This window comes from Rutidosis leptorrhynchoides, chromosome 8 (genome assembly GCF_046630445.1).
Source record: "Rutidosis leptorrhynchoides isolate AG116_Rl617_1_P2 chromosome 8, CSIRO_AGI_Rlap_v1, whole genome shotgun sequence".
Taxonomy (NCBI): Eukaryota; Viridiplantae; Streptophyta; class Magnoliopsida; order Asterales; family Asteraceae; genus Rutidosis; species Rutidosis leptorrhynchoides.
In genome coordinates this window covers 140,539,545-140,611,633 of record NC_092340.1, presented here as the reverse complement: position 1 = coordinate 140,611,633, position 72,089 = coordinate 140,539,545, and the positions used below count along the sequence as shown (strand labels likewise).

General features: G+C 33.8%; 1 protein-coding gene across 1 annotated transcript; it reads left to right on the top strand.

Moving 5' to 3' along the window:
* Positions 1 to 37,032: 37,032 nt before the first annotated feature.
* On the top strand, positions 37,033 to 39,841 carry LOC139861725 (CSC1-like protein At4g35870). Its single transcript, XM_071850223.1, has one exon. The coding sequence runs from the start codon at positions 37,250 to 37,252 to the stop codon at positions 39,680 to 39,682; it is 2,433 nt and encodes an 810-aa protein (XP_071706324.1). The 5' UTR covers positions 37,033 to 37,249; the 3' UTR covers positions 39,683 to 39,841.
* The last annotated feature ends 32,248 nt before the right edge of the window (positions 39,842 to 72,089 follow it).

Below are 72,089 nucleotides of genomic sequence, written 5' to 3'. Positions count from 1 at the left end.
TTAGTTTTAATAAATTTGTGATATTTAGTTTAAAATAGTTTTATTAGTTTTAAAAATCAATACTTTTATAAAATAAATAATATAAAAATAATATTTTTTTTAAAAAATTTGTACTTTTTACAACTTTAAGTTTATTTTTATATTTTGTATCTTTTTATTTGTTTTAGCGTAATATTTGTATTTTTCGTTCGTATTTAGTTTTAAGTCATAGTTTTTGCCATAGTTATTTTTATTTCTAGTTTTTAGGCTTTACCGTAAAATCCCTTAAGTACTTTTTCTTTAGACTAAGATTTAGGTGCTTTAGAATTTTGCGACGCCGTTTTATAAATTTTAGTACTTTTTAAGTTATTACCGTTTTGGATATAGAATTTCTTTTAAGCTTTAATATTTTTAGACGCAACTTTTAATTCTTAGTTTTTAGACTTTTAAGTTTCGACGCGCTACGTTTTTTTTATTATTTTTCGACCTTTTATTTTTCGACGTTTTTCGACGCGCTCTTTTTCTTTCTTATTTTTCGCCGCTCTAGTTTTTAGGATATAGAATTTTCTATTTCTTCTCTAAAATTTCTTTAAATATCAACGAAAAATTATTTTAAGTGGTTAAATTGATAGACATCCAAAATTTCTGGTTCGTAGTAATAGTTGAATTTGTTAGTGGCGAGTTGTGGGCTTCCGATTTAAAGGGTCCTGGCTACCTGCTACATCTTTTGGCTATTCGAAACGTGGGCAAAAGCAGAAAATTCTATTAATTTGATAACTTATATAATTTTTATCTTTTATAACTAATAGGATATTCAGTGAATGCACCGAGCAAAACGTTCACCACCTTTTATACGTTCACCACCTGTAACTCGATCAAGACATCTAGCCCATATTGTCGCCGTTGATTTTTCTTTAGAATCATCATCAAGTCGACCAAGTACTCCAATTCAAATTTCCGATAATCCATTTTTTGAACCCGACCTCATAATTGAGAATCCGGAGAATATTCAGGGACAATTCAGAGATCCTGAACCATTAATCTTTCCTCCGGAACCACCAATCATTCAAACATAGATTGTAGAGGAACAACCCATTAAATCAGAATCCTCTAGTGATTCAGATTCAACAAATTCAATCATGGAAAATCTGGAACCTCTAAGTATGGAAGACCGAATGAGAGCTAAATGCACTGGCCAAGGTCACGCAATTACTCAACCTGACATTAATGCATCAGATTATGAAATCAAAGGACAAATCTTACACATGGTAACTAATCATTGCCAATTTAGTGGTGCGCCGAAGGAAGATCCAAACGAACATCTTCGTACCTTTAATAGTATCTGTACTCAATTTAAAATTAGAGAAGTGGAGGATGAACATATATATCTCATGTTATTTCCCTGGACTTTAAAGGGAGAAGCCAAAGATTGGTTAGAATCGTTACCTGAAGGGGCGATTGATACATGGGATGTCTTAGTTGAAAATTTTCTTAAAAAATTCTTTCCGGCATCTAAAGTAGTAAGACTTCAAGGAGAAATTGTTACGTTCATGCAAAAGCCAAATGAAACTCTGTATGAGGCATGGACAAGATTTGGAAAGTTATTGAGAGGATGTCCGCAACATGGTTTAGACACTTATCAAATAGTACAAATATTCTACCAAGGATGTGACATCACTACACGAAAAGACATAGATATAGCAGCTGGTGGTTCCATTATGAAGAAAACCGCAAATGACGCTTACAAAATTATTGATAATACTGCTTCCCACTCACATGAGTGGCATCAAGAAAAAGATATCGTTAGATCATCTAAAGCAGCTAGAGCCGATTCTAGCCATGACTTTGATTCTATTTCTACAAAGATAGATGCTGTCGAGAGACGAATGGAAAAGATGACTAAAGATATTCACTCAATACGAATTAGTTGTGAGCAGTGTGGAGGACCACATTTAGCAAAAGATTGTCTCAGTATTGAACAAACAATCGAACAAAGAGAGAATGTTTCATATATAAACCAAAGGCCTGGAAATAATTATCAGAATAATTATCAACCGCCAAGACCAATCTACAATCAAAATTAGAATTATAACCGAAATGTTCCATACAACAACCAACAAGGTCCTAGCAATCAACAAGTATCCAATAATACTTACAATCAACAAAGACCTATTTTTCAAAACAAACCACCACAAACCAATGATAAAAAGCCAAATTTAGAAGATATGATGTCGAAGCTAGTTGAATCTCAAACGCAATTTTTCACATCTCAGAAACAAACCAATGAACAAAATGCTCAAGCATTTAAAAATCAACAAGCTTCTATTCAAAATTTGGAACAAGAAGTAAGTAACCTAGCAAGGTTGATAGGTGAAAGAAAACCGGGAAGTTTACCTAGTGATACAAATGCTAACCCCCAGAATGAAATAGCTAAAGCCATTACCACAAGAAGTGGTATTACACTTAAACCACCTGAAATACCTATAATTTCTGATGATTCTATTCCTACTCCACAAGAACCACAACCCGAGCAAGATAAGGAAACAGAACCGATAGTTGAAAAGGTTAATGAAGATAACACAGTTAAGGCTAAACCTTATGTTAAACCATACCAACCACCACTTCCATACCCGAGTAAAATGAGAAAAGAAAGACTTAAAGCCGAGCAATCCAAATTCTTGGATATGTTTAAACAAATAAATGTAAATCTTCCTTTCATTGATGCGATTTCTGGAATGCCTAGATATGCTAAATTCTTGAAAGATCTAATCACGAATAGAAAGAAAATGGAAGAACTCTCGGCTGTTACTATGAATGCTAATTGTTCTGCAGTGCTGTTGAATAAGATACCAGAAAAACTTTTAGATCCAGGAAGTTTCACAATTCCATGTTTTCTGGGTAGTCTTAGTTCAATAGAAGCATTGGCAGACTTAGCTGCTAGTATAAATCTAATGCCGTATTCACTATACGCTAAACTAGACCTTGGAGAATTGAAACCAATACGAATAAGAATACAACTAGCCGATCGATCAGTAAAATATCCTAGAGGGATTGATGTACGTAGAGGTGTATACAAAATAGTTATATTTTTACTACAAAATACTATTAAATACGATACAATTTTACACAAGTTATTTATTTATTTATAGAGTGGAAATACCTAAACCTTGCTACAACACTTATAGGCAGTGTACCTAATCGTACAGTAGTGTAGTTTTTAGTAAGTTCGGTTCGTCCACAGGGAACTCTAGCCAAGTTTAACGCTATATTTTTAACTTATAATTGTAAAAATACAAAAATATATATAAGTAGTATTATTATTATAAAAGGGGTTTTTACCGTTTAATGACCGGTTTATCGATTTTAAAACTTAAGTCGCAGTTAAAACCTAATGTAAAATATTAAATATATAAAAGACTTAATTTAAAGTGTAAAGTAAATAACGATAATGAAATTGCGATAAATAAAAATGCGATAAATAAAATAACGGTAAATAAAATTGCGATATTTAAAAAGTACGATAATTAAAATGACAATAAATAAAAGTGCGATAATTAAAAGTGCAATTAAATATGAATTAAAGGAAATTAAATATGAAATAAAGGAATTATGCTTATTTAAACTCCCGTAATCATGATGTTCGACATGTTGATTTTAGTTTATTACCATGGGTTAATTGTTCTTTGTCCTGGATTATTCGATATGCCCATACGAATTTGTCCATAATAGTCCATCAGTCATAATCATAAAGTGCAGAAGTCTTCGTCAAATTATTCTTATTCCCGAAGTCAAATATTCCAACTAATTGGGGATTCGAATTGTAACAAGGTCTTAATACTTTGTTTACTGAATACACCAGGTTATCGACTGTGTGTAAACCAAGGTTTTACTACTTTGTTAACAATTACACCAATTACCCTTGAATGTAATCCACCCCTGTTTCAACAAGTCTATTAACTATTAATCCAGTTCCGTGTCCAGTCAAATGAATAATTATTAGTATTTATAGATATCCCGTCCACTGTACCTAGTCAAGAGTATGTGGTTATATATAAATACGTCAAATTATAAGTCCATATATTAAATTAACAAGGTATCGTTTAGTTAATATAAAGCCCATTAATAGCCCATAGTCTAATTTTCACAAGTGTCGTTCTTTTATCCAAACCCCAATTATGGTCCAAAGCCCAATTACCCAATTTTAATATTTAGCCCAACATCACGATTACTTCGGCATTAAATAAGCATAATAATAACTTAGCTACGAGACATTAATTTAAAAAGGTTGAACATAACTTACAATGATTAAAAATAGCGTAGCGTTACACGGACAGAATTTTGACTTACACCCTTACAACATTCGCTAACATACCCTTATTATTATTAAAATTAAAATTAAAATTAAAATTAAAATTAAAATTAAAATTATAATATATATATATATATATATATATATATATATATATATATATATATATATATATATATATATATTCGTTGAGATTGAGGAGAAGAAAAAGATATATGTTTAATCGATCACCAAACTGCGAATTTATAGGGGTGTGGCCTGACTTTTTGGGTCATGCGACCGCATGGAAATCCTTCTTCAAAGCCATGCAATCGCATGGCCAGCTGGGACAGCTCAACTTTGGTTGTTTTCTTCTTGCCGACAGTTTTATATAATAATATAATATATATATAATTTTAAGAATTAATTATATATTATATTATATTCATGTGCATAGTTGACTTGTAATTTTTAGTCCGTTGCGTCGAGCGTTGAGAGTTGACTCAGGTCCCGGTTCCGGATTTTCGAACGTCTATGCGTACAATTTAATATCTTGTATTTTACGTTTTGCGACTTGTACTCTTGTAATTTTGAGACGTTTCTTATCAATAATTGGAACCACTTTGATTGTACTTTGTACTTTTGAGCTTTTTGGTCGTTTGCGTCTTCAATTCATCGAATCTGTCTTTTGTCTTCACCTTTTATTATTTAAACGAATATCACTTGTAAATAGAACAATTGCAACTAAAAGCTTGTCTTTCTTGAGGGATAATGCTATGAAATATATGTTCGTTTTTAGCATTATCAGGGATAATGGAGAACATGCTAGTTAAAGTTGATACTTTAGTATTTCCAGTAGATTTTGTTATTCTGGACATGGAAGAAGATTCTCGAGTTCCTCTCATATTAGGAAGACCATTCTTAAACACGGCCAAAGCAATAATAGACGTGTTCGGTAAAAAACTGACCCTAAGTATAGAAGACGAGAGTGTTACCTTTTCAGTTGATAGAGCCATGCAACAACCGCAATCTGCAGATGATACATGCTATTATATTCAAACTATAGATTCACATGCAGAATTGTTAGAAGAATTTCTAGAATTACAAGGAACAGGAGAATATTCTTTAGGAGAAGGAACTGAACCAATTGATGAAACTGAAATGTTAGCTACACTTATGGCTAATGGATATGAACCAACAACAGAAGAAATTCAAATGCTAAAAGAAGAAGACAGATATCGATACAAATCATCGATAGAAGAACCACCAAAATTAGAGTTAAAGCCACTTCCAAACCATTTGGAATATGCTTATTTACAAGGTGAATCTGAATTACCTGTAATAATATCGTCTTCTCTTACTGAAAATGAAAAATCTCAACTCATTTCTGTGCTAAAAGCTAATAAACCAACTATTGCATGGAAAATTCATGACATTAAAGGCATAAGTCCTTCGTATTGCACACATAAAATCCTTATGGAAGAAGGTCATAAAACGTATGTGCAACGCCAACGAAGACTAAATCCTAATATGCAAGATGTTGTTAAGAAAGAAATTATTAAACTACTAGATGCAGGTTTAATTTATCCAATCTCTGATAGTCCATGGGTAAGCCCAGTTCAATGCGTACCTAAGAAGGGTGGCATGACTGTCATCACAAATGAGAAAAATGAGCTTATTCCTACTAGGACTGTAACAGTATGGTGTGTTTGTATTGATTATAGAAAATTAAATGACGCCACCAGAAAAGATCACTTTCCCTTACCTTTCATTGATCAAATGTTGGAAAGATTAGCCGGAAATAGTTACTATTGTTTTCATGACGGTTTTTCCGGATATTTTCAAATTCCAATAGCACCCGAAGATCAAGAGAAAACCACATTCACGTACCCTTATGGTACTTTTGCCTACAAACGCATGCCATTTGGACTTTGCAACGCCCCTGCAACCTTTCAAAGGTGCATGATGGTGATTTTTCACGACATGATAGAAGAATGCATGGAAGTTTTCATGGATGACTTTTCAGTCTTCGGTGATACATTTGAATCATGTCTAGTTAATCTTGAACGAATGCTTATTAGATGCGAACAATCAAATCTAGTACTTAATTGGGAGAAATGTCATTTCATGGTTAAAGAAGGCATTGTTCTTGGTCATAAAATTTCAAAGGAAGGAATTGAAGTGGATAGAGCTAAAGTAGATGTAATTGATAAACTTCCATATCCCACCAATGTTAGAGGAGTTAGGAGTTTTCTAGGGCATGCCAGTTTTTACCGACGTTTCATAAAAGATTTTTCTAAAATTGCCATTCCTATGAATAAACTCATAGAAAAGGATGCTCCATTCATCTTTTCAGATGAATGTATCAAATCTTTTAATATTCTTAAAGAGAAACTCACTAATGCGTCGATCATGATAACTCCAAATTGGAATCTACCGTTTGAATTAATGTGCGATGCAAGTGAATTTGCAATGGGAGCCGTTTTAGGACAAAGGATTGAAAAACGATTTCAACCTATTTATTATGCTAGTAAGACGTTACAAGGAGCACAAACAAATTACACAACTACTGAAAAAGAAATCCTTGCTATTGTCTTTGCTTTTGACAAATTTTGTTCATATCTCGTTCTAGCTAAAACGGTGGTCTATACTGACCATTCTGCTCTTAGATACCTATTTTCGAAACAAGATGCCAAACCAAGATTAATTCGTTGGATCTTACTCTTACAAGAGTTCAATATTGAAATCCGAGATAAAAAGGGAGCAGAAAATCTCGCCGCTGATCATTTTTCTCGTCTTGAAAATCCTGAATTAGAAGTTCTCAATGAATCGGCCATACAAGATAACTTTCCTGATGAATATCTATTGAAGATAGATTATAGTGAAATTCCATGGTTTGCAGACTATGCAAACTACTTAGTATGTGGATTCCTTGAAAAAGGATTGTCGTACCAAAAACGAAAGAAATTTGATGTCGTACGAGGTGTATATAAAATAGCTTTATATTTTAGCAGGAAATACTATTAAATACGTTACAATTTTACACAAGATATTTATTTATTTAGAGAATGGATATACTTAAACCTTGCTACAACACTTATAGGCAGTGTATCTAATCGTACAGTAGTGTAGTTTTTAGTAAGTCCGGTTCGTTCCACAGGGAAAATCTTTAAACAAAGCTTAACGCTATATTAGTTTACTTTTATAAAAATACAAATATATATATAAGTAATATTATTATTATAAAGGGAGGTTTTTACCATTTAATGACCGGTTTGTCGATTTTAAAACTTTAGTCGTAGTTAAAACCAAATGTAAAATATTAAAAATAAATACAAGACTTAAATTAAAGCGTAAAGTAAATAACGATAATGAAATTGCGATAAAGAAAAGTGCGATAAAATAAACTTGCGATAATTAAAATGTACGAAAATTAAAGTGCAATTAAATACAATAACAATAAATAAAATGTGATAATTAGAAGTGCAATTAAATATAAAATAAAGGAAATAAAATATGAAATAAAATAATTATGCTTATTTAAACTTCCGTAATCATGATGTTTGACGTGTTGATTTTAGTTTTATGCCCATGGGTTAATTGTTCTTTGTCCTGGATTATTTAATATGTCCATACGGATTTGTCCATAATAGTTCATCAGTCATAAATATAAAGAGCGAAAGCCTTCGTCAAATTATTCTTATTCCTGAAGTCAAATATTCCAACTAATTGGGGATTCGAATTGTAACAAGGTTTTAATACTTTGTTTAATGAATACACCAGGTTATCGACTGCGTGTAAACCAAGGTTTTACTACTTTGTTAACAATTACACCAATTACCCTTGAATGTAATTCACCCCTGTTTCAACAAGTCTATTAACTATTAATCCAGTTCCGTGTCCGGTAAAATGAATAATTATTGGTATTTATAGATATCCCGCCCACCGTACCCAGTCAAGCGTATGTGGTTATATATAAATACGTCGAATTATAAGTTTGTATATTAAATTAACAAGGTATTGTTTAGTTAATATAAAACCCATTAATAGCCCATAGTCTAATTTCCACAAGTGTCGTTCTTTTATCCAAACCCCAATTATGGTACAAGGCCCAATTATCCAATTTTAGTAATTAGCCCAACATCATGATTACTTCGGATTAAATAAGCATAATAATAACTTAGCTACGAGACATTAAATTAAAAAGGTTGAACATAACTTACAATGATTAAAAATAGCGTAGCGTTACACGGACAGAATTTCAACTTACACCCTTACAACATTTGCTAATATACCCTTATTATTAGGATTTAAAATTAAAATTAAAATATAAATTATATATATATATTTACGTATATATTGAGAGAGAGAGATAGATTATGGATTATGAAAATGATCAGAATTCGTTTGCTTTTATAGGAATTTTCGTCCAGGTAATCTCCGCGACTCGCGGTACATTTAGCCTTCGAACTCCGCAAGTCGCGGAGTTCGTTTTTACAGCTCATTCATCCTTGGCTCTTTGTTTGCCGATGATTTTAAATATTAATATAATATATATATAATTTTTAAGAATTATTTATATATTATATTATATTCATGTGCATAGTTGACTTGTAATTTTTAGTCCGTTGCGTCGAGCGTTGAGAGTTGACTCTGGTCCCGGTTCCGGATTTTCGAACGTCCTTGCGTACAATTTAATATCTTGTACTTTGCGTTTGGAATCTTGTACTCTTGTAATTTCGAGACGTTTCTTATCAATAATTGGAACCTCTTTGATTGTATTTTGTACTTTTGAGCTTTTTGGTCGTTTGCGTCTTCAATTCGTCGAATCTGTCTTTTGTCTTCACCTTTTAATATTTAAACGAATATCACTTGTAAATAGAACAATTGCAACTAAAAGCTTGTCTTTCTTGGGGAATAATGCTATGAAATATATGTTAGTTTTTAGCATTATCAAAATTCTTTAGTGATATAAAACACAATTTCTGGGAAGATCCACATTTGTTTAAAAGTTGTCCCGATGGAATAATACGCCGATGTGTATTCGGAGATGAAGCTAGTCAAATCTTAAACCATTGTCACACAGGACCAACAGGAGGGCATTATGGGCCTCAGCTCACAGCAAGAAAAGTTTACGATGCTGGATTCTATTGGCCTACAATTTTCAAAGACGCACACCTTCTTTGCAAATCCTGTGATGCATGTCAAAGGGCCGTAAAATAAGTCAACGTGATGAAATGCCACAAAATGTCATTCAAGTATGTGAAGTATTTGACATTTGGGGTATTGACTTTATGGGTCCATTTCCAAAATCTCATAATAATCTCTACATTCTCGTTGCCATTAATTATATATCTAATTGGGCGGAAGCACAAGCTCTCCTAACTAACGATGTACGAGTTATAGTCAACTTCTTAAAATGTCTTTTTGCAAGGTTCGGAACACCGAAAGCTTTAATAAGTGATCGGGGTACTCATTTTTGTAATAATCAACTTGAGAAAGTTCTCAAAAGATATGGAGTAACTCATAAAATCTCAACCGCTTATCATCCACAAACAAGTGAATGAGTTGAAAATACCAACCGAGCTTTAAAATGTATTCTAGAGAAAACCGTAGGATCAAATCCGAAGGAATGGTCCATGAAATTGGAGGATGCACTCCGGGCTTTTAGAACAGCCTACAAAACTCCAATTGGAACCACACCTTTCAGACTCGTTTATGAAAAAACATGTCACCTTCCAGTAGAAATTGAACACAAAGCATTTTGGGCTTTGAAGACATGTAATCTTGATTTACATGAAGCCGGACGTCTACGGTTAAGCCAACTAAACGAATTAGAAGAATTAAGACATGAAGCATACGAAAATTCGTTAATCTATAAAGAAAGAACGAAGAAATGGCATGATAAAAGAATCAGAAGTTCAAAAGAATTTAAAGAAGGAGACAGAGTTCTTCTTTTCAATTCACGATTCAAGCTATTTCCTGGAAAATTGAAATCAAGATGGTCTGGACCATTCATAGTCAAAAGAGTTTTCCCGTACGGAACAATAGAATTAATAAATTCAAATGGAGTTGAATTTAAAGTTAATGGTCACAGAGTTAAACATTACATAGATAATCCAATGGAAGTTGAAGATGAAGTTAATCACAATTTTGACACCACAGCTAACTAAGTGTGGCAAGGTTCGAATCTTTTTAGGGTAATATATATTTCTGTTAGAGTTAGATATTCTGTTTTTGTGTAGTTTCCGAGAATGGAATCCGAATGGTCTTTCCCTAGCAGACCCTAAAGAACTAGTCTTCTCCCCCCATTCTGAATTTTTATTTTTTTAGGTTTTACGAGATGAAGAATTCCTTTGATCTGAACCATGGTCTAATGCTACACGCTATGATTACTAAACGTAATAATGACACACTTCCGAGTGACTTGGTGTCACTAATAAGAGCCAAAATGGACGGAGTAAGAAAAGAACTCAGAAAAGATCATCATAAGATACATTTTGGTAAAGGAAAATCAAAATCCGCAACAAAAAGAAGAGCACGACACCTTGAAAGATGTTATAAATGCAGAAAATGGTCACATGAAGGTAAATGTTCAAATAATCAAACATATTCAAATACCGAATTTGTTACTCTATGCAGAGAAGGACCATTCATATGTTTAGAAGAAAAGATATTGAAGATTCGAGGTTATGCTTATGTAGCTATGGAGAACCAAATCACACGACTCTCATATGAGTCGGCTAAAGCAGGTCTCTGAGAATTCTTTCTCACAGGTAAGTATGTATAGTTTTTATTTTTATTTTATTGCTTTTAACCTTTTGATAATAAACGCTGAATTGTTTGTTATAAAGTATTAAATTGGTATTCAATAAAATTAGGTATGCGTAACCGAAATTATTGATATCATACAAAAATTTATTACATCACTGCGAAATTTACCGTTTATTCTTACGGTATAAATATCTTTAATCAATCAACCCAAAATATTTCAGAAATTCGTCAGGAGTAAAACTAGGTTATATAGCCGAAATTACTTTACCGAAAAGAGGGGCGTATATTTTTGATAATATTTGATTGATTAAAGTGGGATAAAAGACCAAAAAGATTTGGAATTTTAATTTTTACCATGTTTTTAAAATTAATATATAAATATTAAATTAATATTGTAAACTTTTTAAAATCAATATATTTAAGTTTGTAAATATTTGAAAAATTAATATTTTTAATATAAGTTTGTATGTATAAAAACAAAAATATAATATAAATTTGGTGTGAATTTTTAATTTTATGCATTTTAAATTTAAGTTTGGTGTGAATTTAAAAACAAAAATTTACTTTATATCATTAAGTTAAAAATATGATTTTTAAAATTCGTTGTGAGTTGAAAACTAGGTCGTTGAACCGAAATTGCTCTACCCAAGGGAGGGACGAGAACTTTTATTATCATTATTTTTAATCTTATTGAATTAAAGTATGCCAAAAATATTTAAAAAACCCAAAAATCTTTGCTTTTAAAACGACGCTTAAAAAGTAACAAATTTTAAAACTTTGTTGAGAGACGTACTAGGACAACGATCCGAAACGCCCTCACTCCTAAAAAGAAATAAATTTTTAAAATTTTATTAATTTATGTTTCAAAAGTATAAGGTTTTTATATAAAAAAAAAAAAAACAACAGACCTCATGCGATCGCATGGGGTTTCCTCTTAAAATCCATGCGATCGCATGGATAGAGAAAACTGGGCAGAATCAAATACCCATCGAGCAGTCTGTCTTCACCACAAACACACACATACATACGAACACACTCCAAAAACACCCCTATTTTCATCAATTTTTCACCAAAATCAACCAAATTTCTTGCTATAATCCGCTCTAATCATGAATTTGATAAGAAGTTTATCAAGAAGGGTAACAATTACACCCCTAAACCTCTTTAAATTTGATTTTTAATGTTCTTGAGCTATAATTTACCTAATTTGATTTTGTTAATTTCTAGTGTAATTAGAGTTAAATTATTAGTATTTTATGCATGTATAACCTAGATTGATGCTATTTAACATGATTTGAAGCCAAAAACTTCAAAATTTTTAGGAATCTATTGTTTGTGTTCTTGAGCAATGTGAGGATTTTTGATATAAACAGGTTATGGCCGATTTTTGTCATGAATTATTGCTAAATTAAGTAGTGTAACATGTTTAGGTAGCTAAATGATCCAAACTTTGATCCTAAACATGATTTTTGAGAATTAAAGTGGACTTTTTAGGTCTAAAAATTCATGAACTTGATTAAATTGATGTAAATGCCATTTGAAACTTGTTTAATTACTAGTAATGGTTATTTTAACATGTTATTTGAGTAGAATGCTTATGAACTTTGTAAACATTTTCATATATGCTTATTTGAAAAAGTATAGAATTGTTAAAATTGTGAAAATGTGTATAAGTTTAATTTTGATTAAACATGTTATTGTAATTGTTTCAAGTTGTTATTTTGCTAACACTAATGCATATTTGGATGCACAAAATTTGTGTTTAATGTGTTTTGCAGAGATTTACTAATACTGATGGTGCATCATCATCATCTAGACAACCTGCTCCAGATGGTGCATCATCATCATCTAGACAACCTGCTCCAGAACCTGAACCAGAAATGTAATATGAACCGGAGCAACAACAGGAACAACAACAACAACCTGATCAACACGTACCTTATTATGATCCGCAACAAGAATATGTTGATGCCTACGTAGTATTTCCGATGCATCCGATAGTACAACACCCAACGATTCATGAAGAACAGTTGCATCCCAATTTGAGATTTGATCGGAGTTGGAGAGACTACCCGACATATCAAAGTAACAAATTCAAACTGGTACCGAAAAATGTAGAAGTGCCAAGGGTAATCGATTGGGAGTCTTTAAAAAGAGTCCAACTAGCTAACCGTGTTAGACTGCTACTGTTCCAAAGGTATGGCAGCTCTTCTTTTCCCGATTGGGAATGTTTATTCACCATTCGTAGGCCTGTATATAAGGAATGGTGCGTTGAGCTTATGAGTACTATTTCACTTAATGCGGATGTAGATAGGATAGATGATAGAAGTTTTCTTAAATTTATACTTGGCCGTATGATGTACAGGATGTCCATGCTGGACATGGCCAGGGCTTTACAGATATATACGCCCACTGAATTACTATTACCCGATTGTACAAACTTGATTTATCATTGTGAAAGGGTAGATAGGAATTTTGATGCTAACGCTGTCTGGAGGCGTATGTCAGATTATAATGTTTTTGGGCGGGCAGGAACACACTCCTACTTACATATTAACAGAGTCGAGCTTCGTATAATTCATAGATTTCTGGCTAACTCTATTACACAGAGAGGTCACAACAAGGAGAAAATGACCTTACATGATTTATTTTACCTAAAGTGTATTCGAGACTCAAGAGGCTTTGTTAATATCCCTTACTGTGTTGGTTTTTATTTGTCTAAGATGGTGGAAGGAATACAGGAAGGGGGAGTAATAGGAGGAGGTATTTTTGTTACTCTCATTGGAGAGTATTTGGGTGTAAATAGGGATCAAGGGGGTCCACTTTTGGTATGTAGGGAACAGGTTGAGCCTTTAGGATTGAGGGTCTATCAGGGTGCTAAGGTATTAAAGAGCAGATGCAACCAGGCAGTACCCTATGATGGTAATCATCCACAGGTAGAGAGAGGTTCAGATGAGGAAATGGAGGAAGCGGATCACATTAGGGATGTCATTAGGGATGTCATTAGGGAGGCTATGACTGACGTCTACCAGCGTATAGATGAGGTAGAAATGATAAACGAGGATATATTTAGTCGGTTAGAGCAGTGGCAAGCCCGGAATGAGTACGAGCATTCCAGGCAACGACAGCATGATAGATGGAACTATCATCAGCGTCAGATCATGAGTTGGCTATCACCTCAGGATCACTACGTACCGACCCGACCTGCTTACTATCCTTCACACCAGCCCGAGATGAGACCACCATTTACTCTCTACGACCCTAACCAGGCCTACCAGTACACCTATCACCAACCATGGAACCCGACCGACGATATGAACTGGAACCCCTATCCAGATTGATATAGTTCCCGTTGGTGATTTCTATGATTTTTTATCTTTTTATTATTTCTATTTATTTATGTTTAAACATACAAATATTGATACTTTTATGTAAGTTTAATATTTTTATTATGTTGTACTAATATTTCATATTTGATTTGAAAGTGGGATTTTAAGTCCCATTTCAAATTACCATGCATGTTTATATTTGTATTGTATGTATTTTATTTCATATACACAACAGGGTAAAACAGCGCATTTTCAAAGACTGGCATTAAGTTCAGCAAAAGCTACTAATTTTGACAACAAAACGAAAAATAAATGTGATGTAACAACAAGACGGAATGAACAAATGATGTGCACCATTTATCATTCAGCAAATAAACGCCAATATGTTTGGAAACTTTGGTAAAATTTAATCATTTTTCTACGCTAATCACCCTCAATAATTTAAATTGTTACTGATTTCTTGCAAATGAGGGCATTGCAAGATCTTAAGTGTGGGAAGGGATTAAATTCTTTCGAATTTTTAAAATTTTAACTTATACACTTGGTTACCATTAAAAATACTAGTAACGCAGTAGTTGTATTAGACTCTAGTGCTCTCTGATAATAAAGAACAGGCCTAGTCTTATATACTAACTACCCAATTCTAGTAAAATTTTTCAAAATTTTCAAATAAATGAATTCAAAATCATGTTTATACATATTTATGAGCAATAAAACTAGGTGTTAACACCGAAATTATTGTTACCTCGGAAAGAACATAAATTGAGAAACAACCCAAAATGTTAGAATTCAATTAAAATGAAATAGAGGACAATAAAAAGGCAAAGAAAGGAAAATAAAAGCCAAGTATGGGAAAAATTTACCAAGTTATTTAAAACATATATCACATATTTTTGTACAAATAACTGAAGATACTTTTGTTTTGAACAATTTTATCAGTTTTACCCAATTTCTTATAATATATTTGAAAGAAAAGATGGATCTATACAATGAATCAATTCCATCATTAAAAGGAAGTAAAGTCTTCCGAAAAAGGCACGCGCTTCTTGATTTAGGTCAGGAAGTTGTCGTCCAGACCAGTTGTAGAGTCTACGAAAAACCTTGAAAAGTTTTCTCGAAAATCAGCTGGAAATCCACGGACCTCAACATCAAACAGGGTCGCCAAGTGGTCAGACTTATCCTAACCATGAGAGGATCTATCTCGTAAAATGGGGAGGGCGCCGTGCAAATTAGCTTGATAAGACTAATGAATCAGATCCCCAGAAAGGATAATCTCCTTAAAGATCAAAAATCAGCTTTTAAGACTGATATTACTCAATCCTTGAGATTGACTTTTAAAGATTGAGAATTCAAACTCATGGAATTCGATGATATCTAAACTCGAGCTTGAACGAGAAAATATTTTGATCAAAATTACAAAACGATTTGATTTCTGAAAAACGCATTTTTAATGCGTTCATTACCATTGAACGTAAAATCCTAGGAATTCACCTAGAATTCATTAGGTCACCTGAACCAAATCGGGTGTCAACAGTAAGAACGGTGGTTGCATAGCATGGTCGAAGACAGGACCTTGTGCCAGACAGAAAAACTATAGGGTGATCTAAACTATTGCTCCTACCAAGGATAGTAATTGTATCCGACACGTTATAGACCATAATTAAAAGCATGTCACGGGACATTGCCTTAACAGTTGCTTGTTAAACGCTTTCCTTTACAACCAGATGGTAGTTTACCGAAAGGTAATATACGGAGCAAGTAAACTGGACGTGTTGCTTTCCCAATACAAGGTTAGCAAGTGGGTGACACAAAACCATAAGTTTTGAGCTAAAATTTTCAAATCTGAAACCCACCAAACCCACAAAAACATTTTGCAAACACCGTTGAAGGGTTATTTCGGAAAACTTATCTAGGGTAAAAGCTAGATTGAATTTTTAAAAGATCAAATGTTTTCATAAAGATCCAATTTCCTAAAGGATCTAAATTTTCATAGTCATGTGGGAGTGTAAACCACAACGTTACTATCATTGTTTATACCGCCGTATAGAAATCACTGATGTACAAAGTGTGAAGAATAAAATAAGTGATTCTAGTATTTTTATTTTCAAGACTATATTGTGTAGTGACCCGAACTTTTCCATGTTTATATATATTAATTGAGATTGATATTTACATGATTAAATGTTTCCAACATGTTAAGCAATCAAACTTGTTAAGACTTGATTAATTGAAATATGTTTCATATAGACAATTGACCACCCAAGTTGACCGGTGATTCACGAACGTTAAAACTTGTAAAAACTATATGATGACATATATATGGATATATATATAGTTAACATGATACTATGATAAGTAAACATATCATTAAGTATATTAACAATGAACTACATATGTAAAAACAAGACTACTAACTTAATGATTTTTAAACGAGACATATATGTAACGATTATCGTTGTAAAGACATTTAATGATATTCATACATGATAATATCATGATAATATAATAATTTAAAATCTCATTTGATATTATAAACATTGGGTTAACAACATTTAACAAGATCGTTAACCTAAAGGTTTCAAAACAACACTTACATGTAACGACTAACGATGACTTAACGACTCAGTTAAAATGTATATACATGTAGTGTTTTAATATATATTTATACACTTTTGAAAGACTTCAATACACTTATCAAAATACTTCTACTTAACAAAAATGCTTACAATTACATCCTCGTTCAGTTTCATCAACAATTCTACTTGTATGCACCCGTATTCGTACTCGTACAATACACAGCTTTTAGATGTATGTACTATTGGTATATACACTCCAATGATCAGCTCTTAGCAGCCCATGTGAGTCACCTAACACATGTGGGAACCATCATTTGGCAACTAGCATGAAATATCTCATAAAATTACAAAAATATGAGTAATCATTCATGACTTATTTACATGAAAACAAAATTACATATCCTTTATATCTAATCCATACACCAACGACCAAAAACACCTACAAACACTTTCATTCTTCAATTTTATTCATCTAATTGATCTCTCTCAAGTTCTATCTTCAAGTTCTAAGTGTTCTTCATTTATTCTACAAGTTCTAGTTACATAAAATCAAGAATACTTTCAAGTTTGCTAGCTCACTTCCAATCTTGTAAGGTGATCATCCAACCTCAAAAAATCTTTGTTTCTTACAGTAGATTATCATTCTAATACAAGGTAATAATCATATTCAAACTTTGGTTCAATTTCTATAACTATAACAATCTTATTTCAAGTGATGATCTTACTTGAACTTGTTTTCGTGTCATGACTCTGCTTCAAGAACTTCGAGCCATCCAAGGATCCGTTGAAGCTAGATCCATTTTTCTCTTTTCCAGTAGGTTTATCCAAGGAACTTAAGGTAGTAATGATGTTCATAACATCATTCAATTCATACATATAAAGCTATCTTATTCGAAGGTTTAAACTTGTAATCACTAGAACATAGTTTAGTAAATTCTAAACTTGTTCGCAAACAAAAGTTAATCCTTCTAACTTGACTTTTAAAATCAACTAAACACATGTTCTATATCTATATGATATGCTAACTTAATGATTTAAAACCAGGAAACACGAAAAACACCGTAAAACCGAATTTACGCCGTCGTAGTAACACCGCGGGCTGTTTTGGGTTAGTTAATTAAAAACTATGATAAACTTTGATTTAAAAGTTGTTATTCTGAGAAAATGATTTTTATTATGAACATGAAACTATATCCAAAAATTATGGTTAAACTCAAAGTGGAAGTATGTTTTCTAAAATGGTCATCTAGACGTCGTTCTTTCGACTGAAATGACTACCTTTACAAAAACGACTTGTAACTTATTTTTCCGACTATAAATCTATACTTTTTCTGTTTAGATTCATAAAATAGAGTTCAATATGAAACCATAGCAATTTGATTCACTCAAAACGGATTTAAAATGAAGAAGTTATGGGTAAAACAAGATTGGATAATTTTTCTCATTTTAGCTACGTGAAAATTGGTAACAAATCTATTCCAACCATAACTTAATCAACTTGTATTGTATATTATGTAATCTTGAGATACCATAGACAAGTATACAATGTTTCGACCTATCATGTCGATACATCTATATATATTTCGGAACAACCATAGACACTCTATATGTGAATGTTGGAGTTAGCTATACGGGGTTGAGGTTGATTCCAAAATATATATAGTTTGAGTTGTGATCAATACTGAGATACGTATACACTGGGTCGTGGATTGATTCAAGATAATATTTATCGATTTATTTCTGTACATCTAACTGTGGACAACTAGTTGTAGGTTACTAACGAGGACAGCTGACTTAATAAACTTAAAACATCAAAATATATTAAACGTGTTGTAAATATATTTTGAACATACTTTGATATATATGTATATATTGTTATAGGTTCGTGAATCAACCAGTGGCCAAGTCTTACTTCCCGACGAAGTAAAAATCTGTGAAAGTGAGTTATAGTCCCACTTTTAAAATCTAATATTTTTGGGATGAGAATACATGCAGGTTTTATAAATGATTTACAAAATAGACACAAGTACGTGAAACTACATTCTATGGTTGAATTATCGAAATCGAATATGCCCCTTTTTATTAAGTCTGGTAATCTAAGAATTAGGGAACAGACACCCTAATTGACGCGAATCCTAAAGATAGATCTATTGGGCCTAACAAACCCCATCCAAAGTACCGGATGCTTTAGTACTTCGAAATTTATATCATATCCGAAGGGTGTCCCAGAATGATGGGGATATTCTTATATATGCATCTTGTTAATGTCGGTTACCAGGTGTTCACCATATGAATGATTTTTATCTCTATGTATGGGATGTGTATTGAAATATGAAAGTTTGTGGTCTATTATTATGATTTGATATCTATAGGTTAAACCTATAACTCACCAACATTTTTGTTGACGTTTTAAGCATGTTTATTCTCAGGTGATTATTAAGAGCTTCCGCTGTCGCATACTTAAATAAGGACGAGATTTGGAGTCCATGCTTGTATGATATTGTGTAAAAACTGCATTCAAGAAACTTATTTTGTTGTAACATATTTGTATTGTAAACCATTATGTAATGGTCGTGTGTAAACAGGATATTTTAGATTATCATTATTTGATAATCTAAGTAAAGTTTTTTAAACCTTTATTGATGAAATAAAGGTTATGGTTTATTTTAAAATGAATGCAGTCTTTGAAAAACGTCTCATATAGAGGTCAAAACCTCGCAACGAAATCAATTAATATGGAACGTTTTTAATCAATAAGAACGGGACATTTCAGTTGGTATCCGAGCGTTGGTCTTAGAGAACCAGAATTTTTCATTAGTGTGTCTTATCGAGTTTGTTAGGATGCATTAGTGAGTCTGGACTTCGACCGTGTTTACTTGAAAAATGATTGCTTAACAAATTTTGTTGGAAACTATATATTTTTAACATGTGAATATTATGTGATATATTAATCTCTTAACGCGTTTGATATTATGTGCTAGATGTCTACCTCTAGAACAAGTCCCATTGACTCACCTAATAATAATGAAGAGTCAAATGTAAATTCGAATGATTCGTGGACTGAATCACAAGTTCCCGAAGAGGAACCGGAAGAAGAGTCGGAACCGGAAGAAGAATCGGAACCGGAAGAAGAAATAGAACCGGTGGGGGAAATAATAAAACGGTTAAGTAAAAGAAAATCCTCAACCAACCGACCAAGGTTAATTATGGTCAATGGTGTTTCCGCCAAGGAAGCAAAATATTGGGAGGATTACCAATTCTCCGATGAATCGGATTCCGACGAGAATTCCGATGATGTTATAGAAATTACCCCAACTGAATTTAAAAAGGCAAAAGAAAATAATAAGGGAAAGGGCATAAAAATAGAGAAATCTAATTCCAACCCCGATGAACTTTATATGTATCGTCAACCCCCGAAGTCCTTAAGTTGTAACAATGACCTGGGAACCTCTAAACCACCAGGTTTTTATAAACCAATGTGGAAAACGACGGCTCGTATTAGGGGAACATCATATATCCCTAGAAACTTGGCAAAACGAACCAAAACCGAAGAAGAAGAAACAAGCGAGTCGGAATAAGATAGTTGTATTCGTGTGGTGTAATATATGTAATATAGTGTGCTTATGCTTTATGATATATGTAAAAATTGCTTGTATTAATAAGTATTTTTTTTTTTATGAATCTAACTCTTGTCTATTTTTACAGTATAAAAACACAAAATGGATAGACAACCCAATATTTTAAGAGACCTACCCGGAGACATGATTGATGAAATCTTGTCTAGAGTCGGTCAGAATTCTTCGGCACAACTATTTAAGGCGAGATCAGTTTGTAAGACATTCGAAGAACGTTCCAAGAATGCCTTGGTTTATAAAAGGCTTTCGTTCGAAAGATGGGGGATATCACATTGGGAAATCCATAAGTTACGATGTGTTTACTTTGACGCATATATTGCGGGGAACCCAAATGCTATTTTACGCAATGGGTTAAGAAATTATTTTGACTCAATATATCCGAATATTGGACTTCGTGATTTAGAAAAAGCGGCTAACATGCAACATAAAGAAGCATGTTATACTTACGGATTAGTAATGTTCGCTTCTCACCAAAGTGAGAACAAGAACATCGGGCTACAACTATTAAAAAAAACGTTTCCACAAGTGACGGAGTCGGTAATTGGGGTAAGAAATGAGGTTTTTAGATTGTTACGGGACTGTTGGACATTACGTAACCCTCGTCCCTTTGACGATGTTACAACACGCTGTCTTATCAACGGCCATAACGGTTATGTTCCACAAGACCAAGGATGGGAAGTAATCCTAGTAAAACCAGAATGCATGACTTGTTTCTGGACGTATGAATTACGTGTCTTTATTGCCTTTGCTGAACGACTTGTGTACTAGCTAGAATTATCTTCACAACCATCTTGTATCAAATTTATTGTGTGCTATATTTCATGCTATATGTAAAATAAGCGGTATTGTAAGTTTGTAAAATATTGTGTAAAAGTTTGAACGCGAAATATTATTATAATCAGTTTTTCATATAGAATTGTAGTAGTTGAGTTGTATATTAGCTACTAAGTATGAACTTAACGGGTAGGTACTACCCGAATTTAAACTTATAAAACGCTAATATGAAGAAAAAGCTTTTATAAATGAGTTCATATTATGCTACGAAATACTATTAACTACACTTAATATTCTATATGATTAACTTGTTCCATTTGACTATTTTGAAGGAAATGGCACCGACTACTCGACACACCGTGAATATGAATGAAGAGGAATTCCGTACTTTTCTAGCTTCAAACATAGCCGCAGTACAGGCTGCGCTACATACCAACAATAACCTTGGATCTAGCAGTACAGGAAATCGTGTAGGATGCACCTACAAAGAATTCACTGCCTGCAAACCATTGGAATTTGATGGAACTGAAGGACCGATCGGATTGAAACGATGGACCGAGAAGGTCGAATCGGTGTTTGCCATAAGTAAGTGTACTAAAGAGGACAAAGTGAAGTACACTACGCATACCTTCACAGGTTCTGCGTTAACATGGTGGAATACCTATCTAGAGCAAGTGGGACAAGACAATGCGTACGCACTACCGTGGTCAGCATTCAAGCACTTGATGAACGAGAAGTACCGTCCCAGAACCGAGGTCAATAAGCTCAAGACAGAACTTAGAGGGTTACGAACCCAAGGATTTGATATTACCACGTACGAAAGACGATTCACAGAATTGTGCCTATTGTGTCCGGGAGCATTCGAAGATGAGGAAGAGAAGATCGACGCATTTGTGAAAGGATTACCGGAAAGAATCCAAGAAGATATAAGTTCACACGAGTCCGCCTCCATACAATAGGCATGTAGAATGGCTCACAAACTAGTGAACCAGATTGAAGAAAGAATTAAAGAATAGAGTGCTGAAGAGGCCAATGTGAAGCAAGTCAAAAGAAAGTGGGAGGAAAACGGTGATAAGAATCACCAATACAACAACAACAGCAATTACAACAATAATCGCAACAATTATCCCAACAATCGCAACATCAATCGCAACTACAACAAATGGCCCAACAACAACAACAACAACAACAACAACAACAACTACTACTACAACAATCATCCCAACAACAATAATAACCGCAACAACAACAATCAGAAGCAGCTATGCCAAAGGTGTGAAAAGTATCACTAGGGGTTCTGCACCAAATTTTGCAACAAGTGTAAAAGAAATGGTCATAGCGCGGCGAAGTGTGAGGTCTACAGACCAGGGGTTAATAGAACGAAAGGAACAAATGGTGTCGGAATGAGTAATGGCGGAGCAAGTAGTGTCGGAGCAAGTTATGCCAATGTAGTTTGTTATAAATGTGGAAAACCAGGCCACATTATTAGAAATTGCCCGAACCAGGAGAACACGAATGGACAAGGCCGCGGAAGAGTTTTCAATATTAATGCGGCAGAGGCACAGGAAGACCCGGAGCTTGTTACAGGTACGTTTCTTATTGACAATAAATCTGCTTACGTTTTATTTGATTCTGGTGCGGATAGAAGCTATATGAGTAGAGATTTTTGTGCTAAATTAAGTTGTCCATTGACGCCTTTGGATAGTAAATTTTTACTCGAATTACCAAATGGTAAATTAATTTCAGCAGATAATATATGTCGGAATCGAGAAATTAAACTGGTTAGCGAAACATTTAAGATTGATTTGATACCAGTAGAGTTAGGGAGTTTTGATGTGATAATCGGTATGGACTGGTTGAAAGAAGTGAAAGCAGAGATCGTTTGTTACAAAAATGCAATTCACATTATACGAGAAAAAGGAAAACCCTTAATGGTGTACGGAGAAAAGGGCAACACGAAGCTACATCTTATTAGTAATTTGAAGGCACAAAAACTAATAAGAAAAGGTTGCTATGCTGTTCTAGCACACGTCGAGAAAGTACAAACTGAATAAAAGAGCATCAATGATGTTCTCATTGCAAAAGAATTTCCCGATGTATTTCCGAAAGAATTACCGGGATTACCCCCACATCAATCCGTTGAATTTCAAATAGATCTTGTACCAGGAGCTGCACCAATAGCTCGTGCTCCTTACAGACTCGCACCCAGCGAGATGAAAGAACTGCAAAGTCAATTACAAGAACTTTTAGAGCGTGGTTTCATTCGACCAAGCACATCACCGTGGGGAGCTCCTGTTTTGTTTGTCAAGAAGAAAGATGGTACATTCAGGTTGTGTATCGACTACCGAGAGTTGAACAAACTTACCATCAAGAACCGCTACCCACTACCGAGAATCGACGACTTATTTGATCAACTACAAGGCTCGTCTGTTTATTCAAAGATTGACTTACGTTCCGGGTATCATCAAATGCGGGTGAAAGAAGATGATATTCCAAAGACTGCTTTCAGAACACGTTACGGTCATTACGAGTTTATGGTCATGCCGTTTGGTTTAACTAATGCACCAGCTGTGTTCATGGACCTTATGAACCGAGTGTGTGGACCATACCTTGACAAGTTTGTCATTGTTTTCATTGATGACATACTTATTTACTCAAAGAATGACCAAGAACACGGTGAACATTTGAGAAAGGTGTTAGAAGTATTGAGGAAGGAAGAATTGTACGCTAAGTTTTCAAAGTGTGCATTTTGGTTGGAAGAAGTTCAATTCCTCTGTCACATAGTGAACAAAGAAGGTATTAAGGTGGATCCGGCAAAAATAGAAACTGTTGAAAAGTGGGAAACCCCGAAAACTCCGAAACACATACGCCAGTTTTTAGGACTAGCTGGTTACTACAGAAGGTTCATCCAAGACTTTTCCAGAATAGCAAAACCCTTGACTGCATTAACGCATAAAGGGAAGAAATTTGAATGGAATGATGAACAAGAGAAAGCGTTTCAGTTATTGAAGAAAAAGCTAACCACGGCACCTATATTGTCATTGCCTGAAGGGAATGATGATTTTGTGATTTATTGTGACGCATCAAAGCAAGGTCTCGGTTGTGTATTAATGCAACGAACGAAGGTGATTGCTTATGCGTCTAGACAATTGAAGATTCACGAACAAAATTATACGATGCATGATTTGGAATTAGGCGCGGTTGTTTTTGCATTAAAGACTTGGAGGCACTACTTATATGGGGTCAAAAGTATTATATATACTGACCACAAAAGTCTTCAACACATATTTAATCAGAAACAACTGAATATGAGGCAGCGTAGGTGGATTGAATTATTGAATGATTACGACTTTGAGATTCGTTACCACCCGGGGAAGGCAAATGTGGTAGCCGATGCCTTGAGCAGGAAGGACAGAGAACCCATTCGAGTAAAATCTATGAATATAATGATTCATAATAACCTTACTACTCAAATAAAGGGGGCGCAACAAGGAGTTTTAAAAAAGGGAATTTAAAGGATGAAATACCCAAAGGATCGGAGAAGCATCTTAATATTCGGGAAGACGGAACCCGGTATAGGGCTGAAAGGATTTGGGTACCAAAATTTGGAGATATGAGAGAAATGGTACTTAGAGAAGCTCATAAAACCAGATACTCAATACATCCTGGAACGGGGAAGATGTACAAGGATCTCAAGAAACAATTTTGGTGGCCGGGTATGAAAGCCGATGTTGCTAAATACGTAGGAGAATTTTTGACGTGTTCTAAGGTCAAAGCTGAGCATCAGAAACCATCAGGTCTACTTCAACAACCCGAAATCCCGGAATGGAAATGGGAAAACATTACCATGGATTTCATCACTAAATTGCCAAGGACTGCAAGTGGTTTTGATACTATTTGGGTAATAGTTGATCGTCTCACCAAATCATCACACTTCCTGCCAATAAGAGAAGATGACAAGATGGAGAAGTTAGCACGACTGTATTTGAAGGAAGTCATCTCCAGACATGGAATACCAATCTCTATTATCTCTGATAGGGATGGCAGATTTATTTCAAGATTCTGGCAGACATTACAGCAAGCATTAGGAACTCGTCTAGACATGAGTACTGCCTATCATCCACAAACTGATGGGCAGAGCGAAAGGACGATACAAACGCTTGAAGACATGCTACGAGCATGTGTTATTGATTTCGGAAACAGTTGGGATCGACATATACCGTTAGCAGAATTTTCCTACAACAACAGCTACCATTCAAGCATTGAGATGGCGCCGTTTGAAGCACTTTATGGTAGAAAGTGCAGGTCTCCGATTTGTTGGAGTGAAGTGGGGGATAGACAGATTACGGGTCCGGAGATTATACAAGAAACTACCGAGAAGATCATCCAAATTCAACAACGGTTGAAAACCGCCCAAAGTCGACAAAAGAGCTATGCTGACATTAAAAGAAAAGATATAGAATTTGAAATTGGAGAGATGGTCATGCTTAAAGTTGCACCTTGGAAAGGCGTTGTTCGATTTGGTAAACGAGGGAAATTAAATCCAAGGTATATTGGACCATTCAAGATTATTGATCGTGTCGGACCAGTAGCTTACCGACTTGAGTTACCTCAACAACTCGCGGCTGTACATAACACTTTCCACGTCTCGAATTTGAAGAAATGTTTTGCTAAAGAAGATCTCACTATTCCGTTAGATGAAATCCAAATCAACGAAAAACTTCAATTCATCGAAGAACCCGTCGAAATAATGGATCGTGAGGTTAAAAGACTTAAGAAAAACAAGATTCCAATTGTTAAGGTTCGATGGAATGCTCGTAGAGGACCCGAGTTCACCTGGGAGCGTGAAGATCAGATGAAGAAGAAATACCCGCATCTATTTCCAGAAGATTCGTCAACACCTTCAACAGCTTAAAATTTCGGGACGAAATATATTTAACGGGTAGGTACTGTAGTGACCCGAACTTTTCCATGTTTATATATATTAATTGAGATTGATATTTACATGATTAAATGTTTCCAACATGTTAAGCAATCAAACTTGTTAAGACTTGATTAATTGAAATATGTTTCATATAGACAATTGACCACCCAAGTTGACCGGTGATTCACGAACGTTAAAACTTGTAAAAACTATATGATGAAATATATATGGATATATAGTTAACATGATACTATGATAAGTAAACATATCATTAAGTATATTAACAATGAACTACATATGTAAAAACAAGACTACTAACTTAATGATTTTTAAACGAGACATATATGTAACGATTATCGTTGTAAAGACATTTAATGATATTCATACATGATAATATCATGATAATATAATAATTTAAAATCTCATTTGATATTATAAACATTGGGTTAACAACATTTAACAAGATCGTTAACCTAAAGGTTTCAAAACAACACTTACATGTAACGACTAACGATGACTTAACGACTCAGTTAAAATGTATATACATGTAGTGTTTTAATATATATTTATACACTTTTGAAAGACTTCAATACACTTATCAAAATACTTCTACTTAACAAAAATGCTTACAATTACATCCTCGTTCAGTTTCATCAACAATTCTACTCGTATGCACCCGTATTCGTACTCGTACAATACACAGCTTTTAGATGTATGTACTATTGGTATATACACTCCAATGATCAGCTCTTAGCAGCCCATGTGAGTCACCTAACACATGTGGGAACCATCATTTGGCAACTAGCATGAAATATCTCATAAAATTACAAAAATATGAGTAATCATTCATGACTTATTTACATGAAAACAAAATTACATATCCTTTATATCTAATCCATACACCAACGACCAAAAACACCTACAAACACTTTTATTCTTCAATTTTATTCATCTAATTGATCTCTCTCAAGTTCTATCTTCAAGTTCTAAGTGTTCTTCATTTATTCTACAAGTTCTAGTTACATAAAATCAAGAATACTTTCAAGTTTGCTAGCTCACTTCCAATCTTGTAAGGTGATCATCCAACCTCAAAAAATCTTTGTTTCTTACAGTAGATTATCATTCTAATACAAGGTAATAATCATATTCAAACTTTGATTCAATTTCTATAACTATAACAATCTTATTTCAAGTGATGATCTTACTTGAACTTGTTTTCGTGTCATGACTCTGCTTCAAGAACTTCGAGCCATCCAAGGATCCGTTGAAGCTAGATCCATTTTTCTCTTTTCCAGTAGGTTTATCCAAGGAACTTAAGGTAGTAATGATGTTCATAACATCATTCAATTCATACATATAAAGCTATCTTATTCGAAGGTTTAAACTTGTAATCACTAGAACATAGTTTAGTAAATTCTAAACTTGTTCGCAAACAAAAGTTAATCCTTCTAACTTGACTTTTAAAATCAACTAAACACATGTTCTATATCTATATGATATGCTAACTTAATGATTTAAAACCAGGAAACACGAAAAACACCGTAAAACCGGATTTACGCCGTCGTAGTAACACCGCGGGCTGTTTTGGGTTAGTTAATTAAAAACTATGATAAACTTTGATTTAAAAGTTGTTATTCTGAGAAAATGATTTTTATTATGAACATGAAACTATATCCAAAAATTATGGTTAAACTCAATGTGGAAGTATGTTTTCTAAAATGGTCATCTAGACGTCGTTCTTTCGACTGAAATGACTACCTTTACAAAAACGACTTGTAACTTATTTTTTCGACTATAAACCTATACTTTTTCTGTTTAGATTCATAAAATAGAGTTCAATATGAAACCATAGCAATTTGATTCACTCAAAACGGATTTAAAATGAAGAAGTTATGGGTAAAACAAGATTGGATAATTTTTCTCATTTTAGCTACGTGAAAATTGGTAACAAATCTATTCCAACCATAACTTAATCAACTTGTATTGTATATTATGTAATCTTGAGATACCATAGACAAGTATACAATGTTTTGACCTATCATGTCGACACATCTATATATATTTCGGAACAACCATAGACACTCTATATGTGAATGTTGGAGTTAGCTATACAGGGTTGAGGTTGATTCCAAAATATATATAGTTTGAGTTGTGATCAATACTGAGATACGTATACACTGGGTCGTGGATTGATTCAAGATAATATTTATCGATTTATTTCTGTACATCTAACTGTGGACAACTAGTTGTAGGTTACTAACGAGGACAGCTGACTTAATAAACTTAAAACATCAAAATATATTAAAAGTGTTGTAAATATATTTTGAACATACTTTGATATATATGTATATATTGTTATAGGTTCGTGAATCAACCAGTGGCCAAGTCTTACTTCCCGACGAAGTAAAAATCTGTGAAAGTGAGTTATAGTCCCACTTTTAAAATCTAATATTTTTGGGATGAGAATACATGCAGGTTTTATAAATGATTTACAAAATAGACACAAGTACGTGAAACTACATTCTATGGTTGAATTATCGAAATCGAATATGCCCCTTTTTATTAAGTCTGGTAATCTAAGAATTAGGGAACAGACACCCTAATTGACGCGAATCCTAAAGATAGATCTATTGAGCCTAACAAACCCCATCCAAAATACCGGATGTTTAGTACTTCGAAATTTATATCATATCCGAAGGGTGTCCCGGAATGATGGGGATATTCTTATATATGCATCTTGTTAATGTCGGTTACCAGGTGTTCACCATATGAATGATTTTTATCTCTATATATGGGATGTGTATTGAAATATGAAATCTTGTGGTCTATTATTATGATTTGATATCTATAGGTTAAACCTATAACTCACCAACATTTTTGTTGACGTTTTAAGCATGTTTATTCTCAGGTGATTATTAAGAGCTTCCGCTGTCGCATACTTAAATAAGGACAAGATTTGGAGTCCATGCTTGTATGATATTGTGTAAAAACTGCATTCAAGAAACTTATTTTGTTGTAACATATTTGTATTGTAAACCATTATGTAATGGTCGTGTGTAAACATGATATTTTAGATTATCATTATTTGATAATCTACGTAAAGCATTTTAAACCTTTATTGATGAAATAAAGGTTATGGTTTGTTTTAAAATGAATGCAGTCTTTGAAAAACGTCTCATATAGAGGTCAAAACCTCGCAACGAAATCAATTAATATGGAACATTTTTAATCAATAAGAACGGGACATTTCATATTGCTTGAGGACAAGCAACACTCAAGTGTGGGAATATTTGATAATGCTAAAAACGAACATATATTTCATAGCATTATCCCTCAAGAAAGACAAGCTTTTAGTTGCAATTATTCTATTTACAAGTGATATTTGTTTAAATAATAAAAGGTGAAGACAAAAGACAGATTCCACGATTTGAAGACGCAAACGACCAAAAAGCTAAAAAGTACAAAGTACAATCAAAGTGGTTCAAATTATTGATGAGAAATGTCTCAAAATTACAAGAATACAAGACGCAAAATGCAAAATACAAGATATTAAATTGTACGCAAGGACGTTCGAAAATCCAGAACCGGGACCAGAGTCAACTCTCAACGCTCGACGCAACGGACTAAAAATTACAAGTCAACTATGCATATAAATATAATATAATATATAAATAATTCTTAAAATTATTTATATATTATATATATTTAATTAAACCGTCGGCAAGAAGAAAACAACCAAATGTGAGCTGTCCCAGCTGGCCATGCGATCACATGGCCAGGAAGAAGGAATTTCATGCAGTCGCATGACCCAAAAAGTGAGGCCACAATGCTATAAATTTCGCAGTTTCAGTCGAATGTAAACACATCTTTTTCTTTCTCTATCTCTCATGTATATATATATATATATATATATATATATATATATATATATATATATTATAATTTTAATTTTAATTTTAATAATAATAAGGGTATGTTAGCGAATGTTGTAAGAGTGTAAGTCAAAATTCTGTCCGTGTAACGCTACGCTATTATTAATCATTGTAAGTTATGTTCAACATTTTTAAATTAATGTCTCGTAGCTAAGTTATTATTATGCTTATTTAAACCGAAGTAATCATGATGTTGGGCTAAAATATTAAGACGGGGTAATTGGGCTTTGTACCATAATTGGGGTTTGGACAAAAGAACGACACTTGTGGAAATTAGACTATGGGCTATTAATGGACTTTATATTTGTTTAATTAAATGATAGTTTGTTAATTTAATATAATGATTTACAATTGGACGTACCTATAAATAACCATATACACTCGATCGGACATGATGGGCGGGATATTTATAAGTACTAATAATCGTTCATTTAACCGGACACGGGAATGGATTAATAGTCAATGGACTTATTAAAACAGGGGTGGATTATATACAAGGAAAATTGGTGTAATTATAGTTTAAGTCCCCATTTAGTTGGAATATTTGACTTCGGATATAAGGATAATTTGACGAGGACACTCGCACTTTATATTTATAACTGATGGACTGTTATGGACAAAAACCAGACGGACATATTGAATAATCCAGGACAAAGGACAATTAACCCATGATAATAAACTAAAATCAACTCGTCAAACATCATGATTACGGAAGTTTAAATAAGCATAATTCCTTTATTTCATATTTAATTGCACTTTTAATTATCGCACTTTAATTTATTGTCATTTTATTTATCGTACTTTTTAATTATCGCAATTTTATTTATCGTCATTTTATTTATCGCACTTTTATTTATCGCAATTTCATTATCGTTATTTACTTTACGCTTTAATTTAAGTTATATTTATTTTTAATATTTTACATTAGGTTTTAACTGCGACTAAAGTTTTAAAATCGACAAACCGGTCATTAAACGGTAAAAACCCCCTTTTTATAATAATAATACTACTTATATATATATATATATATATATTTATATTTTTACAAATATAGTTTTTAAAAATATAGCGTTAAACTTGGCTAAGATCCCTGTGGAACGAACCGGACTTACTAAAAACTACACTACTGTACGATTAGGTACACTGCTTATAAGTGTTGTAGCAAGGTTTAGGTATATCCACTCTATAAATAAATAAATAAATAACTTGTGTAAAATTGTATCGTATTTAATAGTATTTCCTAGTAAAAATTAATACTATTTCGTATACACCTCGCATAACATCAAGTATGAATGTTTTTGAAGTAGTGTTGGGAACTGAAGCATGATTTAGTATAATATAATGACACTTGATTAACGTGATTATATTACAGTAAGTCATGCTGAGTTTCTAATGTAACATGATGATTCACAGACCATAACGTCATCATGTGCCATGTTACACGACTTTTACATTCTACTAAATCTCTAAACAAAATCAAGAACATATTTTCTGGATAATTCTATCTTTTCCCATGAATTCTGATAATTTAACCAATCAAGATCGTACTATTACCATCTCTTTCTTAGAACATTATTCATGTTCATTCGAAATTCATATCTACAAATTCTTGACCATTATTCGTTTGACTTAAGGTCGAGAAGAGAAAACAAAAGTACGGAACTCCAGAATATAAAGGAAACAAAGGGAGTGGATTTATAAGGAAATATCCGACAGAGCAATCAAGACAGATTATCACATTTAATTAAAGAGATCCTAATCTCCTTAAATCTCGAAGAATCAGATCTTATAGATTTCCAAGATTTTCTTTTGAATCCCTTGAATTCCGGAATTCAACCAAGACAACGTCAAAAGCTAAGATGAATCTTTACTTCTTTATTTCGCTCTTTTGTGATAACTTCACTCGTACTCTTCGAGTAATCGAATTATCTTATCCATATTACTCAACAGTAATAAAACTTTATTTATCAGCTCATATGCGTCATGAAAACATACCTATTGTCAACCATGACGATCCCAATCAAATTTCGGGACGAAATTTCTTTAACGGGTAGGTACTGTGACGACCCGGAAATTTTCGACCAAATTTAAACTTAATCTTTATATGAATTTGACACGATAAGAAAAGTCTGTAATGTTGAGTCTCAAAATTTTGAAACTGTTTCAAATATTCAATACCCTTCGACTGCTCTCGACGATTCACGAACCACTATTTGTAAATAGATACATATATATATTTAAAATATATGAATTTGAAATATAAATTAAAATATTATATGACGTAATTGTTAGAATTAATAATGTAAAATAAAATAATATATAATAACTATTATTTAAAATATAACTATATATGTAAATAATGTATAATGAATATATATATATTTTTGAATTTATTTTGTAAGCAACAATAACGCTCAAATGTCATTCGATCGATAATAAGTAAGTTAAAATCAAACTTATATTATTTTAAAATAAACTGTGATTCGAAAATGAGTTTTAGAAATTATAGACTTATTAAAAATGTAGTTAGGAACTATTTGTTGAATTTTAAAATTTTTTATATTTTACTTGGGGTTGGGAGTGAATAATTAATGTAATTTTTTATTTAATAGTTAATGATCGAATTTTATACCATAATGTCCGAAATAAATAAAGATATTTAATATAAAAATTTGGGATTTTTCCGAAGACTTTTACCCGCCACTGATAAACAAAGGAGTAGGATGGCACCCCATGTTAAAACTAAGCAAACCAATGGATGTTAACTTATTCTAATTTTTACGTTTTTTATTTTATTTGTGGATGGATATTTTTCTTATAGTCAACTAATCACCATCATAATTGTTTTTCCTTGTCTGCCATATTCAAGTTTGTTTGCTGTCAATTGTTAATTTTATCAATAAGTTTAACACATGTTCCAACTATCTATTATATTACTAGTATAGGGATAGGGATATTATAAATACATATATTTAGTCACTATGATACAAACCATCTTTGTGCTACAATCGAGACCCCAAAACAACCTCCATTTGATTCGTTCAGCTGCTGCGATGATCGAGGTTATGAATGTTTCTATTGTTACTTCTGATGTAAACCACAACCACAACACCATCAACAAACCACTTGTTCATTTTTTTTTGTTGTTGTTTCTTTTTCTGTTTCTAATTGGTCCAGTCATCATATTACAATCACAACAAACACGAACCTTCTTCTGTTGCTATCTGCTACTTATTATTTTGCTGCTACAGCTCCCTTCTATTTTTATTTCGAATATAGTGAAAATATGTGATGATAATGATGCATGTTATCAAATAAGGAAGACGATCTACAGTGCTTATTAGTTTCATGTTTTTTTGTTAATTTCGCTGTTCTGCAGCTGTTTAATCAGCTCACCTACAGCAGCTATAGCTGCATTTGTCTCCTTCTTCTTCATGAGATCACCAACACCTTAAACCCACAACAAACCGCCACCACCATCGATAAACCACTTACAAAACACGATTTTTACTAGCATATTTTTGTTTTCTGTTTATATCCAACGAACAAGACACCCTCACCACCCCCACGACAACTTCGATCACCACCACAACCTCAAGCCACCATTTCTGCTGTAAACCCATCGAGTTCTTTATGTTGCCCGTTCATGTTTTCAACTCGAAAAAAATAAAACAATTAAAACCTGTAACTTCTTCTACTATTTTCGCGGTTGCAATTGAGGTTACAACATCTTGATCTTTTTTAAAGATGAAGTAAACATTGATAATAAAGATGGATAAATTGCGATATTTGTTTTTATTGTTGGTTGAGGCTGTCGGAAATCAAGAAGACAACAAGAACCCTTTTAAATTGTTAAACAATGCAACTTGGATTAATTAATCTACGTGAGTGTTTGGCCAGTTAAATGGATTTGCAATATGGGAATCTGTTGGGCCATGAGCTATTTATCTTTCATATTTCGGGTGGGCTGAAACAAAGGCACAGTTTCGGGTTAAAACTATTAAGTCAGTAGTATAGATCAGAGATGTCGAGCGGCTCAATTGGTTTGGGGTTATGTTGGGTACACGGGAGGTCATGGGTTCGAGTCCGGTTCGCGACAGTTTTTCTTTTAAGGCTTCTTTTGAGGTAGTCACTTAATCATCATTATTATTATTATTATTATTATCATTATTATTATTGATATTATTATTATTAATGTTGTTGTTATTATTATTTATTAATCAATTAGTGTTGTTATTATGTTAAAGTTAATATGATAATCAATATTATTATCACTCTTTGTTATTACTAAGTAAAACCACTAAGTATTACAAGTATTATTATTATCATTATATTTATTATTATTATGATTAATATGATTATTATTATTGTTATTATTATTAATTGTTATTGTTGATATTAATTATTGTTATCATTATAGGTAACACAAAAATTATTATTATTAATATTGTTTCTAACATAGATATATCTATAAAAGTATCATTTATTAACATTATTAGAATATTGGATACAATTATGAATAATATTAGTATTATTATGAAAATAATAACAGTATTATTTTCCATTAATATTGATATTAGTATCATTTCTATTAGTATAGTACCACATTTAAAATTTGTAATATCATTATTGTTATTATTATTATTGTTATAAGTACTATCTTAACATTTTTATTATTATTATTATTATTATTATTATTATTATTATTATTATTATTATTATTATTATTATTATTATTATTATTATTATTATTATTATTATTATTATTATTATTATATTTAATAACAGTGCTATTATTATTATTAAAACTTATTATCATTACTAATCATTTATTTAAAGTTATCATTTTAAAACAAAAATTATTATGATTATTAGTAATAACAATATCATTATTATTAAAAGTATTATGAAGATAAAAATAAAAGTTTTAAAAATATTATTATAAGTATATATTAACTAAATTAACAAATTATTTTAGAAATACTCATATATAACAATTTAGGCATTTTTACTATAACACTAAACATATATATCTATATATAACTATAATAATATTAATCATTTTGAATATATACACAAATTAAATATACATAATATATAAATTAAAGATATAATAAATGAATTTGTTCAGTTACGATTAAATGTTTTAATATATATATATACAAATGATATAGGTTCGTGAATCCGAGGTCAACCCTACACTTGTTAAATGACGTCATATGTATTTTTACTACAAAATACAGTATGGTGAGTTTCATTTGCCTTTTTGCCCTTTATATTTTTGGGCTGAGAATACATGCGCAATTTTTTATAAATGTTTTGCGAAATAGACACAAGTAATTGAAACTACATTATATGGGTGAATGACCGAAGCCGAATATGCCCCTTTTGCTTGGTAACCAAAGAATTAGTAAACCGATCTACTAGTTGACGCCAATCCTAAAGACAGATCAATTGGGCCTAACGAACCCCATCCAAAGTACCGGATGCTTTAGTACTTCGATGTTATTTTTATCATGTCCGAAGGATTTTCTGGAATGATAGGGGATATTCTTATATGCATCTTGTTAATGTCGGTTACCAGGTGTTCACCATATGAATGATATTTTTGTCTCTATGCATGGGACGTATATTTATGAGAACTGGAAATGAAATTCTTGTGGTCTATTAAAATGATGAAAATGAATGATTATGATAAACTAATGAACTCACCAACCTTTTGGTTGACACTTTAAAGCATGTTTATTCTCAGGTATTAAAGAAATCTTCCGCTGTGCATTAGCTCATTTTAAGGATATTACTCGGAGTCATTCATAACATATTTCGAAAGACGTTGCATTCGAGTCGTTGATTTCAGTAAAGATTATGATTAAGTAAATGACAGATTAGATCATTTATAGATGGATATTATGAAATGGTATGCATGCTTGTCAACTTTCGATGTAATGAAAGTTTGTCTTTTAAAACGAATGCCATGTTAGTAAAATGTATCATATAGAGGTCAAGTACCTCGCGATGTAACAAACTATTGTGAATCGTTTGTAATCGATATGGACTTCGTCCGGATGGATTAGGACGGGTCGCTTCACTTGCATAGCACAGATGAAAGAAGTGTATATCAAAAGTGACCGAACAAAACACATACTTCCTAGATTCTTCTCATACACTTAAGATCTCATCAAGGACAACCAGATTGAAATGAGATATGTTCAATCCAGCAAAAACTCTGCCGATCTTTTCACCAAAGCACTTCCAACTGCTATTTTCAGAACGCATGTTCACAATATTGGCATGAGGCATGTTCAAAAGATGTAACAGCTCAGCGATTTCTACTTGAGGGGGAGTCAACTCCATGCTGCACTCTTTTTTCCTTAGCTAAAGTTTTTTCCCACCGAGTTTTCTTTAGTAAGGTTTTTAATGAGGCAGTTCAAGTTGATCTCTAACAAAGCAAAATTGTCATCCAAGGGGGAGTGTTGTAATATCATAAAAGTCATGATATATGGCCGACAATTTATGTCCACACATTTATCAATCCATCCCATAAAGTAAAAGACAAAATTATAATTAATATCTTGTGATTGCACAGTAAATCTTGTAATATAAATAAGGCCTCTATGTTAGCCTTTATGATACACACAGATATTTTCATAATATAAACTATTTACTACTTTTTATGAACTCTTGTTCATCTACATATATTAGTATGAATACTTGTAAAAAGAATAATCAAAAGGTAGTTACATACTACAAAAGTTACAACAATTTTATTATTTTATTATTTTTTTCTAAATAATCATCCATCTCTCTTTTCTTCCGAAAGATACCAATCTGTTCTGTCTCTCTCGCCAAGTTAACCTTCCCCGACTCCCGACCAATACAACTTCAAATCCACCACTTCAACCAAAACCCTAACCCTAGATTCCCAAATCCAATTCCCAAACCTGAAGTTCAATTCTCTTCAAATTTCAATAATTCACTCTATGAATACACCAATCCCCTATCAATTATAGGTTCACGAGCCCTAATTTCACTCCCATCATGAACCTCGCACCTCAATCACCGTTCAACACCATGACCGATCACGCCATCTCCATCTCGCCGTCGTCTGCCGGCGACGATTACCTCGAACCAACATGGTACGGAAACATACAGTACCTTCTGAATATATCTGCTATCGGCACAATCACCTGCGTTCTCATTTTCCTTTTCGTTAAGCTCCGTAGCGATCACCGTCGCATGCCCGGTCCGACCGCCGTTGTATCTAAGCTTCTCGCCGTTTGGCACGCCACCGGTCGTGAGATTGCGCGCCACTGCGGTGCTGATGCCGCGCAGTATCTGTTAATTGAAGGTGGTAGCTTTTCGTTAATTATATTGATTTCGATTTTTTCTGTTACTGTATTGTTGCCATTGAATATGTATGCTGGAACGGTTTCTATGGTTGATCAGTTTTCGATGACGACGATTAATCATATAGCGAAAGGTTCGGGTTTACTTTGGGTTCATTTTGTGTTTCTCGTGTTTGTTGTTGTGTTAGTTCACTATGGAATTAATGAAATTGAAGGGAGATTGAAAATTACTAGGTTTAGAGATGGATATGGGAACCCTAGTGATCCTAGTAGTGCGAATTCATCTGCTATATTTACGTTAATGATACAAGGAATACCGAAAAATTTAGGGACTGAAAAAGATGCCTTGGTTGAGTATTTTCGACATAAGTATCCAGGAAAGATTTATAAGGTAATCGTACCGATGGATTTATGCGCTTTGGATGATTTGGCGACAGATTTGGTTAAAGTTAGGGAAGATGTTACGAAATTAGTGAGTAAAATGGAATCACAAGCTTTGTTGTATGAAGATATGAACTATGGAATCATGGTTGAGTCTTATGATGGAATAAGAGGAAAGTTGGATGCTTTATGGCAAGAAGTGAAGGATTTATGGAGGCGGATTAGTGATGCATTAGGGTTTTCGGATGATGAAAGATTGCGAAAATTGCAGGAACGAAGAGCTGATTTAGAGATGGAAATGGCGGCTTATAAAGATGGAAGAGCAAAAGGTGCTGGAATTGCATTTGTGGTGTTTAAAGATGTTTACACTGCGAATAAGGCAGTTCAAGATTTTCGTAATGAAAAGAAGAAACGGGTCGGGAAGTTTTTTTCTGTTATGGAGTTGCAACTTCAGAGGAATCATTGGAAGGTTGAAAGGGCGCCATTAGCAACTGATATATATTGGAACCATTTGGGGTCAACAAAACTATCTCATAGGCTTCGAAGGGTGTTTGTGAACACATGCTTGTTATTACTGCTCTTGTTTTGCAGTTCTCCTCTTGCTGTAATTAGTGCTCTTAAGAGTGCTGGGAGGATTATTAATGCAGAAGCAATGGATAATGCTCAATCATGGTTTGATTGGTTGCAAAGCTCAAGCTGGTTAGCAACTATAATATTTCAGTTTTTACCAAATGTTCTTATTTTCGTGAGCATGTATATTGTGGTCCCGTCTGCTTTATCTTATCTGTCCAAATTCGAGCGTCATCTTACTGTTTCCAGTGAGCAACGGGCTGCACTTTTGAAGATGGTGTGTTTCTTTTTGGTAAACCTGATTCTGTTGAGAGCACTCGTTGAATCATCTCTAGAAAGTGCAATTTTGAAAATGGGTCGGTGCTATTTGGATGGTGAAGATTGTAAACGGATCGAAGAGTATATGAGTGCTTCGTTTTTGTCAAGATCGTGTCTTTCATCCGTTGCATTTCTCATCACAAGTACTTTTTTGGGGATTTCGTTTGATTTATTAGCACCAATCCCTTGGATTAAAAGGAAACTTCAAAAGTTCAGAAAGAACGATATGTTGCAACTTGTACCAGAACAAAGTGAGGAGTATGCACTTGAAGAAAATCAAGATAACGAGGGTCTTGAACGACGCTTAATTATTCCAAATGAAACGGATGACATACACGAACATGATCTTTCTGATTATCCCATAAGCAGGACGTCACCTGTGCCTAAACAATCGTTTGATTTCGCACAATACTACGCGTTCAATTTGACAATTTTTGCACTGACGTTAATTTACTCTTCGTTTTCTCCACTAATTGTTCCTGTGGGTGCAATTTATTTCGGGTACAGGTATGTGGTTGACAAGTACAACTTTTTATTCATCTACAGAGTTCGAGGGTTTCCTGCTGGAAACGACGGGAGATTGATGGATACGGTGTTGTTTATAATGAGAATTTGTGTTGATCTGTTCTTAATCTCGATGCTGTTATTCTTTTCGGTTAGAGGGGATTCGACGAAGTTGCAAGCTATATTTACGCTAGCGGTTTTAGTAGTGCATAAGCTTTTACCTTCTGAGAATGATGGGTTTCAGCCTGCATTATTGCAAAGCATACAAACTGTTGAGAATGTTATAGATGGACCTATTGATTATGAGGTTTTCTCTGAACCTAAATTTGAATGGGATACATATCATTCTTGATCTCTTTATTAAAATACAATATGCTTTGCACTAAATTTATGTACTTGTTTTAATGGAGATGTACAGATATATTCACTTGTGTATGAGAAGTTTTGTTGATGTTGAACTCTTTTAAACCAGTATAAGCTCTTTATAGACCTCAGATGCTATGCTTTATAAGATGCTACCTAAAAAATTCATCCTGAACATGCAATCTGTTTTACTTCCTCGTTAAGGGTGTGTTTGGCATTGGAAGTTGGAATTTTTATGAGAATCTAAACTTGGTTTTTTTGAAAGCTCAGGCCATCAGTAATATTTGGTGACCAAATTTTTGTAGCTCATGTAAAAAACAAGCTTTAAAAGGGAAGCTAGTTGCACTAAATTTTAGAATAAGCTCTTAGAGGAGAGGGTGTCCCTTGTCAATATCACCGTCCACCACTGACGGCGGCTCTTGAAATGGATACCGGCAGCTGGATGTCTATTCGGGCATCGGTTTTCCGAGGTGAGTATACCGACGGTGGATTTTTTCTTTTGATATTCTATTTTCTAATTAGTCAACGGCTCTATTTTTGAGTCAACAGCAAGCGTCGATTTATTGGCGTCTTGACTGCCGTTTAAAGCCTAAATTGAATTGCATGCAGGATTTAAAACCCATGGAAATTTGATTCTACCATTTTCATGGCGTCTCAATTTTATTTTACTTTTTTTTTTATAAAAAATTTCCTACTTATTGGCCGGAGGTCCATTCGGAAGCAATCTCTTTATCCGTCGAATAGAAAGATGGATGACTTTCTCTACTTTTGAGAGTGTTTCACTCTGAGTGGAGAAATGACTTGTTTTTATTCTCGGATATGGGAAGGATTGTCTACATCTCACCTTCCCCATACACCACTCATGTGGTATTGGGTTTTGTTGTTGTTGTTGTAATTAGTCAACGTCATATTTTCTCTCACCTAATGACACATCACTTTAATCACGGACACACTCTTAGAGTCTTGGCTTACGGAACAGCAATTAAATTTTAAAATAAGCTCTTAAGCTTATGAAATAATAAATTGTATAACTAACCTCTATGTGTATAAATATTTATCTTTAGTTGCTTGTCATTTTTAGTGGTTTCACACTTATAAGCTTCAATTTTTAGTTACTTTGATCAAAATCTTCAAACTAATAATTTCTTCGGCTTCAAAATTAAATTCCAACTACCAACTAATTTCCTCACAGAGACACTAAAGCTATGTTTGACAAATTATTTCATGTTAGATAGCTTAAATTTATCTTTTAAAAGTTGCACTTTCTAACATTATTTGGTAAAAGTAATTTTAAGAGTTTATGAAGAAAAAAAAAATTGTGAATAAAATATATCGTTTACTCATGTTTTTTTTTTTTTTTTTTTTTTTTTTAAATTCCAACCATTTTTTTTTTTAATTCCGTGACTCCATCTAAGACTGTATCTAACTCTGCCTGTGACATCACATGCAGATTTGCACTTTTTTGCCAAAGAGTGCAATCTGCATGTGACATGACAGTGTCAAAATTTGACCCTCAATAATCCAAAATTTGAAGTGTTGTGTCAAATGATTGTAGAATCCACCAGTTTTTCATTTTTTTTCTTTTGAATTAATTCAAGTAAATAATATGCATCAAATAGAATAAAATCTATATTAAATACTATTAATAAAACATAAAAAATACATATTAAATATTTAAAAAAACATAAATTAGGTTTTCATTAAAATTCAACATTACATTACATAATTTAACGATTACATCGGATTTAACAACTACATAGAATTAATAAAACATAAAATAAACTAATTCGTGGTGCGAAATGTCGTTGGAAAGTTCCAGATATGCTCAACTAGATCCTCGGTAAGTTGGTTGTGCACGTCCCTATCCCTTATCTCTCTTTCGACGATGTCTCGATCTCGTCCTCTATTAGAATTAATAGAATTAATAAAACATAAAATAAACTAATTCGTGGTGCGAAATGTCGTTGGAAAGTTCCAGATATGCTCAACTAGATCCTCGGTAACTTTGTTGTGCACGTTCCTATCCCTTCTCTCTCTTTCCATTATCTTCAAGAATCATGTTATGTAATATGAGACAACAGTCCATTACTCTTCGCATCATATTTATTGACATCGTGCGTGAAGTTAGGCGTAAAATATGAAACCAATCTTGAAGAACTCCAAATGCCCTCTTTACATCCTTTGGGGCACTAGCTTGAAATCTTGTAAACTTAATCGTTAGCTCTTCAGTGGGACACGAATATCCCTTAATTAAAGTCGCCCAGTCGGGATATATATCGTCTACAAGGTAATATCCTTTGATATACTGATGACCATTTACCTCAAATAGTGCGGGTGGCGCTGTTCCATTCTTAAGTTTATCAAAAATAGGGGATTGGTTCAAAACGTTTATATCATTGTTGGAACCCGTCATCCCAAAAAAAGCATGCTAAATCCACAAGTCATATGAAGCAACTGCTTCAAGCATAAGGGTCGGTTTCTTGTGATCACCCCGAGTGTATTGTCCTTTTAAAGAAACATGACAATTCCTCCACTCCTAGTGCATACAATCTATAATCCCGAGCATATCCCCAAAACCACGTCTCTCCTCGTGTGCACTATATAATCTTGCAACATCATGTGCATTGGAAGATCGCATGTATTCACTTTTGTACAAAGTGATGACGCACGTACAAAAGTAATCTAGACATAGTATTGACGTTTGCTCACTCATTTGCAAAAATCTTTGGCGCCTCACAAAAATAATCTCTCCACAATCATTCCGCAGCCTCTTCATGATTTTTAGCAATGTAACCTCGAACTCTTGGATACACGGTGCGGAGTCGACTTCGGACTCATTTTCTTCTGTTTGTTGAAAAAGTTGAACAACGCGCAGATCTACCGAATTGGAATTGAAATCACGTAACCTTGAACCCATAAGTAAAGATGTAAGATTTTTTTAAGATGGGTGAATATTTGGAGATATGTAAAAGAAAATGGATGAGGAAGATGGTTGTGAAGATATATGTGTGCTACAAAACACTCGCACAAAAGCTTAGTGGGGTGAATCTGGAGCACTGAACGTTCAGGGGTGGATCGGGTTTGTAGCGTTCACATCTCTGTTATCTGCCATCTGTGCTACAAAACACTCGCACAAAAGCTTAGTGGATAACTGTTAGTTTACTAAACACTAACCTACACAACATCCTACATTCACTTAACCTCACCCCACTGACATGTTTGCCTTAAATCAGGATTTAGGAACAAATACGCGCACGTACTTGCTGCTAAACCACGCTCTGATACCAACTTGTAACACCCTATTTTTTTAAACACAACGGAAGTAAATACTTAATTACCAAGTCAGCCTTAGTTAAGTTTACATAACATTGTTTACAAACCAACTATGCACAACAACGGTGTTACGTGAAAACATCATTTAAATAGAAAAGATCAGAGTAAGTTCGTAGTCAAACATGTCTTCTAACCCGTCTGCAACACCCGTACTAAGCAGCAGTACCTAAACCTGCAAGGGGTGAAAATGTGAGGGATTAGCTCAACTGCTAAGTGAATGGATACTATCTAACAGACCAAGCATAAGCAACTGAACATGCAAGTGTCACATATATGCTAACGTCCTAAACCAGCATATAACAACAACTGCCAATATGAGGATCGACGGCTTGTACGAGCACACGACTTAGCTGATCAGGCTACAGTCTACTGATAGTCCGCTTTACTGAATCCACTGCATAACTGTCCAGACGCAACACATGCGTCCTTCTATGCTATACTGAACAATCAGTAACATCATGACCCGACCAGGCTACCACAGTCGACCTCACACAAACCCTACCTTGCCGCCTCGGTGGGTTCCCAACCTTGCCGCCTCGGTTAGTGTCCAGCTAATGTAATTTCATTATCCAAAGGACTTCCACCATCGGTCGATGGTCATGACTATCGGCCGGGTGTCAGTTGATGTGCGTAGAGGTGTATACTAAATAGTTATATATTTACTACGAAATACTATTAAATACGATACAATTTTACACAAGTTATTTATTTATTTATTTATTTATAGAGTGGATATACCTAAACCTTGCTACAACACTTATAGGCAGTGTACCTAATCGTACAGTAGTGTAGTTTTTAGTAAGTCCGGTTCGTTCCACAGGGATCTAGCCAAGTTTAACGCTATATTTTTTAAAACTATATTTGTAAATTTATAAATATATATAAGTAGTATTATTATTATAAAAGGGGGTTTTTACCGTTTAATGACCGGTTTGTCGATTTTAAAACTTTAGTCGCAGTTAAAACCTAATGTAAAATATTAAAAATAAATATAACTTAATTTAAAGCGTAAAGTAAATAACAATAATTAAAGAGCGATAATAAAAAGTGCGGTAAATAAAATGACAATAAAATAAAATTGCGATAATTAAAAAGTACGATAATTAAAAGTGCAATTAAATAAAATGACAGTAAATAAAAGTGCGATAAAATATGAAATAAAGGAATTATGCTTATTTAAACTTCCATAATCATGATGTTTGACGTGTTGATTTTAATTTATTACCATGGGTTAATTGTCCTTTGTCCTGGATTATTCAATATGTCCATCTGGTTTTTGTCCATAACAGTCCATCAGTCATAAATATAAAGTGCGAGTGTCCTCGTCAAATTATCCTTATATCCGAAGTCAAATATTCCAACTAATTGGGGACTTAAACTATAATTACACCAATTTTCCTTGTATATAATTCACCCCTGTTTTAATAAGTCCATTGACTATTAATCCATTCCCGTTTCCGGTTAAATGAACGATTATTAGTACTTATAAATATCCCGCCCATCGTGTCCGATCGAGTGTATGTGGTTATTTATAGGTACGTCCCATTGTAAATCTTTATATTAAATTAACAAACTATCATTTAATTAAACAAATATAAAGCCCATTAATAGCCCATAGTCTAATTTCCACAAGTGTCGTTCTTATGTCCAAACCCCAATTATGGTACAAAGCCCAATTACCCAATCTTAATATTTAGCCCAACATCACGATTACTTCGATTTAAATAAGCATAATAATAACTTAACTATGAGACATTAATTTAAAAAGGTTGAACATAACTTACAATGATTAATAATAGCGTAGCGTTACACGGACAGAATTTCGACTTACACACTTACAACATTCGCTAACATACCCTTATTATTATTAAATTAAAATTAATATATATATATATATATATATATATATATATATATATATATATATATATTACGTAGAGATTGAGAGATAGATTAGAAAAATGTGTGTTTATTTGGCCGAAAACTGCGAAATTTATAATTGTGGCCAGATTTTTGGCTTCATACGATCGCATGACATTTGTGCCTTCTGGCCATGCGATCGCATGGTGACTTTTTACAGCTCACATGCTTTTGTTTGTTTATTTGCCGACGGTTTATTATATAATATAATATATATATAATTTTAAGAATTAATTATATATCATATTATATTCTTGTGCATAGTTGACTTGTAATTTTTAGTCCGTTGTGTCGAGCGTTGAGAGTTGACTCTGGTCCCAGTTCCGGATTTTCGAACGTCCTTTCGTACTATTTAATATCTTGTACTTTGCGTTTTGCGTCTTGTACTGTTGTAATTTTGAGACGTTTCTCATCAATAATTTGAACCTCTTGGATTGTACTTTGTACTTTTGAGCTTTTTGGTCGTTTGCGTCTTCAATTCGTCGAATCTGTCTTTTGTCTTCACCTTTTATTATTTAAACGAATATCACTTGTAAATAGAACAATTGCAACTAAAAGCTTGTCTTTCTTGAGGGATAATGCTATGAAATATATGTTCGTTTTTAGCATTATCAAATATTCCCACACTTGAGCGTTGCTTGTCCTCAAGCAATATAGTCTTGAAATAAAAATACAAGAATCACTTCTTTATTCTTCACACTTTGTACAATAGTGATTTTTATACGGCGGTATGAACAATGGTAGTAACAATGTGGTTTACAGTCCCACATGACTATGAAAATTTAGATCCTTTAGGAAATTGGATCTTTATGAAAACATTTGATCTTTTGAAAATTCAATCTAGCTTTTACCCTAGATAAGTTTTCCGGAATAACCTTTCACCGGCGTTTGCAAATTGTTTTTGTGGGTTTTGTGAGTTTCAGATTTGAAAATTTTAGCTCAAAACTTGCGGTTTTGTGTCACCCACTTGCTAACCTTGTATTGGGAAAGCAACACGTCCAGTATACTTGCTCCGTATATTATCTTTCCGTAAACTACCGTCCGGTTGTAAAGGAAAGCGTTGAATAAGCAACTATTAAGGCAATGTCCCGTGACATGCTTTTGATTATGGTCTATATCGTGTCGGATGCAATTACTATCCTTTGTAGGAGCAATAGTAAAGATTACCCTATAGTTTTTCGGTCTGGCACAAGGTCCTGTCTTCGACCATGCTATGTAACCACCGTTCTTACGGTTGACACCCGATTTGGTCCAGGTGACCTAATGAATTCCAGGTGAATTCCTAGGATTTTACGTTCAATGGTAATGAACGCATTGAAAATGGGGTTTTCAGAAAACAAACCGGTTTGTAATTTGATCAAAATATTTTCTCGTTCAAGCTCGAGTTTAGATATCATCGAATTCCATGAGTTTGTAATTCTCAATCTTTAAGGTCAATCTCAAGGATTGAGTAATATCAGTCTTAAAAGCTGATTTTTTTGATCTTTAAGGAGATTATCCTTTCTGGGGATCTGATTCATTAGTCTTATAAGCTAATTTGCACGGTGCCCCCCATTGTACGAGACAGATCCTCTCATGGTTAGGATAAGTCTGACCACTTGGCGACCCTGTTTGATGCTGAGGTCCGTGGATTTCCAGCTAATTTTCGAGATGACTTTTCTAGCTTTTTCGTCAACCTACAGCTGGTCTGGATGACAATTTCCTGACCTAAATCAAGAAGCGCTTGTCTTTTTCGGAAGACTTTACTTCCTTTTAATGATGGAATTGATTCATCGTGTAGATCCATCTTTCTTTCAAATATATTACAATTTACCTGGTAAAACGGTTAATTTTGTCCAAAACAAAAGTATCTTCAATTATTTGTACAAAAATATGTGATATATGTTTTAAATAACTTGGTAAATTTTTCCCACACTTGGCTTTTATTTTCCTTTCTTTGTCTTTTTATTGTCCTCTATTCCATTTTAAATGAATTCTAACATTTGGGTTGTTTCTCAATTTATTTCTTTTCTGAGGTAACAATAATTTCAGTGTTAACACCTAGTTTTATCGTTCATAAATATGTATAAACATGATTTTGAATTCATTTATTTGAAAATTTTGAAAATTTTTACTAGAATTAGGTAGTCAGTATATAAGACTATGGCTGTTCTTTATTATCAGAGAGCACTAGATTCTAATACAACTACTGCGTTACTAGTATTTTTAATGGTAACCAAGTGTATAAGTCAAAAATTTTAAAAATTCGAAAGAATTTAACCCCTTCCCACACTTAAGATCTTGCAATGCCCTCATTTGCAAGAAATCAGTAACAATTTAAATTATTGAGGGTGATTAGCGTAGAAAAATGATTAAATTTTACCAAAGTTTCCAAACATATTGACGTTTGTTTGTTGAATGATAAATGGTGCACATCATTTGTTCATTCCATCTTGTTGTTACATCACATTTGTTTTTCTTTTTGTCGTCAAAATTAGTAGCTTTTGCTGAACTTAATGTCAGTCTTTGAAAATCCGCTATTTTACCCTGTTGTGTACAATTGACAATATACATACATACAAATAATAAAATGCATGGTAATTTAAAATGGGACTTAAAATCCCACTTTCAAATCAAATATGAAATATTAGTACAACATAATAAAAATGTTAAAACTTACATAAAAGTATCACAATATAATATGTTTAAACATAAATAAATAAAAATAATAAAAAGATAAAAATACCAATGGGAACTATATCAATCTGGATAGGGGTTCCAGTTCATGTCGTCGGGCGGATTCCATGGTTGGTTATAGATGTACTGATAGGCCTGGTTAGGGTCGTAGAGAGTAAATGGTGGTCGCATATCGGGCTGGTGTGGAGGATAGTAAGCAGGTCGGGTCGGTACGTAGTTATTTGGTACCTGAGGTGATAGCTGGCTCATGATCTGATGCTGATGATAATGCCATCTATCATGCTGTCATTGCCTAGAATGCTCGTACACATCCTGGGCGTGCCACTGCTCGTACCGACTATGTCTATCCTTATTTGTCATTTCTACCTCATCTATACGCTGGTAGACGTCAGTCATAGCCTCCCTAATGACATCCCTAATGTCATCTGCTTCCTCCATTTCCTCATTTGAACCTCTTTCTACCTATGGACGATTACCATCATATGGTACTGCCTGATTGCGTCTGCTCTTTAATACCTTAGCACCCCGATAGACCTTCAATCCTAAAGCATCATCCTGTTCCCTACATACCATAAGTGGACCTCCTTGATCCCTATCTACACCCAAATACTCTCCAATGAGAGTAACAAAAATACCTCCTCCTATTATTCCCCCGTCCTGTATTCCTGCCACTACTTTGGACAGATAAAAACCAACACAGTAGGGGATATTAACAAAGCTTCTAGTGTTTCGAATACACTTAAGATAAAATAAGTCGTGTAAGGTCATCTTCTCCTTGTTTTTACCTCTTTGTGTAATCGAAATAGCTAAAAATCTATGTATAATACGTAGCTCTGCTTTGTTAATATCTAAATAGGAGTGTCTTCCTCCCAGTGAAAAAACATTATAATTTGACATACGCCTCCAGATGGCGTCCGCGTCAAAATTCCTATATACCCGCTCCCCATGATAAATCAAATTTGTACAATCGGGTAGTAGTAATTCACCAGGAGTGTAAATCTGTAAAGTCCTGGCCATGTCCAGCATGGACATCCTGTACATCCTACGGCCAAGTAAAAATCTAAGAAAACTTCTATCATCTAACCTAACTACATCCACATTAAGTGAAATAGTACTCATAAGCTCAACACACCATTCCTTATATACAGGCCTACGAATGGTGAATAAACGTTCCCAATCGGGAAAAGAAGAGCTGCCATACCTTTGGATCAGATGCAGTCTAACTGAGTTAACTAGTTGGACCCTTTCCAAAGGCTCCCAATCGATTACCCTCGGTACTTCTACATTTTTCGTTACCAGTTTGAATTTGTTACTTTGATACGTCGGGTAATCTCTCCAACTTCGATCAAATCTCAGATTAGGATGCAACTGTTCTTCATGAATCGTTGGGTGTGCTATTATCGGATGAATCGGAAATTGTATGTAGGCATTAACATATTCTAGTTGCGGATCATAATATGGTACGTGTTGATCAGGTTGTTGTTGTTCCTGTTGTTGCTTCGGTTCATATTGTGGCTCATATTGCATCTCTGACTGAGGTTTCGGAGCAGGTTGCCTAGATGATGATGATGCACCATCAGTATCGGTATTTTTCTGCAAAACACATTAAACACACAAAATTTGTGCATCCAAATATGCATTAGTGTTAGCAAAATAACAACTTGAAACAATTACAATAACATGTTCAATCAAAATTAAACTTATACACATTTTCACAATTTTAACAATTCTACACTTTTTCAAATAAGCATATATGAAAATGTTTACAAAGTTCATAAGCATTCTACTCAAATAACATGTCAAAATAACCATTACTAGCAATTAAACAAGTTTCAAATGGCATTTACATCAATTTAATCAAGTTAATGAATTTTAGACCGAAAAAGTCTACTTTAATTCTCAAAAATCATATTTAGGATCAAAGTTTGGATCATTTAGCTACCTAAACATGTTACACTACTTAATTTAGCAATAATTCATGACAAAAATCGGCCATAACCTGTTTATATCAAAAAGCCCCAAATTGCTCAAGAACACAAACCCTAGATTTCTAAAAAATTTGAAATTTTTGGCTTCAAATCATGTTAAATAGCATCAATCTAGGTTATACATGCATAAAATACTAACAATTTAACTCTAATTACACTATAAATTGACAAAATCAAATTAGGTAAAATATTGGTAATTATCACAAAAACTAAGAAATTTAAGAGTTTAGGGGTGTAATTTTTACCTTCTTGCTAAAAAATCCGAACCTAGGCATGATTAGATCGGATTGTAGGACGAAATTTGGTTGAATTTGGTGAAAAATTGGCGAAATTAGGGGTGTTGTTAGAGTGTGTTCGTATGTATGTGTGTGTGTTTTATGTTGAGACAGAACAGCTCGATGGATATTTGATCCTGACCAGTTTTTGGTCTTCATGCGACCGCATGAAATTTGCAAAGGAACCCCATGCGGTCGCATGGGGTCTGGTATTTTTTTTTTAAAATCTTATACTTATGAAACATAAATTAATAAATTTTAAAAATTTGTTTCTTTTTAGGAGTGAGGGCGTTTCGGATCGTTATCCTAGTCCGTCTCTCAACAAAGTTTTAAAATTTGTTACTTTTTAAGCGTCATTTTAAAAGCAAAGATTTTTGGGCTTTTTTTAATGTTTTTGGCATACTTTAATTCAATAAGATTAAAAATAATGATAATAAAAGTTCTCGTCCCTCCCTTGGGTAAAGAAATTTCGGTTCAACGACCTAGTTTTCAACTCACGATGAATTTTTAGATATCAAATTTTTAACTTAATGAAATAAAGTACATTTTTGTTTTTAAATTTACACCAAACTTAAATTTAAAATGCATAAAATAAAAAAAATTCATATAAATATCATTAATATTTTTATACCTACAAACTTATATTAAAAATATTAATTTTTCAAATATTTACAAACTTAAATATATTGATTTTAAAAAGTTTACAATATTAATTTAATATTTATATATTAATTTTAAAAACATGGTAAAAATTAAAATTAAAAATCTTTTTGGTCTTTTATCCCACTTTAATCAATCAAATATTATCAAAAATATACACCCCTCTTTTCGGTAAAGTAATTTCGGTTCCATAACCTAGTTTTACTCATGACAAATTTTTGAAATATTTTGGGTTGATTGATTAAAGATATTTATACCTTAAGAATAAACGGTAAATTTCGCAGTGATGTAATAAATTTTTGTATGATATCAATAATTTTGATTACGCATACCTAATTTTATTGAATGCCAATTTAATACTTTATAGTGAATGATTCAGCATTTATTATCAAAAGGTTAAAAGCAATAAAAATAAAAATAAAAATAAAAACTGTACATACTTACCTGTGAGAAAGAATTCTCAGAGACCTGCTTTAGCAGACTCATAGGAGAGTCGTGTGATTTGATTTTCCATAGCTACATAAGCGTAACCTCGATTTTTTAATATCTTTTCTTCTAAACATATGAACGGTCCTTCTCTGCATAGAGTAACAAATTCGGTATTTGAATATGTTTGATTGTTTGAACATTTACCTTCGTGTGACCATTTTACGCATTTATAACATCTTTCAAGGTGTCGTGCTCTTCTTTTTATTGCGGATTTTGATTTTTCTTTACCAAAATGTATCTTATGATGATCTTTCCTGAGTTCTTTCCTTACTTCGTCACATCTGCTTCTTATGAATGATACAATTCACTCGGAAGGGTGTCATTATTACGTTTAGTAATCATAGCATGTAGCATTAGACCATGGTTCAGATCAAAGGAATTCTTCATCTCGTAAAACCTAAAAAAAATAAAAATTCAGAATGAAGGGAGAAGACTAGTTCTTTAGGGTCTGCTAGGAAAAGACCATTCGGATTTCATTCTCGGAAACTACACTAAAACAGAATATCTAACTCTAACAGAAATAATTATTATCCTAAAAAGATTCGAACCTTCCCACACTTAGTTAGCTGTGGTGTCGAAATTGTGATTAACTTCATCTTCAACTTCCATTAAATTATGTATGTAATGTTTAATTCTGTGACCATTAACTTTAAATTCAATTCCATTTGAATTTATTAACTCTATTGTTCCATATGGGAAAACTCTTTTGACTATGAATGGTCCAGACCATCTTGATTTCAATTTTCCAGGAAATAGCTTGAATCGTGAATTGAAAAGAAGAACTCTGTCTTCTTCCTTAAATTCTTTTGAACTTTTGATTCTTTTATCATGCCATTTCTTCGTTCTTTCTTTATTGATTAACGAATTTTCGTATGCTTCATGTCTTAATTCTTCTAATTCATTTAATTGGCTTAACCGTAGACGTCCAGCTTCATGCAAATCAAGATTACATGTCTTCAAAGCCCAAAATGCTTTGTGCTCAATTTCTACTGGAAGATGACATGCTTTTCCGTAAACGAGTCTAAAAGGTGTGGTTCCAATTGGAGTTTTGTAGGCTGTTCTAAAAGCCCAGAGTGTATCCTCCAATTTTATGGACCATTCCTTCGGATTTGATCCTACGGTTTTCTCTAGAATACGTTTTAAAGCTCGATTGGTATTTTCAACTTGTCCACTTGTTTGTGGATGATAAGCAGTAGAGATTTTTTGAGTTACTCCATATCTTTTGAGAACTTTTTCAAGTTGATTATTACAAAAATGAGTACCCCGATCACTTATTAAAGCTTTCGGTGTTTCAAACCTTGCAAAAAGACATTTTAAGAAGTTGACTACAACTCGTGCATCGTCGGGAGAGCTTGTGCTTCCGCCCATTTAGATACATAATCAATGGCAACGAGAATGTAGAGATTATTATAAGATTTTGGAAATGAACCCATAAAGTCAATACCCAAATGTCAAATACTTCACATACTTGAATGACATTTTGTGGCATTTCATCACGTTGACTTATTTTTCCGGCCCTTTGACAAGCATCACAGGATTTGCAAAGAAGGTGTGCGTCTTTGAAAATTATAGGCCAATAGAATCCAGCATCGTAGACTTTTCTTGCTGTGAGTTGAGGCCCATAATGCCCTCCTGTTGGTCCTGTGTGACAATGATTTAAAATTTGACTGGCTTCATCTCCAAATACACATCGGTGTATTATTCCATCGGGACAACTTTTAAACAAATGTGGATCTTCCCAGAAATAGTGTTTTATATCACTAAAGAATTTCTTTTGTTTTTGGTACGACAATCCTTTTTCAAGGAATCCACATACTAAGAAGTTTGCATAGTCTACAAACCATGGAATTTCATTATAATCTATCTTCAATAGATATTCATTAGGAAAGTTATCTTGTGTAGCCGATTCATTTAGAACTTCTAATTCAGGATTTTCAAGACGAGAAAGATGATCAGCTGCGAGATTTTCTGCCCCCTTTTTATCTCGGATTTCAATATCGAACTCTTGTAAGAGTAATATCCAACGGATTAATCGTGGTTTGGCATCTTATTTCAAAAATAGGTATCTAAGAGCAGAATGGTCGGTATAGACCACCGTTTTAGCTAGAACGAGATATGAACGAAATTTGTCAAAAGCAAAGACAATAGCAAGGAGTTCTTTTTCAGTAGTTGTGTAATTCGTTTGTGCTCCTTGTAACGTCTTAATAGCGTAATAAATAGGTTGAAATCGTTTTTCAATCCTTTGTCCTAAAACGGCTCCCATTGCAAAATCTCTTGCATCGCACATTAGTTCAAACGGTAGATTCCAATTTGGAGTTATCATGATCGGCGCATTAGTGAGTTTTTCTTTAAGAATATTAAAAGATTTGATGCATTCATCTGAAAAGATGAATGGAGCATCCTTTTCTAGGAGTTTATTCATAGGAGTGGCAATTTTAGAAAAATCTTTTATGAACCGTCGGTAAAAATCGGCATGCCCTAGAAAACTCCTAACTCCTCTAACATTGGTGGGATGTGGAAGTTTAACAATTACATCTACTTTAGCTCTATCCACTTCAATTCCTTCCTTTGAAATTTTATGACCGAGAACGATGCCTTCTTTAACCATGAAATGACATTTCTCCCAATTAAGTACTAGATTTGATTGTTCGCATCTAATAAGCATTCGTTCAATATTAACTAGACATGTTTCAAAAGTATCACCGAAGACTGAAAAGTCATCCATGAAAACTTCCATGCATTCTTCTATCATGTCGTGAAAAATTACCATCATGCACCTTTGAAGGGTTGCAGGGGCGTTGCAAAGTCCAAATGGCATGCGTTTGTAAGCAAAAGTACCATAAGGGCACGTGAATGTGGTTTTCTCTTGGTCCTCGGGTACTATTGGAATTTGAAAATATCCGGAAAAACCATCAAGAAAACAATAGTAACTATTCCCGGCTAATCTTTCCAACATTTGATCAATGAAAGGTAAGGGAAAGTGATATTTTCTGGTGGCGTCATTTAATTTTCTATAATCAATACAAACACGCTATCCTGTTACAGTCATAGTAGGAATAAGCTCATTTTTCTCATTTGTGATGACAGTCATGCCACCCTTCTTAGGTACGCATTGAACTGGGCTTACCCATGAACTATTAGAGATTGGATAAATTAAACCTGCATCTAGCAGTTTAATAATTTCTTTCTTAACAACATCTTGCATATTAGGATTTAGTCTTCGTTGGCGTTGCACATACGTTTTATGACCTTCGTCCATAAGGATTTTATGTGTGCAATACGAAGGACTTATGCCTTTAATGTCATGAATCTTCCATGCAATAGCTGGTTTATGAGCTTTTAGCACAGAAATGAGTTAAGATTTTTCATTTTCTGTAAGAGAAGATGATATTATTACAGGTAATTCAGATTCACCATGTAAATAAGCATATTCCAAATGGTTTGGAAGTGGCTTTAACTCTAATATCGGTGGTTCTTCTATCGATGATTTGTATCGATATCTGTCTTCTTCTTTTAGCATTTGAATTTCTTCTGTTATTGGTTCATATCCATTAACCATGAGTGTGGCTAACATTTCAGCTTCATCAATTGGTTCAGTTCCTTCTCCTAAAGAACATTCGCATGTTCCTTGTAATTCTAGAAATTCTTCTAACAATTCTGCATGTGAATCAATAGTTTGAATATAATAACATGTATCATCTGCAGATTGCGATTGTTGCATGGCTCTATCAACAGAAAAGGTAACACTCTCGTCCTCTATACTTAGGGTCAGTTTCTTACCAAACACGTCTATTATTGCTTTAGCCGTGTTTAAGAATGGTCTTCCTAATATGAGAGGGACTTGAGAATCTTCTTCCATGTCCAAAATAACAAAATCTACTGGAAATACTAAAGTACCAACTTTAACTAGCATGTTTTCCATTATCCCTTTAGGATATTTTACTGATCGATCGGCTAGTTGTATGCTTATTCGTGTTGGTTTCAATTCTCCAAGGTCTAGTTTAGCGTATAGTGAATACGGCATTAAATTTATACTAGCACATAAATCTGCCAATGCTTCTATTGAACTAAGACTACCCAGAAAACATAAAATTGTGAAACTTCCTGGATCTGAAAGTTTTTCCGGTATCTTATTCAACAGCACTGCAGAACAATTAGCATTCATTGTAACAGCCGAGAGTTCTTCCATTTTCTTTCTATTTGTGATTAGATCTTTCAATAATTTAGCATATCTATGCATTCCTGAAATCACATCAATGAAAGGAAGATTGACATTTATTTGTTTAAACATATCCAAGAATTTGGATTGCTCGGCTTCAAGTATTTCTTTTCTCATTTTACTCGGGTAAGGAAGCGGTGGTTGGTATGGTTTAATATAAGACTTAGCCTTAACTGTGTTATCTTCATTAACCTTTTCAACTACAGGTTCAGTTTCCTTTTCTTGCTCAGGTTGTGGTGCTTGTGGAATAGGAATAGCGTCATTAGAAATTACAGGCATTTCAGGTGGTTTAAGTGTAATACCACTTGTTGTGGTAATAGCTTTAGCTGTTTTATTCCAGGGGTTAGCATTTGTATCGCTAGGTAGACTTCTCGGTTTTCTTTCACCTATTAACCTTGCTAGGTTACTCACTTCTTGTTCAAGATTTTGAATAGAAGCTTGTTGATTTCTAAATGCTTGGGTATTTTGTTCATTGGTTTGTTTCTGAGATGTGAAAAATTGTGTTTGAGATTCAACTAGCTTCGACATCATATCTTCTAAATTTGGCTTTTTATCATCGGTTTGTGGTGGTTTATTTTGAAAAATAGGTCTTTACTGATTGTAAGTATTATTGGATACTTGTTGATTGCTAGGACCTTGTTGGTTGTTGTATGGAACATTTCGGTTATAATTCTAATTTTGATTGTAGATTGGTCTTGGCGGTTGATAATTATTCTGATAATTATTTCCAGGCCTTTGGTTCATGTATGAAACATTCTCTCTTTGTTCCATTGTTTGTTCAATACTGAGATAATCTTTTGTCAAATGTGGTCCTCCACACTGCTCACAACTAATTCGTATTGAGTGAATATCTTTAGTCATCTTTTCCATTCGTCTCTCGACAGCATCTATCTTTGCAGAAATGGAATCAAAGTCATGGCTAGAATCGGCTCTAGTCGCTTTAGATGATCTAACGATATCTTTTTCTTGATGCCACTCATGTGAGTAGGAAGCAGTGTTATCAATAATTTTGTAAGCTTCAGTTGGGGTTTTCTTCATAATGGAACCACCAGCTGCTATATCGATGTCTTTTCGTGTAGTGATGTCGCATCCTTGGTAGAATATTTGTACTATTTGATAAGTGTCTAAACCATGTTGCGGACATCCTCTTAACAACTTTCCAAATCTTGTCCACGCCTCATATAGAGTTTCATTTGGCTTTTGCGTGAATGTAACAATTTCTCCTTGAAGTCTCACGGTTTTAGATGCCGGAAAAAATTGTTTAAGAAATTTTTCAACTAAAACATACCATGTATCAATTGCCCCTTTAGGTAACGATTCTAACCAAACTTTGGCTTCTCCCTTTAAAGTCCAGGGAAATAACATGAGATAGATCTGTTCATCCTCCACTTCTCTTATTTTGAATAAAGTACAGATCCTATTAAAGGTTCAAAGATGTTCGTTTGGATCTTCCTTCGGCGCACCACTAAATTGGCATTGATTAGTTACCATGTGTAGGATTTGTCCTTTGATTTCATAATCTGGCGCATTAATGTCTGGTTGAGTAATTGCGTGACCTTGGCCAGTGCGTTTAGCTCTCATTCGGTCTTTCATACTTAGAGGTTCCAGATTTTCCATGATTGAATTTGTTGAATCTGAATCACTAGAGGATTCTGATTTAATGGTTTATTCCTCGACAATTTCTGGATGAATGATTAGTGGTTAGGATCTCGGAATTGTCCCTGAATATCCTCCGGATTCTCAATTGTGAGGTCGAGTTCAAAAAATAGATTATCGGAAATTTGAATTGGAGTACTTGGTCGACTAGATGAAGATTCTAAAGAAAAATCAACGGCGACAATATTGGCTAGATGTCTTGATCGAGTTACAGGTGGTGAACGTATAAAAGGTGGTGAACGTTTTGCTCGGTGCATTCACTGAATATTTTATTAGTTATAAAAATAAAAATTATATAAGTTATCAAATTAATAGACTTTTCTGATTTTGCCCACGTTTCGAATAGCCAATAGATGCAGCTGGTAGCCAGGACCCTTTAAATCGGAAGCCCATAACTCGCCACTAACAAATCCAACTATTACTACGAACCAGAAAATTTTGGATGTCTATAAATTTAACCGCTTAAAATAATTTTTCGTCGAAATTTTAAAGAAATTTTAGAGAAGAAATAGAAAATTCTATGTCCTAAAAACTAGAGCGTCGAGAAATAAGAAAGAAAAAGAGTGCGTCGAAAAACGTCGAAAAATAAAAGGTCGAAAAATAATAAAAAGAACGTAGCGCGTCGAAACTTAAAAATCTAAAAACTAAGAATTAAAAGTTGCGTCTAAAAGTATTAAAGCTTAAAGAAATTCTATATCCAAAACAGCAATAACTTAAAAAGTACTAAAATTTATAAAACGGCGTCACAAAATTCTAAAGCACCTAAATTTTAGTCTAAAGAAAAAGTACTTAAGGGATTTTACGGCAAAGCCTAAAAATCTAGAAATAAAAATAACTACGACAAATACTATATCTTAAAACTAGTTACGAGCGATAAAAATACAAATTACGTACTAAATAATAAAAATATACAATTTATAAAAAGATACAAAAGATGATAAGATTACTAATTTTTATAAAAATATTATTTTTATATTATTTATTTTATAAAAGTATTAAGTTTATATATTTAATAAAACTAATTTTAACTTAAAATACAAAAATAATAAAACTAAAACTAATTAATTAAATAATTAACCCTAATTAGGGTTTTAATTAATAATTATAATTATTAAACTAACCCTAATTCTGGTCGTACTAGGTACCTGGGCTGTCAAATCCAGTCATGCGATCGCATGAAATTGGAGTTAAAACTCCATGCGGTCGCATGGATTAGGTTTCCAGGCCAGATTATGGGCTGCTACAGTGTCGGGCCGAGTGATTTTTATATAATTTTTTTTTTCTGTTAAAATATGTAAGATATAAATATATTTAGTATATAAATATTACTTATTAGTTTTATAACTTTTTCACAATAAATAAAAATATAAACTTTTTAATTTAACTAAACTTAAAAATATAGATATATTTTTCTTTTTCTTGTTTTTGTATTTTTAAATTTTTTAAAACGTATTTTTACAAAAAGAAATTAAACTTAATAAAAATCTTTTTTTTATATATAGCGTTTCGCTTTCGGCGTTGTTTGTTCCCCGGCAGCGGCGCCAAAAATACTTGATGTGCGTAGAGGTGTATACGAAATAGTTATATATTTACTACGAAATACTATTAAATACGATACAATTTTATACAAGTTATTTATTTATTTATAGAGTGGATATACCCTACAACACTTATAGGCAGTGTACCTAATTGTACAGTAGTGTAGTTTTTAGTAAGTCCGGTTCGTTCCACAGGGATCTAGCCAAGTTTAACGCTATATTTTTTAAAACTATATTTGTAAATTTGTAAATATATATATAAGTAGTATTTTTATTATAAAAGGGGGTTTTTACCGTTTAATGACCGGTTTGTCGATTTTAAAACTTTAGTCGCAGTTAAAACCTAATGTAAAATATTAAAAATAAATATAACTTAATTTAAAACGTAAAGTAAATGACAATAATTAAAGTGCGATAATAAAAAGTGCGATAAATAAAATGACAATAAAATAAAATTGCGATAATTAAAAAGTACGATAATTAAAAGTACAATTAAATAAAACGACAGTAAATAAAAGTGCGATAAAATATGAAATAAATGAATTATGCTTATTTAAACTTCCATAATCATGATGTTTGACGTGTTGATTTTAATTTATTACCATGAGTTAATTGTCCTTTGTCCTGGATTATTCAATATGTCCATCTGGTTTTTGTCCATAACAGTCCATCAGTCATAAATATAAAGTGCGAGTGTCCTCGTCAAATTATCCTTATATCCGAAGTCAAATATTCCAACTAATTGGGGACTTAAACTATAATTACACCAATTTTCTTTGTATATAATTCACCCCTGTTTTAATAAGTCCATTGACTATTAATCCATTCCCGTGTCCGGTTAAATGAACGATTATTAGTACTTATAAATATCCCGCCCATCGTGTCCGATCGAGTGTATGTGGTTATTTATAGGTACGTCCCATTGTAAATCTTTATATTAAATTAACAAACTATCATTTAATTAAACAAATATAAAGCCCATTAATAGCCCATAGTCTAATTTTCACAAGTGTCGTTCTTATGTCCAAACCCCAATTATGGTACAAAGCCCAATTACCCAATCTTAATATTTAGCCCAACATCACGATTACTTCGATTTAAATAAGCATAATAATAACTTAGCTACGAGACATTAATTTAAAAAGGTTGAACATAACTTACAACGATTAATAATAGCGTAGCGTTACACGGACAGAATTTCGACTTACACACTTACAACATTCGCTAACATACCCTTATTATTATTAAATTAAAATTAAAATTATAATATATATATATATATATATATATATATATATATATATATATATATATATATATATATATATATATATATATATATATATTACGTAGAGATTGAGAGATAGATTAAAAAAAGGTGTGTTTATTTGGCCAAAAATTGCGAAATTTATAGATGTGGCCAGACTTTTGGCTTCATGCGATCGCATGGCATTTGTGCCTTCTGGCCATGCGATCGCATGGTGACTTTTTACAGCTCACATGCTTTTGTTTGTTTATTTGCCGACGGTTTATTATATAATATAATATATATATATAATTTTAAGAATTAATTATATATTATATTATATTCATGTGCATAGTTGACTTGTAATTTTTAGTCCATTGCGTCGAGCGTTGAGAGTTGACTCTGGTCCCGGTTCCGGATTTTCGAACGTCCTTTCGTACTATTTAATATCTTGTACTTTGCATTTTGCGTCTTGTACTCTTGTAATTTTGAGACGTTTCTCATCAATAATTTGAACCTCTTGGATTGTACTTTGTACTTTTGAGCTTTTTGGTCGTTTGCGTCTTCAATTCGTCGATTCTGTCTTTTGTCTTCACCTTTTATTATTTAAACGAATATCACTTGTAAATAGAACAATTGCAACTAAAAGCTTGTCTTTCTTGAGGGATAATGCTATGAAATATATGTTCGTTTTTAGCATTATCATCAGTCACCATCGGTCGATGGTCAAAGACCATTGACCGTAGGTAGTTCATCAGCTGCAGCAGCAGCAAAGTGACGGGTTTCAACCTAAAATCACCAAATCTCGATTTTGGACACGTTTTTGACCTCAAAACCGAACACATCTAGTACACTAAACCTTTAGTAGCATAAACCCACAAGTTTTAAGCATAAACAACAACAAATTGTACCAATTTTGAAATCAAGGCCCACTTACATAAAACTTAACTAAAACACTCATTTTGACACTGATTTGATCACGAAATCAAACAAACTTTACCTTGTTCGAATCACAACAACACAAGGAACGATTTGAAACTAAAATCCACCTTCAATTCGAGATCAAATGATTTAGGGTTGTTTGAGATGGTGAAGATGAAGTTAGGTGAAAGTGTGATTGAGAGGAAGGTTTAAGAAACCAAATGAGAGAAATTAGCTGGTCATACACTTAATTTTGGGGTTAAAACTCCATACCCCACAACACATGGTTATTTACCAAGTTATCTGATAATTTTCGTACTTAATTTGACAACCCTATCGGAGTCCAAATTAACTAAACGAACCTATTCTGTGACCCTTGTCACAAACTGGTCTTAACCAAATAATAAAATAACATAAAATATAACTCAAATAAAAGCATACTTAACCACACAATTATGCTTAAGGGCAAAAAGGTCATCTTACATCTAGGCCCGATCAGAGGATGTTACAAATCCACCCCCTTAAGAAGATTCCGTCCTCAGAATCTGGTCATGGTCAAACAGATGTGGATAACGAGCCTTCATTATCTCTTCGGTCTCCCACGTAAGGTTCGATCCTAAACTATGCTTCCACTCAACAAGCACCATATGGATCTCTTTCTTTCTTAACTTTGTCACCTTTCTATCGACAATTCTAATCGGTTCTTCAATAAATTTTAATTCAAGTCCACCCTCAAATCACTTAACAGAACCAACTGCATCTCATCACCAACCTACACTTTCTAAGATAACATACGTTGAAAGAGTTATGTATTCCTGCCAACTCTCCCGGAAGTTCTAACACAACTGTCTGGTCGTTAACCCTTTGAATAATTTTGAACGGCCCAATGTACCTCGGAGCTAACTTACCTCACTTACAAAACCTGATAACTCCCTTCCATGGTGAAACTTTCAAGTAAACACGATCACCCACCTCAAAGTTTACTGGACGTCTAATTGGATCGGCATACATTTTCTGTCTGTCACGTGCTGCTTTCAACTTTTCACGTGCTATTGCTACCTTGTCTGGTGTTATCTGAACTAATTCAGGACCTGCAAAGTGTTTCTCTCTGGCTTCTAACCAACAAGTCGGTGTTCTACATTTGCGGCCATACAACATCTCATAAGGAGGCATACCAATACTCGAATGGTATGTATTGTTATATGCAAACTCGATCAAAGGTAAATGTATATCCCACGAACAACTGTACTCTAACACGCAGGACCTAAGCATATCCTCTAGTGTCTGTATTATACGTTCACTCTGACCGTCGGTCTGCGGATGATACGCTGTACTAAGATTCACCCTTGTTCCCAATCTTTTCTGTAACTTTTACAGAAGTTGGACAAAAATCTAGAATCCATGTCGGATACGATAGATAACGGAACTTCATGTCGACTAACTATCTCTTTCAAGTAAAAATCTTCCAGAATACTCAACGAGGCTGTTTCTTTTGTTGCTAAAAAGTGTGCACTCTTCGTCAGTCGATCAACAATTACCCATATCATATCATTACCTTTCTGAGATCTAGGTAATTTGGTTACAAAATCCATCGTAATATGATTTCATTTCCACTCTGGAATCTTCAACTGCTGTAGTGAACCATAGGGTTTCTGATGTCCAGCTTTAACCTGAGCAGAAATATGACATCTTTCTACCAATTGAGCAACATCTTTCTTCATCGTTGGCCACCAATACATCGGTTTCAAGTCTTTACACATCTTGCTACTACCCGGATGGACGGTCAACCTCGATTTGTGTGCTTCATTTAAGATCAATTTCCTTAAATCTCCAAGCATAGGCACCCACATTTGGTTCTTAAACATCTTAAGTCCACGAGAATCATCAGTCAATAGGTCTTTTATTTTAGTCATCAATTCAGTCTTTAAATTCTCCTCCAATAAAGCTTGGGCTTGAACCTATCTTATCTGTTCAATAAGGTCTGAAACTATTTCAATTCTCATAAATTTCACGGTCTTCACAGTGTTCTTACGACTTAAAGCATCGGCAACAACGTTTGCTTTGCCCGGGTGATACTTTATTTCACAATCGTAGCCTTTTATAAGCTCAATCCACCGTCTCTCTCGCATATTCAGTTCTTTCTACGTGAAAATATACTGGAGGCTCTTATGGTATGTACATATCACACATTTTGTACCATATAAGTAGTGTCTCCATAATTTCAATGCAAATACCACAGCTGCCATTTCTAAATCATGAACCGGACAATTACGTTCGTGTGTCTTTAACTGACGAGAAGCGTACGCAATAACTTTATCTCTCTGCATCAGTACACACCCCAACCCGACAATCGACGCATCACAATAAACCATGAAGTCGTCTGAACCTTTTGGTAATGCTAACACTGGTGCCTGACACAACAACTGTTTGAGCATCTGAAAATCCTGATCCTGTTGGTCACTCCATCGAAAACTTACATCTTTTCTAGTCAATTTAGTTAACGGACCCGATATTTTAGAATAATCTTTTATAAACCAGCGATAATAACCCACAAGACCCAAGAAACTCTTAACTTCTTTCGGCGTCTTCGGTGAATTCCAACCCATTGCCGCTTCTATTTTCGATGGATCCACTTTAATACCTACCTCACAAATAACATGACCCAGAAACTGCACATCTCGAAGCCAAAACTCACACTTCGAGAACTTAGCATAATACTGCTCTTTCTTTAACAACTCTAACACTAATCGAAGATGTGTCGCATGATCAGCTTATGTCTTAGAATATACCAATATATCATCAATAAACACAATAACAAACTGATCCAAATACGGTTTACAAACCCTGTTCATCAGATCCATGAAGACTGCCGGAGCATTCGTCAAACCAAATGGCATAACTAAGAACTCGTAATGCCCATATCTTGTTTTGAACGTTGTCTTCGGTATATCTGATTCTGCAACCCGAACCTGATGATACCTGGATCTAAGATCTATTTTCAAAAAATACGATGCACCTTGAAGCTGATCGAACAGATCATCAATTCTAGGCAACGGATACTTATTCTTAACTGTTATCATATTTAACTCTCGATAATCTATACACATTCTCAGAGTACCGTCTTTCTTCTTTACAAACAACACCGGCGCACCCCACGACGAAGAACTCGGTCATATGAACCCTCTATCTAGCAATTCATGTATCTGAGACATCATCTCTCTGATTTCAGAAGGAGCTAACATATAAGGAGCCTTAGCTACTTGAGTTGTTCCCAGAACCAACTCAATCCTACTGGCGGCAACCCTGGTAACTCATCAGGAAATACCTCAGGAAATTTCGAAACTACCGGAATATCGGTAACAGATCTCTTCTCTATCTTAGCATCGATAACATAGGCCACGAAGGATTCACACTCCTTAGAAAGTGACTTCTTCGCTTTCATCATTGAAATTAAAGGAAAACTGAACCCATCCCGTTCCCCTCGAGCAACAACTCGGGTTCCATCATTCAAATAAAAGGTCACAATCTTCTTGTCACACTTAATGTGAGCCTTATGTAGGCTTATCCATTTCATCCCTAACACTACGTCAAAACTAGGGATATGCAACACTAAACATGACATAGCAAACAATCTACCATCAATTTCTATACTAGCTCCAGACACATACGTTGTGACTGTAACCGTCTTACTATCTGTTACCTCTACTCTAACAGGCTCAGGCAGCACAGTAGCAGGTAACCCTAACTTAGTACATAAATCTATAGACATGAAGGTCCAATTTGCACCCGAATCAAACAATACTCTAGCAGGTATTGAGTTGATCAAGTGCATACCGGTTATGACGTCATCATTATTAGTAGCGGCCTCAACTGTCATCTGAAAGCCCCTTGCTTCCGAAGTCGGCGGGTTCTTTCTCTTTTGTCCACTAGAGGCTGTGAAACCCCCGACAGATACCGAATGCGCCCCTGACCCTGCCCCGGAACTTGCGCCTTTTGATGCTTGACAACTTGCTGAACGGTGACCCGGCTGGTGACAACTCCAACACACATTCTCCCTGAAAGAACACCCTTGAGATTCATGACCTACCATACCACTTCTTAAACATCTTTTAGTTGCCTCTGAACACTGCCCACTGTGAGAAGACTTACAACCTTTACACCATTCTCTCTTTCCAGAACCAAACCCTGAATTTGCTTGATTACCTTTACCCTTTTGTCTAAACCCGAACGATTTTTTAGACTTAAAACTTGATTGACTGGTATCCTGACTACCCTGCTATACAACGTTTCCCAAATTCATACCCCTCGCTGCTCTTACATCACTTTCCACCATTTTTGCCATCACAAAAGCCCGAGATAACGTCGGCGTAGACCTTACAAACGTCCTGTATTCCGACAAGATCCTATTCACAAAATGCTGGATTCTTGGTTGTTCATCAGGCACCCATTGTTACAAAAACCTTAACTTGTCCGTGTATTTCTCAATCACCTCATCAATTAACATCTGCGGCTTCATTCGCATTTCTAGGAACTCCATCTTGATTCTGTTCATGTCAAACACATTGCAGTATTGCTCACACACCTTAGCGTAAAACTTCTCCCAAGTGATCATTCTAACTTGCTCTGGAGGAACACTGGCTATCACAGAATCCCACCATACCATAGGTCTTTCAACAACCTGCTCGCATAAGTCACCCTCAATTTTACCTCACACTGACACGCCTCGAATGCCTTTTCAACCTCCCTTAACCATTTGAGAGTAGTGGTTGGATCAGAACTTCCTGAATAGGGAGAAGGTCCAGAATCTCGGAATTGTTTAAAGGTACATCTTTTTGGTTGTTGGAACTGTTGTTGGAATTGCTATTGTGGGAACGATTGTTGATATATGGGTGGCTGGACTTGGTTCATCATCATTGGATTTGGGTACTGGTAGTTAAACTGTCGTGGCGTGATGTACTGAGGGAATTGATTCTATAATGGGTATTGGAACTGGTTCTGGTGTATTTGCGGTATGGTGTGCGACTGAGCAGTGGAAAAACCTTCATTACCTGACTGTCTAGCTAACTCAAGCTCAGCAACCTTATCCTGAGCTTCCTTGAGTTTACCTTCAAGTTCGTGCACATATTCAGCCTGGTAAACCTCCACCTCATCCTCCTCATCTGGAGGACTGAACGCTCCGAGGTGGATCGGATTTGTAGCGTTCGCATCTCTGTTATCTGCCATCTGTGCTACAAAACACTCACACAAAACCTTAGTAGATAACTGTAAGTTTACTAAACACTAACCTACATAACATCCTACATTCACTTAACCCCAAACCACTGACATGTTTGACTAAAATCAGGATTTAGGAACAAATACGCGCACGTACTTGCTGCTAAACCACGCTCTGATACCAACTTGTAACACCCTGATTTTTTTTAAACACAGCGGAAGTAAATACTTAATCACCAAATCAGCCTTAGTTAAAGTTTACATAACATTGTTTACAAACCAACTATATACAACAACGGTGTTACGTGAAAACATCATTTAAATAGAAAACATCAGAGTAAGCTCGTAGTCAAACATATCTTCTAACCCATCTGCAACACCCGTCCTAAGCAGCAGTACCTAAACCTGCAAGGGGTGGAAATGTGGGGGATTAGCTCAACTGCTAAGTGAATGGATACTATCTAACAGACCAAGCATAAGCAACTGAACATGCAAGGGTCACATATATACTAACATCCTAAACTAGCATATAACAACAACTGAAAATATGAGGATCGACGGCTTGTACAAGCACACGACTTAGCTGATCAGGCTACAGTCTACCGATAGTCCACTTTACTAAATCCACTGCATAACTGTAGTGACCCGAACTTTTCCATGTTTATATATATATTAAATGAAATTATTATTTACATGATTAAGTGTTTCCAACATGTTAAGCAATCAAACTTGTTAAGACTTGATTAATTGAAATAGGTTTCATATAGACAATTGACCACCCAAGTTGACCGGTGATTCACGAACGTTAAAACTTGTAAAAACTATACGATGACATATATATGGTTATATATATAGTTAACATGATTTTATTATAAGTATGTATCTCATTAGGTATTTTAACAATGAGTTATATACATAAAAATAAGACTATTAATTTAAGAAACTCGAAAACGATATATATAACGATTATCGTTATAACAACGTCTTACTAGGTACATATGAATCATATTAAGATATTGATACACTTGGTTAATTATGTTAAATGATAAGTAAATATATTATTAAGTGTATTAAAAATGAAATACATATGTAAAAATAAGACTACTAACTTAATGATTTCGAAACGAGACATATATGTAACGATTATCGTTGTAACGACATTTAACTGTATATATATCATACTAAGATATATTATATATCATAATATCATGATAATATAACAATTTAACATCTCATTTGTTATAATAAATAATGGGTTAACAACATTCAACAAGATCGTTAACCTAAAGGTTTCAAAACAACATTTACATGTAACGACTAACGATGACTTAACGACTCAGTTAAAATGTATATACATGTAGTGTTTTAATATGTATTCATACACTTTTGAAAGACTTCAAGACACTTATCAAAATACTTCTACTTAACAAAAATTCTTACAATTACATCCTCGTTCAATTTCATCAACAATTCTACTCGTATGCACCCGTATTCGTACTCGTACAATACACAGCTTTTAGATGTTTGTACTATTGGTATATACACTCCAATGATCAGCTCTTAGCAGCCCATGTGAGTTAGCTAACACATGTGAGAACCATCATTTGGCAACTAGCATAAAATATCTCATAAAATTACAAAAATATGAGTAATCATTCATGACTTATTTACATGAAAACAAAATTACATATCCTTTATATCTAATCCATACACCAACGACCAAAAATACCTACAAACACTTTCATTCTTCAATTTTCTTCATCTAATTGATCTCTCTCAAGTTCTATCTTCAAGTTCTAAGTGTTCTTCATAAATTCCAAAAGTTCTAGTTTCATAAAATCAAGAATACTTCCAAGATTGCAAGTTTACTTCCAAGTTTTCTAAATCCATTCCAAGTAATCATCCAAGATCAAGAAACCTTTGTTACTTACAGTAGTTTATCTTTCTAATACAAGGTAATAATCATATTCAAACTTTAATTCAATTTCTATAACTATAACAATCTTATTTCGAGTGGAAATCTTACTTGAAATTGTTTTCGTGTCATGATTCTGCTTCAAGAACTTTCAAGCCATCCAAGGATCCTTTGAAGCTAGATCTATTTTTCTCATTTCCAGTAGGTTTATCCAAGGAACTTGAGGTAGTAATGATGTTCATAACATCATTCGATTCATACATATAAAGCTATCTTATTCGATGGTTTAAACTTGTAATCACTAGAACATAGTTTAGTTAATTCTAAACTTGTTCGCAAATAAAAGTTAATCCTTCTAACTTGACTCTTAAAATCAACTAAACACATGTTCTATATCTATATGATATGCTAACTTAATGATTTAAAACCTGGAAACACGAAAAACACCGTAAAACCGGATTTACGTCGTCGTAGTAACACCGCGGGCTGTTTTGGGTTAGTTAATTAAAAACTATGATAAACTTTGATTTAAAAGTTGTTATTCTGAGAAAATGATTTTTATTATGAACATGAAACTATATCCAAAAATTATGGTTAAACTCAAAGTGGAAGTATGTTTTCTAAAATGGTCATCTATACGTCGTTCTTTCGACTGAAATGACTACCTTTACAAAAATGACTTGTAACTTATTTTTCCGACTATAAACCTATACATTTTCTGTTTAGATTCATAAAATAGAGTTCAATATGAAACCATAGAAATTTGATTCACTCAAAACAGATTTAAAATGAAGAAGTTATGGGTAAAACAAGATTGGATAATTTTTCTCATTTTAGCTACGTGAAAATTGGTAACAAATCTATTCCAACCATAACTTAATCAACTTGTATTGTATATTATGTAATCTTGAGATACCATAGACACGTATACAATGTTTCGACCTATCATGTCGACACATCTATATATATTTCGGAACAACCATAGACACTCTATATGTGAATGTTGGAGTTAGCTATTCAGGGTTGAGGTTGATTCCAAAATATATATAGTTTGAGTTGTGATCAATACTGAGATACGTATACACTGGGTCGTGGATTGATTCAAGATAATATTTATCGATTTATTTCTGTACATCTAACTGTGGACAACTAGTTGTAGGTTACTAACGAGGACAGCTGACTTAATAAACTTAAAACATCAAAATATATTAAAAGTATTGTAAATATATTTTGAACATACTTTGATATATATGTATATATTGTTATAGGTTCGTGAATCAACCAGTGGCCAAGTCTTACTTCCCGACGAAGTAAAAATATGTGAAAGTGAGTTATAGTCCCACTTTTAAAATCTAATATTTTTGGGATGAGAATACATGCAGGTTTTATAAATGATTTACAAAATAGACACAAGTACGTGAAACTACATTCTATGGTTGAATTATCGAAATCGAATATGCCCCTTTTTATTAAGTCTGGTAATCTAAGAATTAGGGAACAGACACCCTAATTGACGCGAATCCTAAAGATAGATCTATTGGGCCTAACAAACCCCATCCAAAGTACCGGATGCTTTAGTACTTCGAAATTTATATCATATCCGAAGGGTGTCCCGGAATGATGGGGATATTCTTATATATGCATCTTGTTAATGTCGGTTACCAGGTGTTCACCAAATGAATAATTTTTATCTCTATGTATGGGATGTGTATTGAAATATGAAATCTTGTGGTCTATTGTTACGATTTGATATATATAGGTTAAACCTATAACTCACCAACATTTTTGTTGACGTTTAAAGCATGTTTATTCTCAGGTGAATACTAAGAGCTTCCGCTGTTGCATACTAAAATAAGGACAAGATTTGGAGTCCATGTTTGTATGATATTGTGTAAAAACTGCATTCAAGAAACTGATTTCGATGTAACATATTTGTATTGTAAACCATTATGTAATGGTCGTGTGTAAACAGGATATTTTAAATTATCATTATTTGATAATCTACGTAAAGCTTTTTAAACCTTTATTTATGAAATAAAGGTCATGGTTTGTTTTAAAAATGAATGCAGTCTTTGAAAAACGTCTCATATAGAGGTCAAAACCTCGCAACGAAATCAATTAATATGGAACGTTTTTAATCAATAAGAACGGGACATTTCAATAACTGTCCAGACGCAACACATGCGTCCTTCTATGCTATACTGAACAATCAGTAACATCATGACCCGACCAGGCTACCACGGTCGACCTTATACAAACCCTACCTTGCCGCCTCGGTGGGTTCCCAACCTTGCCGCCTCAGTTGGTGTCTAGCTAACAGTGTGCACATATGATCACAGATAATTAGTCATGCAATCGTCCTAACTAGCATGACAATATCTAACTACACATGGCAATCATACTGGATATAAACATAAGAGTAAAAAGTCTGAATAAGTAGCGTGTCAGCTACTTAATATTCTATTCGGAGATAGAACCACTCACCGAATACCAGCAACTAGCTCAGATAACCTATCACTGAGCTGCTTCCTTATCCTTATCACCTGAACATAAGGCAAATCAAGTTAGTTTCTGTCCGTTAGTACAAGACAACACAATAAAGCAAATAAGTATAAAAAACGCCACTAAAAAGTCTACTTAACACTTATGCATTTTCAGAAGTTACATCCTGATTATCATAAGTCACGCGAACAGCATAACGGCTAAACACCAACACTTAATAAAATTTTCACTGCCTAAGTCCATCGGCAGACTGACCAAGACAATCGGCCGACTGTCACCACACCATCGGGCGATGGTCTCTTCCACCGACCGAACGTCTAATGTAATTTCATTATCCAAAGGACTTCCACCATCGGTCGATGGTCATGACTATCGGTCGGTTGTCAGTCACCATCGGTCGATGGTCAAAGACCATCGACCGTAGGTAGTTCATCAGCTGCAGCAGAAAGTGACGGGTTTCAACCCAATATCAACAAATCTCGATTTTGGACACGTTATTGACCTCAAAACCGAACACATCTAGTACACTAAACCTTTAGAAGCATAAACCCACAAGTTTTAAGTATGAACAACAACAAATTGTACCAATTTTGACTTCAAGACCCACTTTCAGAAAACTTAACTAAAACACCCATTTTAACACTGATTTGATCACGAAATCAAACAAACTTTATCTTGTTAGAATCACAACAACACAAGGAATGATTTGACACTAAAATCCACCTTCAATTTGAGATCAAATGATTTAGGGTTGTTTGAGATGGTGAAGATGAAGTTAGGTGAAAGTGTGAGTGAGAGGAAGGTTCAAGAAACAAAATGAGAGAAATCAGCTGGTCATACACTTAATTTTGGGGTTAAAACCCCATACCCCACAACACACGGGTATTTACCAACTTATCTGATAACTTTCGTACTTAATTTGACAACCCTAACAGAGTCCAAATTAACTAAACGAACCTGTTCTGTGACCTTTGTCACAAACTGGTCTTAACCAAATAATAAAATAACATAAAATATAACTCAAATAAAAGCATACTTAACCACACAATTATACCTAAGGGCAAAAAGGTCATCTTACATCTAGGTCCGATATGAGAATGTTACAAATCCACCCCCTTAAGAAGATTCCGTCCTCGGAATCTGGTCATGGTCAAATAGATGTGGATAACGAGCCTTCATCAGCTCTTCGGTCTCCCACGTAAGGTTCGATCCTAAACTATGCTTCCACTCAACAAGCACCATATGGATATCTTTCTTTCTTAACTTTGTCACCTTTCTATCGACAATCCTAACCGGTTCTTCAACTAAATTTTGATTCAAGTCCCCCCCTCAAATCACTTAATAGAACCAGCTGCGTCTCATCACCAAGCTTACACTTTCTAAGATAACATACGTTGAAAGAGTTATGTATTTCTGTCAACTCTGCTGGAAGTTCTAACACAACTGTCTGGTCGTTAACCCTTTGAATAATTTTGAACGGCCTAACGTACCTCGGAGATATCTTACCTCGCTTACCAAACCTGATAACTCCCTTCCACGGTGAAACCTTCAAGTAAACATGATCACCCACCTCAAAGTTTACTGGACGTTTACGTGGATCGGCATACATTTTCTGCCTGTCACGTGCCGCTTTCAACTTTTCACGTGCTATTGCTACCTTGTCTGCTGTTATCTGAACTAATTCGGGACCTACAAACTTTTGATGATGTGGCTTCTAAGTGTTCATGACACGTCGGTGATACATCAGAACAAAAATTGAAAGTATATAGCCTACATCGGAACACAACTAAAAGTATATGATCTATTTGTAATCATATAAAATGAAAAAAAAAAGTTAAATAACT

What these genes read in the sequence shown, in the direction of transcription:
- LOC139861725 (XM_071850223.1), top strand. Translation starts at nt 37,250, where the DNA reads ATGAACCTCGCACCTCAATCACCGTTCAACACCATGACCGATCACGCC.